The sequence below is a fragment of the Nuphar pumila genome, chromosome 5, assembly GCF_984573655.1.
Source record: "Nuphar pumila chromosome 5, dmNupPumi1.hap1.1, whole genome shotgun sequence".
NCBI lineage: Eukaryota > Viridiplantae > Streptophyta > Magnoliopsida > Nymphaeales > Nymphaeaceae > Nuphar > Nuphar pumila.
The window spans coordinates 44,399,479-44,471,567 of NC_143253.1; the positions used below are offsets into that span (position 1 = coordinate 44,399,479).

Below are 72,089 nucleotides of genomic sequence, written 5' to 3' on the forward strand. Positions count from 1 at the left end.
TGTCTTTTAGTTGTCCAGCCAATATTTCCGGACAGCCACGAGCCAGAAATTGGCCGAGCTGGGGTCACTAGGGAAAGGCAGCACCAACCTGACCATTCTTTGGCTGGTGACTGGCCAGAAAAATGGGCCTCTTATTTTTCTTTTGTTTTTTGTTTTTTTAAGTTTTCCCAAAACTTAGTTTTTCAGGTTTTAGGTCATTCAATTTACAAACATCAACAAAACCTGGTTTTTGGCAAACCAAGTTTGTCAAAGCAAACCGGATTTTACCTCGCGTCATCCAAAACAGAACCTAAATTTGCTCTATCAGAATAAAGATCTGACAGTTTTTATTCAATTTTATCATCCTGATAGTGTGGCTGGTAGGAACAACCTGTGAATGACACCAAGCTGAAGGAATGTCAAATTCTCCAGTGGGCAAAAGACACCTCAAGGGTCTTACCAACCGCAAGCATGCCAATATGCAGATGAAAATGGAGGGTTTCCCTTGTACACAGGTGAAAGCATCAACCGGCCAAGCGTTAGGAAACCAAGTTCGTATAAAGCCCATGGCAGAAAAGCAGTGCTGTCGCCACTCTTTCGAACACCATAACTCCCTATCTGGTTTTACATGTCCAAGGTTTCAAATGGAATAATTTATTTTCAGGGTTTGAATGGAATCCTGTTTCCTTTGAAAATAACCAGTCTGGGTACGCCAACGGCCTGTTTGGCATGAAACATTGTAGGCCCCATGCCTCGATTATCTGTTTCACCATCCATGGGAAAAAAAGGGCCTCAACCCCACCTTTCAGGGGAAACAAACGCCCACGTAAAATCAAATAGAACTTGCTACCAAGGCCCACACATTAAATCCGTAAACATACCTAAGCAAGAGCATAAATAGGCAGGAAAGGGACAAGTTGTTTGATAGGATAGTGAGCAGGTGAAGCCAGAAACTGTCTCGATGTAGAGAAGATAGATACCCGTGCATTCTCAGAATTGGGCCACATGACATGTTTTTCAAGATTTTAATTTATCCTTTTCATAACCAAATAATTGGAAAATCCCATTCTTCCTAAGCAGGCAACCTGGCCAATGTAACAGTATAGGCTGACAATAGTACCCCAAAATCAGAGATGCAGGGAACTGGCTGACTACGGCTATTGCCAGCCCTATCAGAATGCAAATAGCCTGCTTCCGGGCATTGGCAATACCGATGAACCATGGGGTTGATGCAATGCAGCCCTTCTAAACATTCAAATGGGATATGAATCGATTTCTTATAAACCCTAGTTTACAACAACTATGATATATATCTGTGCTACTATCTACCCTTGTGAGAAGGGGGTCATATGATTGCTGGGTGCAGTCTTGCACATGAATGTCCCCATGTTAAATGCCTGCCTTCGATCTCTTGCACAAACAATATAATAATGAATCATAGACAGGTAAGTAAGAGTGGTCTGGATCTATTTACATGTCTATGTATTACAATTGATAGCAAGGCAGATCTACAGATTGAGACTGCTTTGCTAGATATTAACGTAAATAAAATGAGAGAACACCACACCACGTGAAGGAATGATATGGCCATGCTTCGGATTCAACAACTTACAGGTCTCTTGTAGGTTGGTGGCAAGGAAGGGCAGTTCTCGTTCATGCGCGCATATGGCTCAATGGTGTTATACCCAGGAAACTCCATGTGGTACTCTCCCAAGATCTGGCAGAAAGGTTCCCCATCTTTGGCATTACACCAGCTTGGCAAGCGGCTGCTGTTATTCTCAAATATTTTCAGCATGTATGCATCGCGGATCTACAAAACCAGAAACAGGTTCAAGCCATGATATCCGTTTTGAATGTTACATGAAAAGTAATCTACTAATCAAAGAGGGCATGTACGCTTACGGTGAATTCTGTAACCTGAACGGAGCTGGAAATGGGTTCAAATAGGCCTGCTTCTTTGTACATTTCAAGAATGAATGCAACACAAGTTGTCGACTTGCCATCACTATATACCCACTCATCTTGTTCAGGAACGGTAAGCAATTCATCAAAGGTTATGCCTCTCTGTTCACACTCAGTAAGTATTCCACGTAAATCTAAATCCTGAGGCAAGAACAGTAGAATTATTCAAGTCACTGTGAATATAGCGGCCAGATAATTTTACAGGGCTGTATGGACAAATGCCGTGAAATTCCTAAAACAGATTTTAAAAGCTAATTACTTCTTTTTTTATGCCGTCCACCTGCATGATGCATCATGTAACCATTGAATCAAATATTTCCATCTTTTGCTACGTGCCATATTTCAAGTCTTCAAAGTTTGTCTTGCAATCTTATAATAGAAAGACAGTTCCCAAATATTTTCTTTTCCCTTTTTTCTAATGCTTACATTTCAATAGTGGTAAAGAGCAGGTGCTAGTCAAGATTAATGTAATCCTCAGCAAGGAACTTGTCTGGCATTATGCACCAGAGCTGCTGGTTCCCCATGCATCGAACTAATGTCATATGCAACAGGTTTGGGGGCAATATTCTTTAGCAAAATATTGGGTGAATATGGTTCAGCTTTTAACTTGAGTTTTGCAACTAGATTGGCTCAGATTGCCGAAATCTCAAGTTATCAGGGTATAATCGTGATTGAAAAAATGTAGGCATAAAGGTTCTCTCTGAGCATACCTAGCACACCTCTCTTTCCAAGATTAACCACCAAGCCAAACAGTAAAGAATCACCTGCAAACCCTTACGAGAAGAAATTGAAGCCACCCTACTCATGCATAATGTCAATACTTTTACAGAAATCAACATTATCATCAATACTTTTACAGAAATCAACATTATCATCTTTTTTGCCTGCAGGAGAGCCCTCAGAGATGCACAAAATAAGGCAAATGATGAACGTTTAAGCTTATGTTTCAAAACTGACTGATTCTGTTTTCAACCAGAGGGACTACCTAATGTACCAATCAGTGTTTTAAAACTCGCCGAGTCAACTCGTTGACTCGGCTGACTCGGCTCGGCCCTCCAGCGAGTCAACCCGGCAAGGCAAACTCGGTTTGCCAAAACTCGGGCTTGACTCGGCCTGACTCGGGCGAGTTCTGGGATGTTTGAAATTTGTTTTTTGAGTTTCAAATGGTAATGATATATATACATATATGCAGTCTACTGTTTACTGTCTGTACAATCTAGTTGAAAAATCATAGGTGCAAGTTGTATCTAAGCAATCTGACCTCATATATGTGTTCAACATGGTTCATTTGCTAGGAATCACACCTTTATCATATTTTTTTATGTAAAAATATGTTTTTTTGAGTCATGAAATTTTGGCATATTGTAGGCCATTGATTTGTGAAGCCCTTGAGAAACTTGCTTACATGTTGACAAACTATTTGAAAAAAAAATTTGTGTTCTAATAGATTGTATGTACAATTGACTGTGTAAAAACATACATTGAAAAACTTACTCTATTGGCAAAACCAGGAGATTTTTGTATGTATTTGCTTTTGTCAAATAAAAAATGGTCTATTTTGCAGTTTCAGACCTTGTTTACCTCAAAATTGGGATTGATATGAAAAATCAGATAAACTGTTGAAATGGAGAACCAGGTCTTGAGTAAGGCTAAAATAGTCTAGTACTTTCTGCAAACTGATGAAATGGTTTGGGAGTCGGGACTTAAACTAGCAAAATTAATGAATTTTTGCTTGTCGTGACCAACTGTTCTACATCTAATAAACTTTTAATCTTTAAACTCCCAGATTTCTGTGGCACATGACAAATTGACTGTCAAAGTGCTTGTATAGATATCAAATTCAATTATTCAAGCAAACCTCTATAGCTCTTTGCAGTTGTTTTTATATTCTTACATACATTTGGAGACTATGTTTACTCAAAAACATGGTTTCAGACAAATTATATATTGTTTTTCTTTTAAAATCAAAAGTTAACAAAACCCGGTCCGAGTCACCGAGTTGACCCGCCGAGTCACGAGTCAATAAAGAACGAGTTGAGTTCCGAGTCACGGGTTTTAAAACCTTGGTACCAATAACCAACAGGCTAATATAGGAGTTGCGATATCATAATCAAGCGTGTTATATTGTTAATTCAAGAATAACATTGATTGTGGTCACTATGTTCTCAACCAATCCTAGATTCTGTTTGCCAACTATGGTACCCGAACACTCCCAGACATGCCATTTTATCCTCCAACATACAAGTTTGTACTCAATTTATAATTTATAATTATATTTTCAGTTTATAACTTCATATTTTCAGTATATAATATATATTTTAGATATAGCACATATATTTAGATTATATTCAGTTTATTTTGAGTTTATTTTGCATTTATGCGATATATATATATATATAGCCGTGTTCCTGTACCCACAATTTTTGGAATTGCCGTGTTGTAACCTGATACCCGCACCCAGGTGACATAATTTGCCAAGAACTTCTCATCAGAAACATAATTGATTTACATATGACAGCTAAAGGTATGTTGGTTATTGCACCTGATGTTTATATGAGGGATAATCAGTTCACTTATTCCTATCATGTATGGCATAGGAATCATGTTAAGCAAAACGTTTGGTAAAATAAGTATCCCTTGAGGATACATCCCTGAAAACTAATTTATTCAGTATCCATATTAATATGGTCTTTTTTTTAATACCATTTTTCTCAACCTTGCAAAAGCATCCCAGGAGGAACGGCTGTGGTAGCACATTTGTCACAGTTCAGTAACCTAGGATTGTCATACCCCCATGTCCTCTGGGGTAGATTCTTCACTACACCCCAACCTCAACCCTCCCCACAAAAATTGAAAAAATGGGTTTTAATGAGCCCAATTCTATCTTGGCTGCTACAAGGTTGTTCTTTTCTTCTTCTTTTTACAGTTTGCAAACAACATAACTCATTCCTTATTCAACTGTGTCTCTTCATTCTTACTCGTAACGGATGCAGAAACTAACACCTCTAGAGAGAAGATGATTTTCCCTAATATTTACCTCAGTGCCCAGACGCTTGTTTAGTGCTTCGTTCCACATGTTTGCAGCATAAGCTGGTTGCAACCTAGTCCACATGGACATGAAAGAAATGACCTGAAAGGAAATATAATACCATAGTTATCAGCAAAAGAGGCCCTCACATTGCAGAAGTGGTAAATTTATGAGTGACTAACCACCTGATTTAGATACCTATTAAGAATGTACTAAGATGTTAAAAATTAGTACCCAAAAAATATAGAATTAACTCCATCCTGGATAAGTTTCTACGATGAGGGATAAAACATGTAAAAACAGATACAACTTAACTATGAGAAACCAAAATCTAGAAGAACAAACTACAACAAATTGAAGTAATGAAATGACCAGCATGTCATAGATATACAAACCAAGTGAGAATCTAGAGGGGGAGGGTAGTTGTTGGCTATGGTATCGATCCAGCTGAATATCATGTTATGATACCCATATGGCTTTCCAGACATGCTTCGTGCATATTCCCATGCTGCAGTGGAATTAAATTTTGCCTGCAAGTCAGGATGCAGAGGAAGCAGAGCAATCTGAGGATTTGAACTATCTTTAAGAGCCAACTCCCACCATTCATCCCATGGGATTACTACAATAATTTCTTCCCCCTGTATGCAGAAAAGATCAAATTAACACAGCAGTTACCAGATTTTGTTTAAACAATAAATGTTTCATACAGCACATCTAACAGACTTTGTTTAAACAAGAAATATTTCAAAGCTACTGATTAAAAAGGAAAGATCCATAAGAAACTCTGGTGTTAAGAATGGTTAAATGGAGAACCGTAGGTTGCAATCCAAGCACCAGTATAAAGGAACAATTTTTTATAGTGGAGAACCTTGTCAGCAAAAGATAATATCACAGACAAACAACCAGATTCTCTCTAGGCTGTTAAAGCTCACAAGTCAAAAGAAAACAAATTACAGAAGTAGCACACATTAAGCGGACAGTACATACCTTTTCATTTTCATGCCCAGATTCACCCACCCAAAGATTTCCCTTTTCATCCTTCAAGCAAACAGCTGTATGTCCAGCAAATGCCCCGGTCACCCATTTTTCTAGAGTCTCAAACCCACCCCAACGACCACGAATCTTCGACACTGCTAAAAAGTCTCCAGAATGAACATCCTCAGCACGAATGTTTGTGATCCAAGGCTGAGGTCGCTTCTCAAATGTTGCCCCCATGTGCTTTTTTAGGAACTCTAAGTTTGCATTCTGGCCCCAGCCAGAGTTTGAAAATAAGGGCACCACGTCTAAGAGGGATAGCAAAGTTCCAAGCATCCCTGATGGCATAAGAAATACTGATATACCATTCTTCTTTACCTGTAAAGACAAAGATCAACATGAAATCATATTGGGAGAATAAAAAAATAAAGTTAAAAAAAAACATGGGATCAGGAACAAACATATTCTAGTTCTGCAGGTTCTTCCCATGATTTGATATCCAACTTATGCTCTCTGGAGGTAAAATAATAGTCCCATGTCACCCTGTACGGTGTTGCAAATACATAAAGATCCATGCATGTCCAGCTGTGGGCAGCATCAGTCTACAAAAAGAAAAAAGGGGATCAAAAGTCACATTATATCAAGAGGTACAAAAAGGATTAAGGCTCTGCTTTAGAGCCTTGAGTCGGAGGTGTGTTGTGGTTTCCCCATACTGCTCACAAGCTCTCTGACTGTCATTTATGGACCTGCCACCCATTTCTTCATCCTTTATTTGAATGTCACCAAAAACTTTCAACCTAATATGGCATCATATAATTCCACTCTTTGCAAAAACGTCTATAGCCTCAAGAAGAAATTGCTATGCAACATTCCAGGATAGACAACAAATCATTAAATAGGAAATAAAAGGTTAACTTTCCACAATAAGAACTCACACAATGCCGGGTTTGAGTATGCCTTCTCCGTGACACTATCCTCATTTCAGTTACTTCCATCTTTTGAATTAGAAGTAGAAGCAAGTTCACATAACCACACTAAACTGAAATTCAACATCTCCCAGGTAATAACCTAGCTCTAGCATGTCGCTGATTGATATCAACAGCACATTAGAACCTACAAAAGAGAGCGCTACAAACAACCAACAACAGCCATCTCTGCATGTTGTATACTCGGAGAGCCTATTATCGAGAGCAGAACAATGCGAGACAATAAAAAGAACCTAAAAATTTGGATTCGTATGAAGAGAACGACCAATTAAATCGTTCTGGAGCAAAGGATTACGATAACTTGAGCTTATTAAAGAGTTCGAATCATTCAAAAACACAAAATAACATTACGGATATGATCTTTATCGTGTAAACATATTAAATCATCAACTTGTGAATGGATCTTCTCTAATGCCAAACCAAACTTCTACAGCAACACAAGCCAATACCAAACACAATTCATTCAACAAACAAATTCACAGAGTGGTCACCTTCAAAGAAACTCCCTTAATCGAATTCGAAGAATCACCGAAACTACCAATTATACCAAAAAAAGAAAGAAGGAAAAATTTAGAGCACAAATACCAACCCCAATTAAAGGAAAATCAAACACTAAAACATCAAAACAACAACATCAAACGGATCCGAAACCGAGGAACCCTCACCTTAATATAAACAACGCCACCGCCCAATTCGTCGTCACCAGTGAGCTCAAACCGAGCCCTGTTGCCGTAAAAGCACGCACCCTTCCATTCAAGGGCATCATCCTGGCGGATCGCCCCGACGAAGAAGGGCAAGAGGTCGACAGCGCTGTGGAGATTGTTGAGGACCGGCCAGGAAACCTGCCGCGGCAGGACGGGCAGCACGTCCTTCACCCTAAACGGCACCTTTAGGGCATCGCCCATCCCAAACCCCAAGACCAAACAGAACAAGAACCAGGAAGAGAACCAATTCCTAACAGAGGACGCCATGGGGAAAACTCTAACCCTAATAATTTCTTCGTCGTCGCCTTCTAAGGAAGAAGGGAAGGGCGATTCTTCCCCTCTCTGGGGTGGTGTAAACGGCGGGGCAACTTTTATATTTCCGAGCACATGCACTTTGTTCCAGGTCGTCGTTGATGAAGATCATGCCACGTGGTCCTCCAATGAAGATCTACGGCGAAACGTGGCAGAAATGAGTAGTTCCCCGTCGTTATATGCCAGGTGTTTCTCCTTGATTTGGGCTAAGCGTCAAAACGGGTCCGATGAGATACGGATCTGAATTATGATCCATAGATTCGAATCCGGGTCTGAATCAGAATGAGATTCGATCGACTTGGATTGAATTTTGATCCTAACTATGTATCATAATTTTGGATCTGGTGAAAAAAGAATGAAGGCAACTCCTTTTTTTTACATGTAAAATGTACAACTGCAATGGTTTCAGACGTCTAACCAAATCCGATCCAATTGCAAAGGGTACTCGGGGTACTACTGCCATGGTTTCAGGTACGGATCTGTTTGTAATAAGCCAAACCAGGTCCGAAACCAGTTGCTGTTCTGATCTTATAGACCCAACCCATAAGCGTATTTTTAGTCGGATTATTACGAAGTCAAGTATCGGGTCAGTTCCGGTGAAACCCGACTCATTGACCTGGATCGTATGTCAGAGAGCAGCTTCCTGGTCACTGCCCTTGGTTGGACCAAAGAACAATTCAAATGCATTTCCAAATCTTATAACGAGGATCTATATCTGGAAATAATGTGTGCAGCAAAATTCAAATATGAAATCGGATCACAATGATATCAGATGAGGTAAGGTTGATTTCGCATCTGAAATATATGATAATATTGGATCTAATAAAAGAACGTAGAGAGTTTTTTTCACGTAAAGTACAAACATATCTGATTCCATCCAAGTTGGACATAAAAGACTGATCTAAATATGAAAAGCAATTGAATCCAGCAAACCAAACGGAATCCATATACACTTTCGAATCTTATTTTAAGGATCCGTATCTGGAAACAAAGTGTTGAATCCAGATTGAAGGTCCAGCCAAACTCAATTTATTTGCAATTCTACCATCATAAATAAGGCTGATAAACGAGCCCAACAAACCGAACGTAGGCTGTTTAGACTCGGCTCATTTGTAGCCAAGCTTTCTTCAGGCCATAAAAAAAAGGAATTCATTGACCTCATATTTATGTGCATATATCCATCCAATCAATTGAGCGAGCTTAATTTTTTTGACATGTAAGATACATAAACTTTATATAAACTCATCTGGATGAGCTTAGACGAGCTGAGCCAAGATGAACATCCATTCTTCATGCTCGGCTGGCTTACACTATATGAGCTGCTTCTAGCTTGGCTGGCCGAGTTTATTTGATGAGTTCAAATGAGCTTTAGGCGAGCCGACCTGAGCCGAGCTATGCATAGCTCGATTCATTTACAAGCGCTAAATTGGTAATGATCTATTAATCATAGTGCCACCCAACACTGTTATTGTATTTTTTTTTTTTTTGAAAGACAAGCTGAGGTTAGGCGGACCCCTACCAGAACAAGAGCCGCCCCATATGGCAAGAGGGATTCGATCCTGGGCCTTCAGCTTGACACAGGACCCCGCTTACCACATGGGATACAACCTCGGTGGTAACTCTGTTATGTTACTCTAAAGTTCTTAGCTCCACAGAGCATGTAAAAAGATATGATATTATAATCTGAGTGCCCTCCACATTAGAACGGATAATTAAAGCAAGACCTGCTTTGGCAATTGACATTAGGAAGCCATTATGTCTTAAATCCACTAGTAGAACAACCAATGAAACTACAGTCCTATTGCTATCTATGGTGATTAGGGAAAAAAAACAAAAGAAAAGATGCATCTTTTGATCATATCACATCCAAAGTGTGGGTTGGCTACTTGCAGCTGTTTTTTCTTTGGAGGGGGTTGTCACTTGTTAGAAGCCATTATGCTACTCTGTTAGCAATATTGAAATCCACTAAGAGAAGAACCAACCAACCAATTCTCTTTTTCCTTAGAACAAGAAAGTTCAAGTTTCTGTTAACAAATAGAGCTGCTGAGATTTTGGATATGAAGGAACCTAGTTATGTACCCAGGCTTGGGATCCAGCCTTTAAGGCTGGTCATGCACTCAGTTATCTAGAAATAGTAAGAGAATCTAGTAACTTGCACCCAAGTTTTCATTACAATCTCTGTATTATCCTGTTTTTCTAGATAAACAGTGTATGTAAATGCCCCTAAGCAAGCTTGCCATGACCAGGTCCCAGTGGATTTGAGCATGCGAACGTCAAGGACTGTCCTTACAAGAACCGCTCCAGGTCCATCACTAGCATACACGGAGGCAGGGTTTGAAGCAAGTCGGACTAGGCAAGAATCAAACTGCACTGTATCAAAGGGCTGTCAACTCGGATATCTGAGCCATTAGGGTGCACCTGTATCTGCACAGACAACATTTAGTTGGTTTTTGGTTAATGTTAGGTTAAGAAAACGGGAGCAAAAATCCCAACCCAAACAATTTACAGTGTTTAGAATATGTAGTTTTAATAAAATGCTCTTTAAATGTTAATGATCGGGAAGGAAGAATTATGCCACAAAATTGCTCAACGGATTATCATAAACACAAACATACACAGACCAAATAACAGAATATGTGAAGTATGCTTTGGTTAGGCCAAGGAAAAACCCCATCACTGACCGCCCATTAACAGGCCCCTAGTTGGTAACACCTTTGAAGTCCCCCCGCCCACCAGAGTATCGCCTGCTTCAACCTTGCTGGAAGGGACACTCGCTCTAGGTTTTGAACCATGGTTATCCTATGCCAAGTAACAAACAATGGTCACCCTTAGACAGGAAGGCAGAGCCACTGTGAGCAAAAATATGAAATGATGTTGCAAACCCATAAAAACTCCAATGCATAAGATTTGAATCTTGAAATGCATACCAATTATCTAACATCAAAGAAAAATGGTATGGAGAATATCAATCAAGTTTTCTGGCACTGTTTGGGAGTTTTGCATTTCAGAGGGGAAATACTGCTTCAATGTGTTGCCAAGTTATAGTTTGGCTAAAATGTGGCGCTAGAGATGGAGCTGCCAAAAACATCCTACTGTGAATTGCATTCAGATATGGTGTTGAGTTGCAAACACCTACACTGTTTTGGCAACACTACTACTTCCAAGGAAAAAAAACATAGTGGAAACGCAACACACTGCTCCCAAACAGCAGTGTGTTAGGGAAAATGCAATGAACCTCCCATTTCAAGGCTCCCAAACAGAAATCTTCTTTGTGATGCAGGAGGAACCCACTGAATTTATTCCTACAACAGTAAAAAATGTCTATGAATAAAGTAATCTCATGATGCCATGACTTGTATGCCAGCACTTTATCATCATATTGTTGAATCTGAATGATGGATGATGAGATTAGCTCCATGAAGAATGCTGAACGGGAAATGTTCAGTATATATATATATATATATATAGAGAGAGAGAGAGAGAGAGAGAGAGAGAGAGAGAGATTTGACTGACTTGTTGCCTCGCGCTTGGGTCTCGAAAAAGAAAAAAGGAGATTTAACCAGTATTCAATTATTACAACTCAGGTTTAAAGGTCCATCTCTTAATGATTGTAGAGACAAACAATTTGTATAGAACCATCATAAACTTGTTTCTAAAGCAAATCTTTAAGGGGTCAAATCTAGAGGTCCTTTGCTCCTTGGAAATTTTCCATTATAAATTTTGAGTTCATCTGGCAAGCAGCTTTTATTATTTTTCTTGTAGCAGTAGCCGCTATCGCAGCAGCAACAGAAACTGCAATAATAATAGTTGTTATTTTCCTTTGTAAAACCATCATAAACTTGTATGTAAAGTAAATCGTTATGGGATCGAATCAAGAGGACCTTCCCTTAAAAATCTCCATACTAATCTTGAGTTCATCTGGCAAGCGTCTATTATGATCGTTCTCGTAGCAGCAGCAGCAGCAGCAGCAGTGCTATAAGCAGCAGCGTCAGCAATAGCAACTGCAATTATAGTTATTATCTTTCTTGCATTGTCTTGTTTTGATTCACACATAAAAGAGGGGAAATGATTCTTTATCTTCCTTTCTTGCATTGCTTGTTTTGAATCACACATAAAGAGGGGAAATGATTCTTGGTGATCAGGTAAAGTAGGAAGAAATAGTATTCCCACTGCTTTATTTAATTCACCTATAAACAGAACAATTGGTGAAGTTCGATCAAGCTGCCTGCAAGAGAAACAACATGGGCATACGGCATACCCATTGTAAGTAAAAGGCTTGCAGGTTTGCCTATAGAGTATAAGGTTCTTAACAAGTGCCCATAACATTCAAAGCCAAACAAAATGTGGATTAAGGTCATTGACTTCTGTTTACATGTGTTACATGTAATTGATCGAAATCAAATTCTAGTGTCATTCACAGCCCAATTATCGCAAGATCCATGTTGAATTCTATCCATTCCCCATTATGGAGCTCAGATTACCACAGTATCAGAACATCTCAGCAAAAAATATCTTCAAAGTACTCCAGTGCTTCTTTCTTTGCCTCATTAACTTCTTCGTATTCATTGCACCTAGATTCACCAAACGCTTAAACATCAAAGATGTCATACTCATACACTACACTCAGACATTCATTCTGTTAACTAGCATTTCTGCAAAAAATAATTCAGTTTCCATAATCATGATACTATATGGAGGCTAAAACATCAGTTTTCTGTTGGAAAACCTGTCCCATAGGATCAAACATGGCAACTTGAAGAAAGAAAAGGCACTCAGAGCCACACATTAGATGTGTTGTCTTTAAAATTAGTTGCCCAACTACGAATGATTTTCATTGGTGCAAGTGGGTTCAACGCAACTTTGTTTGTACCATGAACCTATCGCACCCAAATCACATAATTTAGCTTGAGCATTTCACTACTAAATACCATAGATCATGACAAAATCACCTTGAATAGCCAGAGTAAAAATGCACGAATGAGGAAGAAAAATCAGAAAAAAAAGCTTATTGTTAAAATCTATTATCGGTGAGCTTCCTTCCCATCAGTGGTGTCACTTCCAAAGATTGAGTGGAGCTCTGGATGAAGTTCCATGATATACATTGAACTTGACCCTGAAGAACCATCACTTAATATGCCTGTACATGAAAGCAGACTAACCCCTCTTTACTTGTCTCTCATTTTCTAATGGGCTTTCCCTTTTTTTCATGTTTGATAAATGATCCTGGATTTGGGGAGGATGTTGTCATATTACAGTTTGTAAAAAAGGAGTTAAACTAGAGCTTTCTTGGATTGAAGCATATGTAGACATTAGATATTACATCATTTCCCATTTTATTGCTGGGTTTTTCATATTAGCATTGAGATAAACAATGAGTAGTTCCAAAACTTTGGAGAGGCATTAGAAGAGATGAATTTTCGAGTGGTTTGGGCATTGGGGGTTTACCCAAAAAGGGCTATCTCATACATATGATTCGATCTGTATGCAACTTTTCAAGAAAAGACCACATATTAGAAACGTGTTTTAGCTCACATGAAATAGTGGACTCGTCATAAACAACAAATAAGATGGGTAGGATGAATAGTATAGAAACCCCACCATAAGAATGAGAGAAGAAAAGTTAACCATGATGGATGTGACAAAAAAAAAGACCATTTGCCCTAATAGCATAAATGTCAAGTGGGTTTCCAAATATTTAAGGAGATGGTTTTTTGTCTTTGGCAGGCAAGGAACAGAAGTCATTTACCCGTTGCACACACACACACTCTTCCACACTTTGTGATGAATATAGTATTTGTCACCGTTGAAATATTTAAATATTTTCAGTATTCTCAAAATAACTAAAACAAGTTTCAACACAGTTAAGTGTAAAGTTAGATATATCTAAACATTACAGGGATGCTGCCTTAAACTTTTCAGGAAGAACTTCATTCAATCATAACTCCGTTCCCACTACATTCAAACCAACCAAGAATTGGATATATCGACAGCAGAACATGCAGCAGTTTGAAGCAGTAGTTAGTTGGTTCCAGGGACAACAAAATCAAATGTTGTGGCTATGATTCTCAGGTTGGACAATGTAAGAAAATAGGCGAAAATACAAATAACAAGTGAAAACACCAAGTGCAAATACATAAACCCACAAAGGGGTAATGTCATAAGGCAAAAAGGAATAATTTTATTAAGAGAGTGTAAGAACACCTACAAGAATGAGGGGTAACACCCCTTTATATACAAGATGAAAGAGAGAGAGAGGGAGCCATTAGGGCTCCCACTAGATAGACGTTGGGGACCCCAATGGTTCCAAACAAGGGAAAAAAAAAGGAAGAAAAATCCTAAATAAGTTGTACACAACTTATATTATGTTGTGAAAAGACCAAAATACCTTTATCAAGTATTTTGGATAAAACAAATACACACACACAGATATATATATATATATATATATATATATATATATATATATATATATATATATATATATATAACACGCCCCCTCAAACTTTATGGGTGGAGGACAGAAAGTTTAGAAATTCGAAAGGATTCCAAGTTTTCAGGAGTCTTCAATGAAAAATCGCCATCTTTATAGCATATCAGAGAATTTTGCAATTGTCAGCCTTCAGCTGTCTTTAATGGTGATCATCCCCAAGCACCTTCATTGACTATCTCCATGATGTATCAAAAGTACTCTTATATATCATCTTTAATAACCTCTGAAACAAACCAGAGAGCTTCAAGTATACAAGAAAAATATCTTAAAAACAAGAATAAAAGTTTTCAAATAAGATATATTGAATCAACAAATTTTTCACGAAACCATAATATTGATCATGAGAAATGGTGGTCTTCCACAAAAGCACTTGAATCTCTCAACAGAGTGTCTATTAAAGACACTTCAAACAAAACTCATAAAAGGGTATAAATGAAAAAACACCAAATGAAATAATAAATCTTTATTTATAACCAAAATGCTTACGAAGCATTGATCATGAAAAAATTTGATTATTTAAAGAGCATATGATTCATCAAAAAGAGATAAAGCAATGACACATAAAAAATATTCTACGCATTTAAATCAAGCATCATGTGAAAATGTCGTCAAAAGGATCAAGCTCAAAGACGACTTAATAAACCTACTATATTCTTTAAAGAAAGATATGTGAACAAAGGTACAAGAGATTGCTCACAAAGGAGCGAACATGCACAAAGGCATAAAAAGAAGATCTTTATTAAAAGAGTAAGCATCACAAAAGATTTAGAAAGAGCTAATTAACTTTATGCATACAATTATGTGAAACTATATATGCATCATGCAATTAAAGCATTCTTAATGCACATAAAAGGATAACTATTTGTATCAATAAAAATGCATATAACAAGCATGAATTTAATATAATGCATCAAGTTCCTTTAATTATGAACCAATCATCTCTATCATAACAATACACAAGTGTTTATGTAAGGGACATACTTACAAAACCCTCAAGGGGATACACAAAGACCCATAATATAAAGAATAATATTATCATGAGTATGCGAAAGAGCTTTATCTATAAACATCTTTCATAGAAACAAGTAGTAAAAGTTTAGAAATTTCAAAGAGAGATTTTAAAAATCTTATATAATAAAGAAAATTTGATATTTGCAAATCAATACCAATTTTGCGAAAAATTACATTCTCATAAATATCAAGAGCAACTTCAATAATACAATGCAAGATGTATGAAATTATTTTAACAATCATTTCCCATAAAAGAGAAGATGGGTTTAGACATTTTTTCAAATTAGAACATCGGTTTAACCATCACAAGCAATCACCTCATAGTCCTCCAAACGTTAAATATTAAGTGTATCAATGACTAAACCAAAAGCATAAACAACATGCCACTAAAGGGCCAAAGACACACACGAAGATGTGTAAAAACACCTCTTGTCTACATATAATGACACTTGAAATGAGTGTATCAGCGATTAGAACAATATCATAATGCCAACGAAGGGCAAAAAATCACACACGAAGGTGTAATTAAACAAATCTGTGAAAGTATCATCAACGAGATACTATGATCAAAACCTTAATATTCTTGATATAAAAAACATGCACAATAAGAACACTTAGAACACTTGTGCACAAAAGCACAAATCAATCTCACAAATGCACTAAAAGAATAAATAGCTTTATTGAATGCTTGAGCTTTGACCCAAAGCCATAAAAAAATACAAGGAGAGGGGCCCTTATTTATAGGGCAAGAGAGAGCCTTGGGAGGGGCTCCACACATAGTCGTTGGAGCCCCTCCAACGGTCACAAGGGGGTCCAACGACTAGTGTGTTGGCCCCCCCAAGGTAAGGTACATTGTACAAATTAATAATAAAAAAAAGATTTAAGAAAAAAAGAAATTGCAAAAATAAATTACAATCATATTCAAGAAATTGAATATGCGTAAAAAGACTAAGCTACCCCTACGACTACTATTAAAAAGTATGTATATTATATATATAATAAGTAGATACATATACATATATTATAATATAAGTATATGTATTACCTTATATATATAAAATATATATATATATATTGGTTTACATGATTGATTACATAATTTAACACCCCCCTCAAACTTAGGGCAAGATGATCGATGGTTTGCCAAAGAGGAAGTTGAATCGCAGAGCGCATAATGCTTTAGTGAAAAAGTCTACCAACTGATATTCTGACGTTACATATAGAAGATCTATTACTCCTTTTAGATACGCCTCACGAACATAGTGACAGTCCATCTCGATGTGTTTAGTCCACTCATGAAAAGTGTGATTTTTAGCAATATAGATTGCGCTCTTGTTGTCACAACACAGCTTGGTGGGCCCTTCTACTGTGATCCCCATGTCTTCTAACAACTGATGGATCCATACAATTTTCATGGTAGTAGTTTGTTAAATTATGTATATATAAATATATATATATACATATACTTATATATATATATAAGTATATATATACATATATGTATATATATACATATTTCCTTTTTTTTGTTTTCTTATTCTCCAGATATCCGATAGGGGTATTTTGGTAAATCCCCATGTAATCCTTCCCCTTTTTCTTTTCTCTCTTTTTTTACTTTTTCTTTTTCTTTTTTTCTTTTTTGTTTTGCATATTGTAAGACTACAAGGGGGCCCACTCATCTTGTCGTTGGGGCCCCAACGGTCATATTTATGACCGTTGGGGCTCCCAACGACTAGATGGGAGCCCCCTTTTGGTCCCTCCTCTTTGGTTTCCTCCTCTATAAATAGAGGAGACTTTCTCTTGTATTAGTAAGGGTTTTTTACCCTCTTCTTTCTTTCTTCAATAATATCCAACTTATGACTTTTAGTCATTTTTCCCTTTAGTGGGTTTTTGTATACACTTTTAGTGTTTGTGTTCTTGGCTCTTGAGATCACTCTTCAAGAGTGGTTTGTTTTATTGGTGCTTCCGCCTTTTTTTATTACATGGTATCAGAGAAAGGTTGGTGATCGGGCTTCTCTTCTTTTTGGTGTCTATTCGGTACCTATGGAGCGCGAATCTAAAGTAGAGCTCTCTTTTAAGCTCAATGGATCCAATTACCTTATGTGGGCCTCCGCTATGAAAAATCATCTAAGAGGTAAGAAACTTTGGGGTTTTGTTATGGGAACTACTCTCGAATCCTCTCTTGTTCTCACTAAAATTGAAAGTGGGATTGAAAAAGCTTTAGATGACGATGAGCGCATCAAAGCTATCAATGATCATCAATCCAAAGTTGAGGATTGGGAAAATAATCATGCCAAAACTTTGGCATGGTTTATGAACAATGTAGACCTCAAAAATTGTGCCAACATTGCTAAATTTAGAAGAGCCAATGAGGCATGGTTCTTTCTTAAGGGTATGTATACCCAAAAAGATCTAGCTAGACAATTTTTTTGTCAAGAAGAAATTTGTTCTACTAGACAAGCGGATATGAGTGTCCGTGATTACTTTAGTTCTTTAACCCCTCTTTGGGATGAACTTGTTCTTCTTGAGCCCAAATGGGTGGCTCTGAAAGATATTGAGTTGAGAAGAGAATAAATTAAAAATGAGCATTTTTTTCAATTCCTCCATGGTCTTCGACCGAAATTTGAACAAGTTAGGGCATCCCTTCTCTATAGAAGTAAAGCCTTACCCATTGAAGACGCTCTTGCCGAAGTATGCCAAGAAGAAACTCGTCTTGACATAAGTATTAAGAGTGATGAAGTTTTGGCCGTTACTAGGCCCGGATCAAATGTAAAAGCATATAGACCTCCCCACTTTAACAAAAATAATGGATATAGAAATGGAGTGATTTGTCACTATTGTAATGAACCGGGACATATCAAGCCGGTTTGCCCAAAGCTTAAAGAAAATGTGGCCGTGGTTGGAGAAAATTCTCCAAAGAAGGAAAAAGAAAGTGTCAAAGAAGGAGATATCAAAGAAACTCTTAATCATATCTCTGAAGTTCTCCAACATCTTCTCAAGACTTCTTCATCTTCAACATCAGGAGCCACCATCGCCTATTCTTCATCACCTCCAAGTATGTGGATACTAGACTCCGGTGCTTCTTTTCATATGACATCTCATAAAAACTCTCTTTCTAATGTTTCTTCCGAACCCATATCTTCTTATGTTTCAACGGTCGATGGGACAACTTTAAAAATTGAAAGTATTGAAACACTTGATTTCAAATCTTCTCAAAACTTTTTTATTCCTAAAGTAAGAGTCATTCCAGAAATTAATCTAAATCTTTTTTCCGTTTCCCAAACCACCGATCATGGATGCCAAGTCTCTTTCTCACCTAAAGATTGTACCGTGCAGGATCTCCAGTCAAGAAAGCTGATTGGGCAAGGCCATAGAAGGGGTGATCTTTATTTTATGGACTTTTTGACTCTTCCATCGAAGTCATTTTGTAATCTTATAAAGGACAAAAGTATTGGAATTTGGCATGAGAGACTTGGTCATCCAAATTTTGTAAAGATGTCTTTTTTTCCTTTTTTAAACAATACTTGTAAAGACAAACACATGACTCGTAAAGATTGCATTTTTGGGAAATCTAAAGCTATTTCATTTCTTCAAAGAAATTATGTCACCACTCGGCCTTTTGAACTTGTTCATTCCGATGTATGGGACCTTCCCCTATTTTATCCAAAGGATGATTTTCGTACTATGTGGTCTTTATTGATGACTTCACTCAATTTACATGGATTTACTTCTTAAGTCGCAAATCCGAAGTTTTCTCCTTCTTTAAAGAATTTCATGCAATGGTTAAAAATCAATTTTTAGGAAATCTATCCATTCTTATATCCAATTCAGGAGGCGAATATATGTCCAATGAATTTCAAATCTATTTAAAAGAAAATGGTATTTGCTATCAACGTTCTTATCCAAACTCTCCGCAACAAAATGGTCTTGCGGAAAGAAAGCATAGACACATAATAGAAACCACAAGAACTTTATTAATTTCAAAAAACATTCCAAAATCCTTTTGGGCCGAAAAGGTTCTAACCTCAACATATCTTATCAATAGAACCCCTTCATCTTCTTTGAAAAATCTTTCTCCATTTGAAAAACTTTACAATATGTCTTCCGATTATAAAAGACTAAGAATTTTCGGATGTAAATGCTTTGTTCTAACTCACAAAAATTATAAACTTTCTTCAAGTGCAATTGAATGTATTTTCTTAGAATATGGCAAAAAACAAAAAGGCTATTGATGTTTTGACATATTAAAAAACAAACTTTATATCTCAAAAGATGTCACATTTTTAGAAGAAAATGGTTTTTCACATAAACCAAATGAAAATATTGATTACTCCTTTTTATTTGACTTGTTACCTCAAGAAAAGGTCATAGATGATCATGTTGAATCTAGTGAAACTCTCGTAGAGGATCATTTTGAACCTCCAAATGATGACCAAAATTTAGAAGAAAATATACCAAGGCAAACACAAGTCTACTATAGAAGGAATGAAAGTAATCCTCCTTGTGCCCTTGAAAAGTTCTCTCAAAATGAGTCGATTAAAGAATCCTCTCAAAGAAGATCAAATCGTATTTCTAAAATACCAAATAGATTTGTATCTTATGATTCTTTTTCTCCAAATTTTCGAGCATGTCTGCTAGCCCTTCACTTATTTCATGAACTGTCTTATTATAATGATGTTAAACAATATGCTCATTGGAATGAAGCAATGAAACTGAAACTTAATGCACTTAAAAGGGCACAAACTTGGAAAATCATTGATCCACCCAATGGCAAGAAACCCATTGAACGTAGATGAATTTTTAAAGTAAAAACTAAGAGTGATGGCTCTTTAGAAAGATATAAGGCTAGGTTAGTAGCCAAAGGGTATGCTCAAGAATATGGGGTGGATTATGATGAAACTTTTGCCCCAGTTGCTCGAATGACTAATGTTCGAGCTCTTATTGCAATAGCCTCTATTAAAAAATAGCCAATTTTTCAACTTGATGTTAAAAATGCCTTTTTAAATGGAAGCTTGAGTGAAGAAGTTTATATGGAACCACCTCCGGGTATAAATTTAAATGGTAAAATTTTAAAATTAAAAAAAGCCTTATATGGACTTAAGCAAGCTCCTAAAGCTTGGTATGATAAGTTTAGTAATGTATTAATCAATTTGGGATTTACTTCTTGTTATACTGACACTGCTCTTTTTGTTAAGAAAACAGGTGATTTCATTGTTATTCTACTGTTGTATATTGATGATATGATCATCACTGAAAGTGACAAAAAGGGGGTAAATGATGTGAAGTCTATGTTAAAGGAAGCTTTTGATATGTCTGACCTTGGATTCTTGAGATATTTTTTAGGAATTGAAGTGGCTTACTCCTCCCGAGGATACATTCTATCTCAAATGAAATTAGCAACAGACATTTGTACCAAGTCAGGAGTATCTGATGAAAAGAAAGTTGAGACTCCTGAAGTTATCAATGCAAAACTGAGACTTGAGGATGGTGTTCTACTTGAGGATCCAACCCCCTATCGTCAATTAATTGGATCCCTTACCTATTTATCCATCACCCGTCCAGATATAGCTCATGTGGTTCATGCTGCAAGCCAGTTTCAGCATGCACCTACTTCAGTTCATATGGCGGTCATGATGCGAATTGTGCGATACATCAAAAATACCATCTCCAAAGGGCTTTTCTTATCATCTTCCTCGTCTCTTGAATTAACTGTTTTTACTGATGCTGACTGGGGAGGAAATCCCAATGATCGTATCTCAACTACTGGTCTTTGCATTTTTTAGGTGAATCTCTCATTTCGTGGAAATGCAAGAAGCAGCAAAATGTCTCACTATCATCCACTGAAGCTGAATATCGGGCCATGGCAATGACAACTATGAAAATCGTATGGCTTAGAAGTCTCTTTGGTGACATGGGCGTCCTCATTTCCTCTCCCACCAAGCTCTGCTGTGATAACAAAAGTGCGACCTACATTGCAAGCAATCATACTTTTCACGATCGGACAAAGCATATCGAAATGGATTGTCATTATGTTCAAGACAAATATCTCAGAAGAACTATCACATTACCATACGTTACTTCAGAATATCAACTGACTGGCTTCTTCACCAAAGCGCTCCCAACTCTACAATTTATGTTTCTTCTTAGCAAACTTTCGGCCTTCTCCCCGTAAAGTTTGAGGGGGTGTGTTAAATTATGTATATATAAATATATATATACACATATATGTATGTATATACATATTTTTTTTTTCTTATTCGCCCAGATGGTATACCTATCGAGGCTTGGAAATGCTTGGGAGAGAAAGGTTTAGAATGGTTGACAAATCTTTTTAACAAAATTTGGCGGACAAAAAAGATGCCTAATGAGTAGAGGAAGAGTACTTTGGTGCCTTTAATATAAGAATAAGGGTGATATACAAGATTGCACAAACTATCGTGGTATAAAACTCATGAGTCATACTATGAAACTTTGGGAGAGGGTGATTGAGTCTAGGTTGAGAAAGGTTGTCATGATATCAGAGAATCAATTTGGTTTTATGCCTGGAAGATCAACTATGGAAGCTATACATCTTCTTAGACAACTTATTGAGAGAAATATAGAGAGGAACAAAGATTTGCATATGGTTTTTATTGATTTGGAGAAGGCATACGATAGAGTACCTAGGGACGTTCTCTGGTGGACAATGATGAAGAAAGGTGTTTCTCTCAAGTACATTAGTATAATTAAGGATATGTATGAAGGAGTAGTAACCAATGTCCGCACTTGTGGAGGGGTGACAACCAATTTTCCTACAATGGTTGGGTTACATCAAGGATCTGCTTTAAGCCCTTTCCTATTTGCTATAGTGATGGATGAGCTTACAAGATCAATTCAAGAAAATGTGCCGTGGTGTAAGTTGTTTGCTGATGATATTGTTTTGATTGATGAGTCTAGAGTTGGGGTTAATGCTAAGTTAGAATTATGGAGACAGACATTGGAAGCAAGAGGTTTTAAGTTAAGAGTAAGACAAAATATATGGAATGCTGGTTTAGTAAGCAACGAAGTAGTGATGGGAGTGTAGTGAAGCTTGGTGAGAAAGAAATACCGGTGGATGACCGTTTCAAATATTTGGGATCTATCATTCAAAAGTATGGAGAAATTGATGGAGATGTAAATCATAAGATAAAGGTTGGGTGAATGAAATGGAAAAGTGCAACTGGAGTGTTGTGCGATCGTAGAATGCCATTGCGGTTGAAAGGAAAGTTTTATAGGACGACTATTAGGCCCGCTTTACTATATGGTACGAAATGTTGGGCTGCCAAGAGACATCATATTCAAAAAATGAGTATAGCTGAGATGCGTATGCTTAGATGGATGTGTGGAAATACAATAAAAGATAAGATTCAGAACGAGGAGATACGTAAGAAGGTAGGCGTTGCACCCATTGTAAATAAGATGAGAGAGAATCGTTTACGGTCGTTTGAACATATTCGGCGAAGGCCTAATGATGCTCCAGTTAGAAGGATGGAGAAATGGGAAAATACATTAGTTAAAAGAGGTCGGGGTAGGCCTAGGAAGACTTGGATGAAGATGATAGGAAAGGATATGAAGGCTTTGAACCTCACCGAGGACATGGCATTGGATAGAAATGATTGGAGGAGAAGGATTCATATGGAAGACCCAAAATGATTTTCTTTGTTGGTTCATATCGCTGACTCCAATTGTTTTGGGATGAAGGCGTAGTTATTGTTGTTGTACTCTCTAAATACCCAATAGGGGTATTTTGGTAAATCCCCATGTAATCCTTCCCCTTTTTCTTTTCTCTCCTTTTTTATTTTTCTTTTTCTTTTTTTCTTTTTTGTTTTGCATATTGTAAGACTACAAGGGGACCCACTCATCTTGTCATTGGGGCCCCAACGATCATATTTATGACCGTTGGGGCTCCCAACGACTAGATGGGAGCCCCCTTGTGGTCCCTCCTCTTTGGTTTCCTCCTCTATAAATAGAGGAGACTTTCTCTTGTATTAGTAAGGGTTTTTTACCCACTTCTTTCTTTCTTCAATAATATCCAACTTATGACTTTTAGTCATTTTTCCCTTTAGTGGGTTTTTGTATACACTTTTAGTATTTGTGTTCTTGGCTCTTGAGATCACTCTTCAAGAGTGGTTTGCTTTATTGGTAATTCAGTCCTTTTTCATTACAGTAGTTGTCATGGCACGATATTCGACTTCAGTCGATGATAGAAACACTTTTTGTTGCTTCTTACATCTCCATGAGATCAGCGAATCTCCTAAAAGCACACAAAAGCCAGTGGTGGAGTGACGGTTATTTAGGTCACCTCCTCAGTCAGAGTCAGTATAAGCAATTAATTTTAAATCAGAAAAAAAGGACAAAAAAACTCTCTTATTTAGAGTACCCTTTATGTATCTTACGACTCGCAAGATGGCACTCATGTGGACTGATGTTGGTGCATGCTGAAACTGACTTGCAATATGCACTGCATGCGAGATATCTGGTCTGGTAATACTCAGATACATCAATGATCTTACAAGTTATCTGTAGGGAGTAGGATCTGAAAGAAGAACACCATCATCAATCTTCATTTTAGCACCTACTATAGCAGGAGTTTCACAAACCTTTTCATCTGTGATACCTGACATGTCAATGATCTCAGAAGCAAGCTTAGTTTGCGATAAGAAATACCCTCTATGAGAGTATGCTACTTCAATGCCCAAAAAATAAGACATTTCAAACTTATCTTTCAAAATTGTTTTTATGCTCTTAACCCCGTTAGAATCACTACTCGTTATGAGCATATCATCCACATATAACAGCAAGATCACAATTCCTGCATTGGATTTTCTAACAAACAAAGCAGTGTCAGTAAAACAGAAAGAAAAGCCATTTTCTAACATTACAGAATTAAACTTATTATACCAAGCCTTGGGGGCTTGTTTTAAACCATAAAGTGTTTTTCAAAGGTGAAACACTTTTCCTTTGGGAGTCTCTATTCCTGTTGGATCATCCATATAGACTTCTTCATTTAGATCATTATTTAGAAAGGCATTTTTAACATCCATTTGATAAATGTTTCACTTGTTGATTGAGGCAACAATTATCAGACATCTGACAGTGACCATTCGAGGTACATGAGCAAAGGTTTCCTCATAGTCAATCTCATATTCCTGACTATACCCCTTTGCAAGCAACCGATCCTTATATCTCTCAAGAGATCCATCACTCTTAGTTTTAACTTTAAAGACCCATCTAGACCCTATTGTTTTCTTACCCTTAGGAATGTCTTGAAATTCCCACGTCTTGACTCTTTTCAGAACTCCGAGTTCATTTTCCATTGCTACTATCCATTCAGGACACTTTCGTGCTTCCTCAAAATTTCTCGATTTTATGTATGAATGAATGACACTAAGACATGCTCTATATTTAGGTGAAAAAGAATCATATGAGATAAACCTAGAGGGAGCTTTTCTATGTCTTTTGGTTCTACGAAGGTTCTCCTCACTTTGAGGAACAGTCCTACTAGCATCATCATATCTTTCAAGAGCACTTCTAAAGGTGTTTCTATCTCTATGAGTATAGGTGATGGGATCTCTAGGTGGTACTACATCAATATGTTGATGAGATGGGAAGAGCTGAGGAGTGATTTCCTCGGTTTCAATATCACTTGAGTCATTCTGATTTGACTCATAATCACTAGAATCATCGTCTTCAGCCAGAAGATCAAATAGAAAGGAATAATATATATTCTCATCATGAGATTCAAGACTTTCGAAACCACTAAGATTTTCCAAAAAACTCACATTTCTGGAAACATACAATTTGTCATTTTTAACATCATAACATCGAAAACCCTTTCGGGTTTCAGAATCAAGAAAGACACAAGGAATGACGTTTGGAGAAAGTTTGTCATTCTTATCAGTAAGGACAAAACACTTACATCCAAAAACCCTTAACCTGTTATAATCAGGTTCTTTCTCGTATAATTTTTCAAATGAGAAAATCTTGTTTAAATTTTTTGATGGAAGTCTATTTATGAGATAGACTAAAGTAAGAGTTGTCTCAGCCCAGAGTTTCTTTGGAATATTTTGTGAAATAAGCAAAGTTCTAGTCATTTTAATGATATGCCTATGCTTTCGTTCAGCTAACCCATTTTGTTGAGAGGTTTTTGGACAAGACTTTCAAGATAACTCTTGAATTCGTTTGAAAGGGAATACCAAAACTTTCAAGATAACTCTTGAATTCGTTTGAAAGGTATTCACATCCAGAGTCGAACCTAAGAATTTTTAAATTTCCATTGAATTGATTTAAAACTATCATATGAAAGGTTTTAAATGTTGAAAAAACTTCATGTTTATGTTTAAGAAAGTATATCCAACAAAACCTAGTGTAATCATCCACAAAAATCACATAATATGAGAATCCTTCTTTAGATATCACAGGAGCCGGACCCCATACATCGGAATGAACAATTTCATGCCCCATTCTTATTTTCTGGTAGCCCCCCCCCCTCCCTGTATCCTCTGCTCGCAGAAGAGGGGCTCGGCCCCTCCCTGTGCCTCCGATTCACAGAGAAAGGGCTCGGCCCCTCCTCGTTTCCCTTCTGTCCGGCGACCAAGTCTAGGCTCGGCCTGTCAGCCGAGCCCCCTCCTTCCCCCACTCCTCCCCTCTTCGTCCACTGCCGACAAGCAGGGCCTGCCGACCCTCCTTTTTGCAGGACAGGCAGGGGCGAAGCCCTTGCCGCCTCTGCTTTTCCAGCAAGGGCCTTCGCCCCTTGCCTTCCCGTCTTCTTCGCCAGGCAGGGGCATTTCCCCTCCTGCCTTTGGCTTTTTGGCAAGGGCGAAGCCCCTGCCACTGATAAGGTTCGACAGGAGATTGCCCTGCCCCTCCTTTTTGCGTCAGTGAACAAACCCTCTCTCTGCATCATCCCCTCGCAGAGAAGGGCCTGGTTTGCATAGAGGGAACGAACATGGAGCTCTTATAACTATTATTTTGAAGTGTTTATTAACTTTATTTTATTTACTTATTTTCTTTTCAGTTTTCAGATATAATGGCGAGTTCTAGCGGTAGTGTCAATACATTTGGTTCAAGTTCTAACCCTGAATTAGAAGTTTCTCAATCACTTTGAAGTCTTGTGACAAAAGGGATAAAAGATAGTGGTGGTGGTGGTGGGAATATGCAGTTTCATTGTAATTTATGTAAGACTGTTTTCACGGGTTCATATACGCGTGTGAAAGCACATCTTTTGCATATTCGTGGTCAAGGAATTAAGGCATCTTCTGGGGTTAACAAAGACTTGTTAAAGCAATTAAAGAAAGAACAAGAGGAAGCTAAAAAGAAGAAAATTGCAGAGATGAAAAGCGATTCGATTAATTTGTGTTTTCCTATTGCTAGTGATGTACAAGAAGAGCTTTTGAAGAAAAGAAATATGGAAAGCAATAAAACAATACAAGCGTCATTCAAAAACATGACAAGAGCAGAAATTGATAAAAAGATTGGTCGATTCTTTTACTCAAGCTCAATTCCTTTTAATGTAACTAGAAGTCCATGCTGAAAAGATATGATTACACCTTTGGCTAATTATAATTTGAGTAGTTATGTGCCTCCTAGTTTAGAAAAACTAGGAACAATATTCTTGCAGAGGAAAAAAATAGAATTGAAGACTTGTTAGAGACCCAAAAATTTGCATGGAAACGACATGGAGTGTCTATTGTTTCTGATGGGTGGACTGAAATACAAACGCGACCACTGATAAACTTCATTGCTTACTCACTTAATGGGCCAATCTTTTTTAAGACCGTTGACGCATCTGAAGAGTATAAATATGTTGAATATTTAAAGAGATTATTTGTCGAAGTGATAAAAGAAGTGGGTGAAGAAAGTGTGGTGCAAATCATTACTGACAATGCTCTAGTTTGCAGTCGTGCAGGAATGAATTTGGAAAGTGAAGATACATATTCACATATTTTTTAGACTCCTTGTGCAGCACACAGTTTAAATTTCGCACTTAAAAGTATATATAATCCATCAAAAGATGATGCACATGCACGTGAAATGTGTTTATGAACTGAGAAAATAGAGCATGATGTTCGAAATATTAGAAATTTAGTTGTAAACCATCATCATGCCCTTTCCATATTTAATAGGCATTCTGATCTCAACTGACTGAAAGTTGTTGAAACTCATTTTGCTTCTCTAATTGTTATGATGAAAAGAATTAAACAACTCAAGAATGCATTGATGATGATGGTGACCGATCAAGATTGGAATTTTTATCGTACTGAAGATGATGTCAAGGCTCAAGCTATCATGATGATTTTTGGTGGAATAAAATTACATATTTTATTGAATTTACATAGCCTATTTGGAAAATGTTGAGAGAAGTTGACAGATGTACCCATGTTTCATAGAATTTATGAAATGTGGGACAATATAATAGAAAAAGTTCAAAGTATCATTTTTAAACATGAAAAGAAAGATATTGCACTTGATGATTCAGAATTTTACAATCATGTACATTCAGTTTTAGTGAGAAGATGGGATAAAAGCAATACACCTTTGCATTGCATGACACACTCTATCAATCCAAAATACTATGCAAAAAAATGGTTGATAGCAGGTGTTGGTCGTGTTTCTCCAAATGAAGATCCTAAGATATCAAGAAATAGAATGATATGTTTGGGAAGACTTTTTAATGATCCTCACATGTTTAAGGTTGTAAATAGTGAGTTTCACAAGTTTTCTACTGGGAGATTTTATTCTTTAGTAGAACTCGTGGCAAGGGACGAGGAAGATCCCCTTAATTGGTGGACAACATATGGATCAGAGACACCAAATCTGCAATGTCTTGCAAAGAAGTTGTTATCCTAACCTGCTAGATCATCTTGTTGTGAAAGAAATTGAAATATATATGCTCAAATTTACAACATTAAAAGAAACAAACTCACTAGTAAAAGAGCAGAGGATTTGGTTTATGCTAATTCTAATCTACGATTAATTTTTCGCCGCACCAAAGAAGAGTATAGGTACTTTTTTTTCTTTGTATTCAAAGTTCCTATTTAAATATTTGTATTCAAAGTTTAAAGTTAGATACTAATATAGTCATTTTTTTATGCAGTTCTGGACCATCCAAGAATTGGGATGTAAATCCAAAAGATTTTGACTTGGAGGGAGAACATAATTTGCATACTCTCAACATGGACTATCTCGATCATGTTCTTCCCTCTAATTCAGACGATGAGGCAGATTTATGATAAGTTTTGTTGTTTATCACACTCACAAGCTTCCTTATTATGTGTTATATTTTGGTAAGTTTGTGTTGTTAAGAATTACTTCTTTTTTTTTGCTTTAAAATTTACAATCTTTATGTGTTAATTTATTGTTATATATATAATTATATATATATTTAATATATATATATATATATATATATATTTTTTAATATATATATAGCAGAGTCCCCGTGTCCCAATTTTTTGAAATTGCGCCGCACCCATGTCGCAGCCGCACCCGCACCCATGTGACATAGCCCACGTCAAATAGTTGCTTTCGTTGAGCTTGTAGGAGATGACGGAGGCGGATTTTTTTTCTTCCATAATGGAAAAGGCTTGCGTTTAAAGACTAAAGATTGAAGAGCACCACCACAAAGAGAGCAATCCCAATATAACTTTCGACACTTCAAGAACCCTAAGCTCAGATACCATGTAATAAAACAAGATGTGCATAATCACAATGCCAACAAAGGGCTACACAAGTGTACAAATGCAATATGGTCTCTAATGGACCGATAACAATCTCATAAAAGAGATATACAAAAACACAAATTCCACAAGAGCACAATGGCACAAATTTCACACAAGCACAATGTAAAAACTGAATTTTATATAATAGCCAATAAGTTTAGAAAAGCTTGTATTACATAGTGTAGTGAGGCTCTATTTATAGAGCCTCACATATAGTGAGAGGGAGGCAGTCCAACGACTGTTGGACTGTCCTCCAACAGTCATATTTGACTGAGTACAAAAAAACAGAAAAACAAAAAACAAAAAAGTCTCAACAGTCCCTATTTGACTGTACTATATTACATGCCATTAAATGACGGAAATACCTATATCAGTTAGGTATACAAATATATACACTGTATTTTAAGTGTTCACTTGAATAGATGGTGAAAATTTTCATCTTTGATCTTACTAGCCATAGATCAAATCAATGGTTTTCATCAGTAATTTGTATATCAGCATACAAACCTTCCAGAAATATTACAACCAAACCCACCAACGGTATATTCCAAGATAATGAAAACATCTAGATACGAGGGATGAGGATAAAATGCTTATATGTTTTACGATAAACCAGGACCAGCTACTGCTTCCACTACCTTGATGATGCAGAGGATATGCAATGCTTAGCAACATCATGCTGCATTTTCTGTATACACTTGTTTCCATACATGTAAACAGTAGATTTCGCTTCTCCAATATAAAGCCTCAATAAACTGCTTAGGGTTCCAATACCATGATGTTATTCGTCCACATTATCAGATGTTTACTATTTGAGCCATGCTCAGCATCAGCAAATTTATGTTTATTTTCAATCAAACTCAGGATCAATTCTCTGATTCAGAACAAACTCAAAACCAGCAAATGATCAGAACCCAACTAAAAGCTAAGGTACAAAAAAGGTCCTGCTTATACCATTAAATGGGTATAGTCGCTACCACGAGGACTAAAGTTTGCCAAGAAATACCACAAACTCTCCAAAATTCTAGCACATTGGCAGAAGGAGGCTGTCATGGAGTCTACTCTAAAGCCATATCAGCACATGCTTATCATTAAGAGCTAAGCTACAGCATAGATGTGACAGTTTTCATCCTTGCACAAACAAACTTCACTCACTTATACGAAGAATACATAATCTTAACAAACAAAAATTCAAATATAGTTTTGTTTTTTCGCATTAAGAACATCACCGCAATAAATTTCATCGATCCATCACTGCCCAAAAAACAAGCTCTAACCTCATTTCATTCATCTTCCTCAGAACTAGCCTCGTCGCTACTGTACTCGCTGCTATACTCGTCCTGATCGGGATTTATATCAAGCTGCACGAACCTCACTTGTATAGGCTCTTGGGCAGCCGCTGCCCCAACTGCAGCCATTGGCCTTTGTGGCATCTGGGCAACTTCCTCTGGCTTTGGAAGCACAACCGCATCGCCTGGCTTCCATCCAGGAGGAACCTCCACCACTGGTGGCAGAGGAACAGGATCCCCGGGCTTCCATCCTGGGGGTACGATCGGGATGTCGTTCGGCAAATCGATGGGCATTCCCGGACGCCATCCGGAAGGAATTGGCGGGATCAACATATTGGGCAATGCAGACAATGAAGGAGGTGGGGGCGGTGGCGCCTCAATGAGAGCTTCAACCTTCTTCTCTGCCGCCTCAGACTCTGGTGGAAGGCCAACATCAAGATTGGCGAAATGGTAGAGCTGTGAAGCCCGCATCTGCTCCTCCTGGGGTGCTGGAGGGAGCGCCCCACGGAGAGGCGCCTGCCCGGCGCCGAACTCCGGCGGGGCGAACGTGGTGTAGCTGATCCGATGAGCATAAGAAAGTATGCCCGACAGTTTCACGGAAGGAAACACCAATTCGCCGTCTTCCGAGCCCGACCTGAACCTCTTCGCAGGCTTGCGGAGGTCTTCATAATCCTCGGCGATGAGCTCCAGAACCTGTTCGGCCGATTTCACCTTCTTGGTGAAAGCGAGGATCGCCGAGTCGGCGAGTTGGGATTCTTGGGCGATCCGGCGCTTCGATTCCCCGAGGCCGAGGATCTCCTGCAGCTCGGAGATCGCCTCGAAGAGCTGGGTCTGAAGGGAGGTGAGGAGGGTGAGGACCTGCTTGGTGGTGGAAGCAGAGGAGGCCTCCTGGGAGAGGAATTGAGACGCAAGGAACGTGGGCAGGGTCCCTCTGTACGACGATAGCCAAGTCGACTTGTGACCTGCAACACCACAAAGAACGAATTTGGGGTCAGGCAAAAGGGGAAGAAGAGAGGACAAGGATTGGGGGCAGAAACCTGAGACTTGGAAGAGCTTGGTGGTGAGGGCGGCCATCTGGTTGAGGAGGGTGAGAGCCCTCGTGTGAGGGGGCAAGAGGGAGAGGAGGGTGGTCGTCTGCTTCTGTTGGGAGGTGGAGGTGAGGGCCCTTGTTGTTGCTGTTGTTGATGATGTTGATGTTGTTGGTGGTGGTGATGGGTTGGTGGTGGTGGTTGGAGGAGAGAGGATTGATGGGGAGTGGGGGTTGGAGAGGCCGAGCCTCGCCGGAGACGGTGCCACCACCTGAGTGGGGTTCTGCATCATCATCTTCCTCCTTCCTACCGCCCGAAAGAGGTTCGGTTTTCAGGCGAGATTGAGAGCTGCAGATGCTTTTGAGAACCAAGGCGATGGAGAGTAGGCTCGGGTATTCGGGTACCCGGCCCGATAAATTATCGGGTCATACTAATATATTTTTATTAAAAATATGTTTTATTCTTATTATATATGTATTATGGGTCATATGACGAGTCAGCAAAATCAACCTCAAAACCCGACCCATTGTTGTATGTCGTTGGGAGGGAGAGGTTCGTGCTTTTATAACCGATAGAGGGCGCTCCGCCCTTTCTTCTTGATGATACGGGACTAGTCTTCCTATCATCATCAAGAAGTTTATTACAAAAGTGCATGATAAAATATGCTGTGAGGATATGTCCATTATTTTTTCTCTTGACTCATATTCAGATTCCGGTCATCCTCCTTTTCACCCCCTGATGCCCCAGATGTTGCTCTATGAAATGGTAGATGATGCCGATCTTTCATATTTTTTTAAAAATGCATGCTGACCTTTTGGCTCTCTTGAATCAAGATAGATTTACTTAGTGCAGGACTGCAGTAGGTGACTCCTCCATTTTCAACATTAGAAGCAGAGGTTCAAGTTGAATATATGAGGATCTTGGTTACTCCATGGACATTGCTTAAGGTCCAGGTCATAAGATTGATGACTAACATGAGCATGGGTACGACAATGTTGCATATTTTTTTAGCAAATTTTGAGTTGTCTTGAAGAATCTCATTATCAGAACTTTATTTTTCTTCAAAAGAAACATGAAGAATTCAGATTTTGAAGAAATATCCATGACATGATCTAGACATTTCATCTGAGCACGATTATTTGAGTCTATCGATTTGGATGAATCAAAATCTTCTCTCGCATCAGCATATTTAGGATCTTACTCTTCAATAGGATTCTCAAATACCTTTTCTTCCTCCATAATGAAAGAGCTAGTGGTCGATTCAAGCATAGTATGAGCTTTTTTTATATAATCATGGGAGAACTTTCATTTGTTGAAGCCATGACAAAGCCTTTATCTTCCTCTTTTATAATGATAGTCTTAGTGGATGACTATGACATAATTGTTTGTTTTAGGACTTGGTCAAAATCATTTTCTTCATTCTCCTCGACTTGAGTCTCCCAACAATGGATCAAAGGATAGGCAGACTCTGGTGATTCTGATAGTTGTGAGGCTCCATTCTAATAAACTAAGTCAATGTAAACACTGAGAATTATGACAAAAAAATTCAATATTGGTTCAACTTTGCTAATCATATGTAGTTTCTCATTCTCAACACAACTTGGATCCTCTTAAGCTTCTTCATTTTCCAAGATCAGTTCAGCTTTATCGACGTGGTCTTGGATTATATGCTTAAGAGAAATACATTCTTTGATGTCATAACCCAGGGCTTGATGATATTTATAGAATTTTGTGTGGTCCCTTCTTTTTTTTTTTAAGAAAATTTGACACTTTAGGCAATTTAAATTCTTCATTTTATAGCAAAATGTCTATTACTCGAGATTGAGTCTGCTAGATCTTGGTGAACTCTCTATCGCTGAGTCATCTTGGATTTTGGGCTTGCCTTTGGTTTTGCTTAGAATACTTTGACTTTTTCCTTTTTTTTCGAGGAGTGGTCGCACTAACTTGGATCTTAGGTGGCTCTTCTCTTTTAGATCTATCATTTTCAGACCTAGTATTTACCAGAATCTCATCGTACATGCCTCTTTTAAGGTTAGACTCTATCCAACTGGTTGCATCCATAAACTCCACGAAGGTGTCATACTTTTGAGTATCAAAGAGTCCCTTCAATGATTTGTTGAAGTTATTCATGATTAGAGTGATAGCATGCATCTCAGTAATCAAATCTTTCATATGATGGTATATGAATCTCTATCGGTTTATGAAGTCTTGTGCATCATCGTTTTTCTTTTGTCTAAGATCATATAGTTGGTTGATTGTTGGCAGAGCATCCACTTTGAATCTGAATATCTCGATAAACATATTCATTAGAGTCTGGAATTATCAGATATGATGTACATTCAGGGTGGAGAACTAAGACAAAGCCTCTCCTTCCAAGCTTCTCAAAACCCATCTTATCAATGCTCAATTATTGTGCAGACAATTAGAATAGGCATCCAGGAACAATGTGATGTGGGTCTGGGGGTTTTCAGTTTCGATGAACTTCACAAACTTTCTAGAGATGAGATCCAAAGGTTCAGTATCATGACCCAATATGAAGTCTTGGATCTCATATGGTCTTCTTTCACCTTTGGTTCTTTTCATCAATTGGCATGACTAGATTAGGGATCTGAACTGACCGGACCTTTCGAATCGGCACCTGTTGTGCCTTACGCTTCTGCCTTTGTTTGAAGCTTTTCAATTTAGCTTCATTTCTAGAATTGTTATTATAGACCTTGTATTATAATTCTCAAATCCTCATAGGAAATTTTGACTTCTTCCAAGATGGATTGTTCCAAGAACTCATCTGCTACACCCTTACCCTTATTTGGTTCCTTATACTACACTTCTTGTTTGTCCTCTTCTTCTGCTTCTAGTTCTTATTTTGATTGATTCAGGTCTTCCCTGACGATTTCATTGATGGATATCCCACCAGACAGAAGTCCCCCTAGATCTTGGAGTGAAATCCTAGCTAACAAAGCTCTTAACCCTTGGGTGCCTTTGGGTAGTTTCCCTGGATTCTTAGTTGAATTTCAGGTCAAATACTCAAGTTGGTTAGGCTTCTGGGAACTCTGACTCAAATCCAAAATCAAGTTTCTTGGAGGATCGGTGGGATCCTTTTATAGAACCATGATTTAGGATCTAGTACAAACAATAGTCCAGATAAGTCAAACGACATGCATATCAAGATTTCAAAAACAAGATTCATAGTTCTCCTTTAATGCTTCACGGATCCATGAGGTCTGCTCCAAATAAGTTCTATTAGGATAGACTTTTTTCGTACTGGACCTTTTGCGATATACCAAAACTAAGGTTTTTAGTACTATGAGCAGGTTACCGAACTCCTTGGTTCACCATTGATATACCCAAGTTAAAGGCTTATGGTACTAGTGGAGGGATCTGAAGATCCAAAATATAGGACAGGTTGAGGGTTTTTTGAAAATCCAAGCAGAAAGTAGAGTCTTTACAATTAAAGTCCTAAGAAAAAGGATAAAACATTACGAACACACGTAAATCAAGCAATCTTCAAACAAAGTGATTTTTATTCTAGTTGGAGGTTCAAAATTTTTCTAAGAATTTTAAAATGTCATGCAAGTCTTCAACAAGTTTTTCTAAGTTATTTTCCTAAATCTAAAACAGTAAAGCAAACACACAATCTACCTATTGTTTTTACTTAGAAAAAATAGAAAATGCACACAAGAAAATGAAAAATGAAATGGACTAAATCATTGGATCCAGATATGGACCTTATCCAAAAGGAATATTTGGGTCCAAATGCTACACACAACACAAAAGACAAGATGCAGATATGGGTCAGAGGATCTGAGGGCTCTAAAACCCCAAAAAATGCTATCCAATCCAAAAATGGGGTATTTTACCAAAAAAAATTAGTCAAAAAATAATAGCAGATGTTGCTATTGATTTTTAACTTTGAAAATGACAAAATTTGAAAAAACTCTAAACAAAAACAAGAAAGCAAATAAAAATACCTTTCCAACTGTGTATGGCACGCTGGAAACCGACATACTGGTACCGAGATATAGCTCTAGAAGTTTTCTTAAAAATATATTATTTTGACTATTCCAACCTAATTTTCGGCCACCTATGCCAGAAATCTAGAAAAATATAAGAAAGAATAAATAAAGAGAAGAGTTTGTTATCTTTCTAATGACACCAAAATCATAGTGATCTGATAGGTGATTAGGGAGATAAGCCTTTAGGAATGCTATACTAGTACTAGATTTTAAATTTAAAAAATAAGTACTCTAGAGGAGTTTTCGACTTTGGCTCAAAACTAGACAAGTTTATATTTGAGTCTCAGCTTTCCAACAAGTTTAAAAATGCAAGATTTTGTCAGCAGAATGTTGAAATATAGATAAAAGAACAAGTATTTCTAGCAAAAATAGTCACCAAAATGTCCATTTCTTACTGTTCGTGCTGATTTTCAGAGACTATAGATACAAAATCTGAAAATGAGCCAAACATGTGAAACATAGCCATGTTTGTCATCTTTCCGTCGAGCTTAAGAACTTAAAAATGTAAGCTATGAGCATAGAGATATGCCTCTGTCACTCTGATGGTACGAGAAACAAAAAAAAATATATGGTGGATCAAAGGTGAATTCATATCCAAAAAACATTAAAATGGGTACCAACCTTGCAACGCTACCCAAAAAACTTTGATTCTCAGATAAGGTGAATGGTCTCATTGTGATCGCCATTATGTGGATCCTGAATTTTCAAAAAAACTAAAAGCACAAGTTTTCCATAAAGAATTATTTAGAAAATGGATCTAAGATCTGAATCTGAGTATTATAATAAAATGATAACCGTTCTTCAAGATCTCGCACTTTTCCTCCTCCGTTGAGCATAGATCAGTCATATCAAAAATGTTGAATTGTTATTGTTGGAGCCTTGTTGCATAGAGGAAGCATACCCTCAATACAGAAACCGAGAAGAAGCAAGTTCAGTGATGAAAACCACCAAAACTTGAGAAAAACAAGAAAATGATAAATATACAAACATTTGACAAATCTAAGCTTATAAAAATACATAAAATAATTGAAATAACTGTAAAATTATAACTAAACTTACCACGGGCTTAGGTATCCCTATCTACGATTGTCGAGCACGGAAGAGCACAAATGACACTTCGCCTTGGTTCGAACTCCAAACATGGGTAAGTTGGGTGATTTGTACCCTGTGCTAGGCTAGATAAGCTAGGTATGCTAGACTAAGCTAGACTTGACCGTACAAGAATTTATGTAGAGTAAGGTTGCTCGGGCTTTTGCTTCCAGATACTCTTGAAATAAGGAGAAGGCCCCATATTTATAGGATTTGAGTGAATTTGGATATATTTCCTACATATCTGAGATCCAAAGGAAGATATAGGGTTGTGGTTAAAGGATTTAAATAAAAGGTTGAGATTTGATCTTGGAGAGGAGATTTGGTGATAGAATATTGGTTTTAGGATGTAAAAAATGAACAAGGGTAGGATATGACACACATTTTTTATGCTACCAACATCCAAAATGTGGGACATTTCAAAAAGGCTTTAATGACAATTGAGTGAGTTATAATGATAAATGATTTGTTGTTATAACTCTACTAATGATAAATAATTTATTGTTATATCTAGATATAACGACAGATGTTAAAAAGAAAATTATAACGATGGATGTTGGAAAAAAAGTTCTAACGACACATTCAATTATCGTTATAAGAGAATAACGATAATTCAAAAGGTAATAATGACAAATGATTTGTTCTTAGAAAATTGGACAAAATAGGCCTGACAGGTTAACTCATTTCGACCATACTTCCTATTTAGATGTTAGTTTGAGGTGATTTTTGATGAGTTGAAAAGCTTATATTTTGAGTGTGAAACCAAATTCGATTATTTTGATGGTTAAAAATTCACTCAAAATGAGCCCTACCTGGAAATAGGGTTTTTACTAAACAAGTCACCTTATTTGGTCATAACTTTCTACTTTGGTGTTCACTAACCTAATTTTTGGCTTGCTAAAAAGTTAAAAACCTCTAGTGCAATTGATCTTTTGGAAAAAAACCTTGAGGATATTGTTTTGGAGGCCAAAAACATAGTTGAAGTTAACAGAACTTTGAAATGTGTTGAAAACATTGAATTTTTGGTATGAAAAATATCTTAGTCCAAAAGTAAGTGTTTACACATGCAAACCCCCTTTAACTAAAAACTTGCATAAAGTCTATGCCTGCATCTGCAAATGTGTGTTCTGACTTTCTCAAACATGTGTTATGAACCTCCTTACCTTTTCATATTTTTTATTGTAGGTTCACGTCACACATTTGCGGATGTTCAGACCTTCGCACATATAATGTGTGAACCTTTTTTTACTAAAATTGCATAATGCAATGAATGTCACAAATATTGTATGTGAATCTCCTATTAATGCAATGTCATTTTGCAAATGTTCTTACCTTCGCATGCTTTCTGATTCATACATAAATTCATTGGTTGATCATGGTTTTATTTTTTTTTCTTATTAGAACCCTAACCCTTTTTCCTTTATAACCCTGATCATTTTCCCTCTATCCTTGCGATGATTCTTGTATAATTCTTCTTGCTATATTTTGGTGAGGTTTGGTAAAATTTTAGTCAACTTCCCCATCTTTCGGTCCCCAAAAACTTAGGACAAAAAGTGAGTTATATATGTTTTCTTGCATTCATAAGTTTTTTTAGATATATATAAATTTGTTGGCCTTGTAGTATTTGTGTTTGGTTTTTGTCATTGATGATTAGTGTTTGTTTGCTTGTGTTTTATTTAATATTTGACATTGGATTATACATTTAGGGTTGACTATTTTTAAGTCATCTTTATATATATATATATATATATATATATATATATATATATATATATATATATATATATTGGCCTTGTATTATTTATGTTTAGTTGTTGTCGTGGATGATTTATGTTTATTTGTTTTTTTTTCATTTAATATTTGGTTATTTTATTTTTGTTAGAAACTCGCCCATAGGGAGGGATGGTTTCTATAAATTCGGCTTCAACAACGTTCTAGCATAGGTAAAAGCTAGGAAAGGCTTTGCATCAAATAAGTTTAGCAACAGAGCAGAGGGAGAATATTGATTCCTCTGGGTGGGCTGCTGCTAAGGGAAAATATGAAAGAGTAGAGTGAGAAAGGACTTTCATTATGAGGAACATGAATTCTAAAATAGGGTGAATTAAGAATACCTCATGGGCCAAAATACTTCATTAAAAAAATAGCTAGGCTAGTATATCTATATATAAACTTTACAAGGGACAAGAAAATAAATATACAAACACAATCACACCTTAGATAGGAGTCTAGGAGGGATGTCCCACTTGAGTCTCAGCCTGGGTAGGATTGTAGGCTGGGCGGGTTTCCCTAGATTGGATCTTAGGGCTGGGTGGCTCCTTCAGATTGGATCTGAGCTAGGGTGGATCCAGTGCTGGCGAAAATTCTCTGGGTCAGACTTGGAGCATAAAAGGGTATGTAACAATTCACCCCTCTAAAAGATGCCTTGTGTTCAAGGCTGGAATTTTGAACACTGCGCAACTATCTGGTCTTCCTCTTTTTAAGTCACTTCGTCAACTCCACTTTAGGTCCATTAAACTAATACCTCTGTGATTAGGCAACCATCATTTCTTCACATTCTCTTTCAAAGGACCCTGATTGGCTGGGGTGAGGTATCGCCAAAGTTAGGTAGGGTCAGACACCTATCGTGCGGTTCACCTTTATGAACTGCAGCATGACCTAAATTCATGCCACTCGAATAAAAAATGGTTTGCTCTTTTGTTGATGGAGGCCACACCTTCCCTCCATTCTAGTGTCTAGTAGCTTCCTGCTACTTCGAGATGTCAAATGCAGTCATGCAACACATAGCATTCCCATAGCCAAGGGTTGCATGAATTTGAGTTTCCACCACCTTCCTTATGCCCTTTGAACAGGGCAAGGGCATTTGGTGGTATGAAACACTTGCAACGAAAATTCAGATTCACTATGGGCTTGTGCATGTCTTTGTTGATTATAATTTCTTCTGAACGAGATACAGTTAATGACCACACCAAACAATATTCTCTCGAGCATTTGGCATAATTTTAAATCTGCAGAGTTCTCTTGTTACAAAGACATCCTCAATCAATTGGGTTGCCTGCATGGTTATGCATGCTTCTTCGAACAATGATGCAAGATTCACATCATGGAGAACTATATTTATTTTATGATAATCTTCACATGGTTCCACAAAGAATGACAGAAGATCTGCAAAATAAATGATCCAGTCTATATCCATTTTTTTCCTTCCCTCAACATATTCACATAGTCATTTTGCCAAATCTTGCAAGGCATTGTCTATCTTGCACTACGATGAATCCATCTTGACTGCACCCTCCAAGTCAAGTGTTGCCTGCCTACACGACATAATGTTGTTGGTTCAAAGTTCTAGTAGTGCAAAGGGGTATGCTAGGGTTTAAGGGAATCTGGGTTTGGTTAACTGGTCTGAGGTATCAGGTATATAAAAATACATTTTTTGAGATTTCTTAGGGTTTTTAAGGTTGAGATTAATTTATTTCTAGGTTAGGTCAAGACGTTACAAGTTTAGTCCATTTTCTGGGTTCTAACAAGTTTCAAAGATCAGACCAAATCTCAACGATCTGGATAATTTTTTGAGATTTGTAAATTAGGTTTGAAAGCTAACAAATGTGTTATCAGGGCAAAAATTTCAAGATTTATGAATCTAGGATCAAGCCTATGTAGGTTTTTAAACTTTAATATGTTAGGTTATCAAGATCCAAACACTAGATCTAACATGCTTCAATAAAACAATGATATCTACAGATCGAGATGTGTTTTTTTTATTTGTAAATTTGGTTAGGTTTAGGACAGATAAGGATAACTAAGGTGATTTTTTGGATATTTTTAGGACTGTCAAAGCACTAAAATGAATTTTTAAAACACGAACTTAGATATAGACCTATATTGATCCTTCCTAAGAATATACAAAAGTTTGGCTAGACTTTTGGAAGTTGGATCAGGGTTGATGATGCATGAAATACATATCATTTTTATACTATATTCATGCGTTTAAATGTAATTTAATGAATAAGAACTCATGTATTGATGTATTTATATGCAAATGAGCTACAGTTTGAATTTCACTCGAATCAGAGTTAACATGAAGAAAATAGAGCACTTTTAAGGTTTTAGAGTGGTTTTTGAGGCCATTTGGATCCAGATCTGACCCAAAAGCTTAAGTTTGGATCATGGACTAGATTTAAATCTAAAAGATCCATAAACCATGTGATTTAATGATTAATGCTTGAATGTTTTCCAAAAACTCCCTTGTTATCAAACATTTAGGCACTTAGTTGCAAATAATAAAGAATCTAGCTTGTAATTAGAATTACTTTTGCATTTAGGTAGCTTTTAGAATTAGGACATAGTTTAGAGGTTTAAACAGTTCAGAAAAAACCTAGCTACACATTTCTGCTGTTTTGGAAAAATTGCCCAACCCCCTCTCTTTCTCTCTCTCTCTCTCACACACACGCCCTCCCTTGCGTGTTCTTCTTCTTCCTCTTTTCTTTTCCTCCTTTTTCTATTTCTTGTTTTTGTCTTTCTTTGGTGTGTTGTGTTTTCTTTATAGGTGTTGCAGATCGTGTGGGAGTCTTCCTCGGTTCAATATGTCGTCTGCATCAATGAGGATCGACCGTGCTTCTTTCCAGATCAGCTCTCTTCCTTCTCTTTACCAACGTCTTCCTCTTCGCAACTCGGCTCTTAAATGAGTGCATCAACTTGAAGGACATTGCAGACCATCAAAGAATGTGCTGGGCATGCTTTCCGAACAACATTAACCACTCTTTCTCCCTCCAAATTGTCAGACAGCCCTAGAGGTTGACAAGCATACTGCAAGTCGAAAGACATATATATGTTGAGAGTGTGAATGATATAGTTTGTGAAAGAATGAGAATACCCTTTCAGACTTAAAGGAGTGTTTGAGCAGCGTAGTTAGATTTTCATAGTTCGTAATTAATTATATTCATAGTTAGTGTCTGAATTAACTTGTAATTTTAGTATAGTTGTTTTATTTATTAATAAATTGAAATATTTAGATTTAATCTTGAATATTGTCTCATTCCCTGTGGATTCGACCCATACTCGCCACGATTGTGGAAAGTCGATTTTTATATATTTGGTTGTTGATTTTCTAGATTTTCATTGAAAACATATTTTAAAAAATATCATTGCAAAAAGTACAACCAAATTTTTGGTGCAATTGTCGGGAACGACGATTTATTATTCATTATTTTTAATATTTTATTTTATTAATATTTATTTATTGTTCTTTTCTCTTTTTAGTTAGTAGGATTAGTAAGTAAATATAGGATTTAACTTAGTTAGTATATATAGAATTCACTTACTATTTTTCTAGGATTCGCTGAATTGCATGAACAAAGGAGCAAATAGACAAGTGAGTTTTAGAGAACATAGTTTGTGATTTCCTGTATTTGCTAATTGTGTGAATTAGATTAGATTTTTACTTACGAAAGTGAGTTAGAAAGTGTATATTACTTGTTTCATTACATGTATTATTTTTTTATAGTTTTTAGCATGTTAGTTTTTCGTTATTAGTTTGTTAAGGGACTAACAAACATTCAAGCATGGGGGTATTTAATGATGCATAAAATACACATAATTTTTATACTATATTCATGTATTTTATGTACTTTAAAGGATAAAAACTCATGTATTGGTGTATTTAGGCGCAAAAGAGCTACAATTCAAATTTCACTCGAATCAGAGTTAAATTGAGAAAAATAGAGCACTTTTAAGGTTTTGGAGCGGTTTTTGAGGCCATTTAGATCCAGATCTGACCCAAAATCTTAAGTTTGAATCATGGACTAGATCCAAATCTAAAAGATTCATAACCCACGTGATCCGGTGTTTAATCCTTGAATGTTTTCCAAAAACTCCCTTGTTATCAAGCATTTAGGCACTTAGTTGCAAATAATAAAGAATCTAGCTTGTAATTAGATTTAATTTTGCATTTAGGTAGATTTTAGAATTAGGACATAGTTTAGAGGTTTAAATAGTTCATAAAAAACCTAGCTACATGTTTATGTTGTTTTAGAAAAATTGCCCAACCCCCCTCTCTCTCTCTCACATGCCCTCCCTTGCGTGTTCTTCTTTTTCCTCTTTTCTTTTCCGCCTTTTTCTATTTCTTGTTTTTGTCTTTCTTTGGTGTGCTGTTGTGTTTTCTTTATAGGTACTGCAAATCGTGTGGGAGTCTTCCTTGATTCAATGTGTTGTCTACATCAATGAGGATCGACCGTGCTTCTTCCTCGATCGACTCTCTTCCTTCTCTTTACCAACATCTTCCTCTTCGCAACCCGACTCCTAGATGAGTGCAACAACTTGAAGGACATTGCAGACCATCAAAGAATGTGCTGGGCGTGCTTTCCGAACAACATTAACTACTCTTTCGCCCTCAGAATTGTCGGACAGCCCTAGAGGTTGACAAGCATACTACAGGTCGAAAGGCGTATTTATGCTGAGAGTGTGAATGCTATAGTTTGTGAAAGGATGAGAATACCCTTTCAGACTTGAAGGAATGTTTGAGCAGCGTAGTTAGATTTTCATAGTTCGTAGTTAATTATATTCATAGTTAGTGTCTGAATTAACTTGTAATTTTTAGCGTAATGTTTTAAAATATTAATAAATTGAAATATTTAGATTTAATCTTGAATAGTGTCCTGTTCCTTGTGGATTCGACCCGTACTTGCCATGATTGTGGAAAGTCGGTTTTTATATATTTGGTTGTCGATTTTCCATATTTTCATTGAAAATATCTTTTTAAAAATATCATTGCAAAAAGTATAACTAGGGGTCACCAGAGGTCAGATTCTAACATTTCAAAAATAATTTGGAAGTACGATAATTGAAGAACCCGATGTCGATGTGAACTCCTTGAAACAATCAGAGGAGAGATCTTGGGGTGCAAATCATCATTGGTTGTGGTTGGATTTGTCGTGCAAAGTCGTGAAGGGCTTGAGCCCTTATTGCATCATCCCAAAACAATGACTGGGGGCATAACTCTTGGGAATGATGCTCTGATATCACTCTTAGAAACCTTACCCTAAGGAAGGGATGATTTCTAGAAATTCAGCCTTGAGAAGGCTCTAGTGGAGGAAATAGTTGAGAAAGAGAGAAATGTATTTTCGATTTGGCTAGGCTTTGTATTAGATAAGGTCAATAGCATAGCATAGGGAGAATAATGTTCCCTTTGGGTGGGCTGTTGCTAAAAAAAATATAGAAGAGTAGAGGGAGAAAGGGCTTTCCCTCTAAGGAACAGAAATTCTGAAATAGGGTGAATAAAGAAAACCTCATGGGCCAAAATACTTTATTAAGAAAATAGCTAGGCTAGTATATTTATATATATATATATATATATATATATATATTTGCAAGGGGCAATAAAGTAAATATATAAACACAATCCCACCCTAGATGAGAGTATATGGGGGATGTCCCACCAGAGTCCTAGCCTGGGTAGTATCCCAAGCTAGGCGGGTTTTCTTAGATTGGATCCCGGAGCTAGGTGACTCCTCCAAACCAGATCCTGGTTGGGGAGAATATTTGGGTTGGGGCTGATCTGGGTCAGACTTGGAGCAAAAAATGATCTGCAATAATTTTGGGATAATGGGGTTAGGGTTGACTATGTACAAGCATTCAATTGGGGTAATGGGGTTAAGGCTTAAGTGATTGGTTTTTAGTGTGAGACAACAATCGTGGTTGATATAGAAGTTGTGTTAATTAAATATATGAACACTATATGGATGGTATTTTCTTACATGTTATTTTCATTTGATGCATGATATATTGTGTTGTTGGTATAGGCAGTTAATGATCTCAGAAAAAGTTAAAGTTTATTACCATCTCAGTAATTATTTTCATTGAAGATCTATAATGGTGTAAAAAAACAGTAGCTTTAAGGAATTTATGTCTCATAAGACTGGATATGCCAAAGAATATCCAAACTTTTTAGTATGGATATTCTTCAGACATAGAAAGCCAAGAAAGATTGATACTCATTTTGGATGATGATGATGTAGATTGTATGTTATGTAGTAGTGATGTTTACTTAATTATTTTCATTATACAACATGATACAGTTATACAAGAAGTAGTTGGAAGTGATATTAAAAAAGTAGTGGATTTATTATCTCAGGCAATATCTATTGAGAGAAATCATGAGGCAAACATTCAACTCTCCCAAGCAATTGGCAATATTAATGTTCGTAACATGCACATGGAGGACATGCAGTTGCCCCAACCAATTAAGGATATAGATGGTGTACGTGCATAAAATGAACAACTTGCACCAACAAATAATTTTGTACATGATCAGATGATGTTTGCAGAGAATGTGATGTTATGTCAGCAAACCAATGTTATTGATGTTCATTGCAATAATGTGAATATCCAACCTTTTAGGGCATATGACATAACTAGCTACAAGTTATTGGGCAGTGTAATTTATGCTTGAGATACATGTGTTATGATGAAGGTGTTATTTATATGGTTAATCATGAAATTTGGAAATGTAGAATGATGCCTACATTCAAGCAAATGAAGAGATAAATATGCCTTATGATTTAGTTTACGCATTTGAACAACCAATTAGTGGTAATGATGATCATGTAGACAACGAAAAATTGGATGATGATAATGGCTATATCATGTCGAATGAAGGTGACTCTGAAATGATAGGAGAGGACATGGGATAATTAATGGCAGATGCAAACGATGCATAAATGGCAATTAAAAAGTTGAACTCTTAGTATGTTGTATAAGTTATATGAGTATTTATTGGTAATAGAATTTTTTATACTAATAAGACATGGTTGAATAGGTTACTGTTAAGCAGATTCTTATACAATAAAGAGCAATTAAAAATTATTGAAGTTGAGACATCTAAAATAATTGATGTGACGCCCCAAACCCCGACCTTGTAAAAATCTTTGGTTTTTGAGCAAATTTTTTTTTTTTGATATAAGATTTTAAAACAAATAATGGAAGTGCAAAGGGGTAAGCAAAGGCCGCAAGTCTGAGCGGGCCACAGTAAAAGATACAAACCACATGTCTATTTCAATTACATATAATATCAGAGTTTTACAGAATGAGACTGAAAACACCCATACAATGAGTCTCTCCCAAAACGAGAGGAAAACTCCCCTCAAACCCCCAAAACAAGACAAGGACCAAGATCTGCAGCTAAGTGTGGGTCTCAAGTCTCCAACCGTACGCCGTTGCACCGCCACTGCGCCTACTCATTACCTGTATCCCCATAAAATGGGGTCAGAACTCTTGCGAGTTGGTGAAGAACAACAATATTGTATATCTATTTTATAAAGGAAAAGGCACATATCATGAAACAGGTAAAGTGACAAATATATATGCAAGTGTCAGGTAAGTGTTTGTGCTAAAAGACTGTAAAACTACAAGTAACAGTGCAACAACTGAAACAGAGCAGGAACTAACCAACCAAGTACAACTGTTAAATAGAAGTACAAGCAGTGCTAAAGTAAGTAAGTAACCCACTACTGTACGTCAGTCTGTTGGGTTAGTCTTTATGTTCTTCTTTTTAACCTCATTTGGGTATGCGAAGGAAAGACCCTCGAGTTCTGTGAGACATGCACCCGACGTCTGTTATTCAATTTCTAGTGTGGTAACCGGGAATGCTACAGAACGAGAAAACCACCTGCGGGCGACACGCAACCAGGAGAAACCTTTCACAGGGGCAAAGGATTGCAATCCGTACTACTGCAGTAGCAAAGGTCCCTATAGAGGGCAACCTTGACCTCCCTAACTCCGAGTGACTGGAGGTCAGATGATACATCGGCTCCTCAAAAGAACAGGTCGTAGTAACGACACGTCACTCGGGGCTGTACCATTCACCCTCTCTCTGGGTGACTAAATTTGTGAATGGGGCGTGACAGGTTTATCTTATTTAGGCACATTCTTCAAGTCATACCTACCCTCGAGGTAGTTGTGCCTCGTGGTCCCCGCGGGGTACGCAAACGAGGACTTGGCCTGCTCATCCACGTTCTCAACCTCTCACGACCACCACGAGCACATCGCCTGTGAAGACGATAATATAACATTTTCATTTTATGCCTACGGTGACACAATGTGTGAGCTCACTCTCACGAACCCGGGCCACTGCCCGAAGACTCCAACCGAGTCCCAAACCTCAATAGGTCGAAAGTGTCATACCCTACAGTGCTTTCAGTTCTTTCCAGGTGTATGTCACATCGAGTGCAAAGCACGCCTCTGGTGCGTCATATATTCATTGATATACGAAAGTGAGCCAAACAAAGAAGTACTCGACAAATCCAAACGAGTGACGTATGTGTCATGATGTGCCACGTGCGTAAACCGCCCATTATCAAGATTTATAAGGCACAATTCTGAGCGATACCAGGCTCAATATATATATATCATGATTGTACGACAACAAGTGTCCAAAGCTTTAAGCACGAATTTCCCAAATATACATATTTCCGCCGCCCTACGTCTGCTCCAACGCTTAGCGAAGCCATTCGCTTAGGGAAAATCGTAGCGTCGACACTTATGAGTGTAGAGAATGATTCTTAAAGTAACCCCATGCGTACAGGGATTACGCCAACACATCCAAGTGTGTCATCGTATTAGCGGAACTCAAAAAGGCCAAATTGCTGAAAATGTAAAAAAACCCAATACTTAGGAATCACAATAAGGTACGTGGGCAGCGTACTGCTCGCCTCACTATACCCCCTTCAATACTCACCACGATGTGGCAACGAAGGCTATGGTGGTCATTCTGGACCACTGACGTAACGTGCAAGGGTAAACGGCACAACATGTGCCAAAATGCCAAAAAGGCTAACTGTAGCCCACCAGGCTCTATAGGCAGTTCCGAACCATGCACCGTTGGTGCCAAGTGTACTAAACGGGCTGTTTGGACATCATACACATGCCGCAAGGATTCCATTAGTAACTTTCCATCGGTTTGTTTTCATACGTGCATTTTCGTGCCTTTTGAATTGGCGGCGAGGTGGAGATCGTATAAGTAGGTGGTATAGGCATTTCGTACCAGACTCATCGGGCTGCGACAACCACCAAAATGAGCTTCTCTAAGCTCTACAACGAGGCTACCGGGTGGGTGCAACAGGACGCGTAACCACCTAGTGGTTGGCCAAGTCTTGCGGGCGTGCTTAGCACCCACCGCCACCGTAGGGATCCAACCAGGGTCTTTTGGGCAGCCTAGTCTGCTGGACCAGACCTGGCCCCACCTTGGTCTGACCCATGTGTCAGACCCCAGGCTGCTAAGGCAGCAGCCCGCAATGGGCCACATGCAGCCTGCACCATGGGGTGCAGCTAAGGTGCCGTTGGAAGGCAAACTTGCCAGCGACTAGCTGGTCTGGTCCACGTTGGACCAGACCCTGTCGGGTCTAGGAGGAAACCTCCTTGGCCTTGGGACTGCCAGCAGCAAGGCTGCAGCCTGCTGACTGCTGGGGCGTGTCCCAACAAGAGGGTGCTCTGGGTGCAATGCGCACCCGGTTACCCAAAACCGTGGGGCATCCCATGTGGCACCCCTTCCCCACGTGATTAGGGGAATACCCTATGGGTGGGTCCAAACCCCGAGGTGGGTCAGACCACTCTGTCATGCACGACGCTGCAGAGGTTGCAGCGGGATACGGCGAGTCTCAACCATCTTTTTTTTATATACATATATATAGTTATATACATAGCCCAGAAATGGCCTGAAAAATGACCCGATTCGGGGTCCGTCCGCACCGAATCAGCTAAGATTTTCAACACAAAACTTGTAGATCCATGTCTCAGCTTCGCACAGATACCAAGATCACTCGGATCCGATCAGTGGTCTGGGAAGTGGCGCTGGGTTACCAGACAGTGTCTGGAACTTCTGGGACCATTGTCGGAGACCCATCAGTCCGCTAAAAAGGAACTGTTTGAGGGGTTTACAAAATGAATCAGACAAAATAGTCAACACCGAAGTCGTAGCTAATGGTCTTACCTTTCCAAAAAGTCATAGAGTAAAAAATTCCAGCTATCGGTCTGAGAGATACCATTGGATTACCAGACATTGTCCAGGACTTCCTGGACACTGACAGAAATACCTGGACGTCAGCTAAAACGGGGATTTTTAGAGAGGTTTGCAGACCTAACCAGAAAAAACTGTAAACATAGCTGTAAGGAGTGAGTGTGGGGTGTAAGAGGCTGGTAAGGGTGGTGCGTACGTGGTAAAAGCCGGAACCTCAACTCCTTCCTCTTTCCAGAACCTCAAGATGAAGGATTTCAACCTTTTCGTCCGTTTTATTTTAAAAAATACATGTTGTATGATATGCATGATGCCAAATGGTTTGTTTTTATGGGTTATTCTGTCCCATGACGAAATGTGTATCACCTAAGCATGAACACACACACACCGGACGTTCTACACAAGGGAGTTGTCCTTAGGCATTTTTGGAGTTCTGGAGCTTCGGAGTACGCTCTGCTAAAAGACCGTATCTCACTGGGTACTGGTCCAAATGAGACAATCTTGGACTTTTCTGAAAGGGGAGACAATTCTCTCCAACATCTATGTTTACTGATTTTGCTGGTTAGGTATAAAAACCTCTCTAAAAATCCCCGTTTTAGCAGACGTCCAGGGATTTCTGTCAATGTCCAGGAAGTCCCAAACACTGTCTGGTAATCTGGTAGTATCTCTCAGACCGATCGCCGGAATTTTTTACTCTATGACTTTTTGCAAAGGTAAGACCATTAGCTACGACTTCGATGTTGATTATTTTGTCTGATTCGTTTTGTAAACCCCTCAAAAAGTTCCTTTTTAGCAGACTGACGGGTCTCCGACAGTGGTCCCAGAAGTTCCAGACATTGTCTGGTAACCTGGCTCCACTTCCCAGACCGCTGACCGGATCTAAGTGATCTTGGTCTCTTTGCGAAGCTGAGAGATGGATCTACGAGTTTTGTGTTGAAAATCTTAGCTGATTCGGTGCGGACGGACCCCAAATCGGGTAATCTTTCAGGCCATTTGTAGGCTATGTATATAACTATATAACTATATATATATGTATATAAAAAAAAAGATGGTTGGGACTCGCCGTGTCCCGCTGCAACCTCTGCAGCGTCGTGCATGGCAGGGTGGTCTGACCCACCTCGGGGTTCGGACCCACCCGTAGAGTCTTCCCCTAATCACGTGGGGAAGGGGCGCCACATGGGATGCCCCACGGTTTTGGGTAACCGGGTGCGCATTGCACCCAGAGCACCCTCTTGTTGGGACACACCCCAGCAGTCAGCAGGCTGCAGCCTTGCTGCTGGCAGTCCCTAGGCCAAGGATGTTTCCTCCTAGACCCAGCAGGGTCTGGTCCAACGTGGACCAGACCAGCTGGTCGCTGACAAGTTTGCCTTCCAACGGCACCTTAGCCGCACCCCATGGTGCAGGCTGCATGTGGCCCATTGCGGGCTGCTGCCTTAGCAGCCTGGGGTCTGACACATGGGTCAGACCAAGGTGGGGCCAGGTCTGGTCCAGCAGACTAGGCTGCCCAAAAGACCCCGGTTGGAGCCCTACGGTGGCGGCGGGTGCTAAGCACGCCTGCAAGACTTGGCCAACCACTAGGTGGTTACGCGTCCTGCTGCACCCACCCGGTAGCCTCATTGTAGAGCTTAGAGAAGATCATTTTGGTGGTTGTCGCAGCCCAATGAGTCTGGTACGAAATGCCCATACCACCTACTTATACGATCTCCACCTCGCCGCCAATTCAAAAGGCACGAAAATGCACGTATGTAGGCAAACCGATGGAAAGTCAATAATGGAATCCTTGCGGCATGTGTATGATGTCCAAACAGCCCGTTTAGTACACTTGGCACCAACGGTGCATGGTTCAGAATTGATTATAGGGCCTAGTGGGCTACAATTAACCTTTTTGGCATTTTGGCACATGCTGTGCCGTTTTACCCTTGCACGTTACGTCAGTGGTCCATAATGACCACCATAGCCTTCGTTGCCACATCATGGTGAGTATTGAAGGGGGTATAGTGAGGCAAGCAGTATGCTGCCCACGTACCTTATTGTGATTCCTAAGTATTGGGTTTTTCGACGTTTTCAGCATAAAACCATCATTTTGGCTTTTTTGAGTTCCGCTAGTACGATGACACACTTGAATGTGTTGGCGTAATCCCCGTATGCATGGGCTTACTTTAAGAATCATTCTCGACACTTATAAGTGTCAACGCTACGATTTTCCCTAAGCGAATGGCTTTGCTAAGCATTGGAGCCGACGTAGGGCAGCAAAAATATGTATATTTGGGAAATTCGTGCTTAAAGCTTTGAACACTTGTTGTCGTACAATCATGATGATATATATATATTTTGAGCCTGGTATCACTGAGAATTGTGCCTTATAAATCTTGATAATGGGCGATTTACGCATGTGGCACATCATGACACGTACGTCACTCGTTTGGATTTGTTGAGTACTTCTTTATTTGGCTCACTTTCGTATATCAATGGATATACGACGCACCAGAGGCGTGCTTTGCACTCGATGTGACATACACCTGGAAAGAACTGAAAGCACTATAGGGTATGACACTTTCGACCTGTTGAGGTTTGGGACTCGGTTGGAGTCTTCGGACAGTGGCCCAGGTTCGTGAGAGTGTGCTCACACATTGTGTCACCCTAGGCATAAAATGAAAATGTTATATTATCATCTTCACAGGCGATGTGCTCGTGGTGGTCGTGAGAGGCTAAGCACGTGGATGGGCAGGCCAAGTCCTCGTTTGCGTACCCCGCGGGGACCACGAGGCACAACTACCTCGAGGGTAGGTATGATTTGAAGAATGTGCCTAAATAAGATAAACCTGTCGCGCCCCATTCACAAATTTAGTCACCCAGAGAGAGGGTGAATGGTACAGCCCCGAGTGACGTGTTGTTACTACGACCTGTTCTTTTGAGGAGCCGATGTATCATCTGACCTCCAGTCACTCAGAGTTAGGGAGGTCAAGGTTGCCCTCTATAGGGACCTTTGCTACTGCAGTAGTACGGATTGCAATCCTTTGCCCCTGCGAAAGGTTTCTCCTGGCTGCGTGTCGCCCGCAGGTGGTTTTCTCGTTCTGTAGCATCCCCGGTTACCACACTAGAAATTGAATAACAGACGTCAGGTGCATGTCTCACAAAACTCGAGGGTCTTTCCTTCGCGTACCCGAAGGAGGTTAAAAAGAAGAACATAAAGACTAACCCAACAGACTGACGTACAGTAGTTGGTTACTTGCTTACTTTAGCACTGCTTGTACTTTTATTTAACGGTTGTACTTGGTTGGTTAGTTTCTGCTCTGTTTCAGTTGTTGCACTGTTACTTACTTGTAGTTTTACAGTCTTTTAGAACAAGCACTTACATGACACTTGCACATATATCTGTCACTTTACCAGTTTCATGATATGTGCCTTTTCCTTGATAAAACGGATATACAATGTTGTTGTTCTTCACCAACTCGCAAGAGTTCTGACCCCATTTTATGGGGATACAGGTAATGAGTAGGCGCAGTGGCGGTGCAACGACGTACGGTTGGAGACTTGAGACCCACACTTAGCTGCAGATCTTGGTCCTTGTCTTGTTTTGGGGGTTTAAGGGGAGTTTTCCTCTCGTTTTGGGAGAGACTCGTTGTGTGGGTGTTTTCAGTCTCATTTTGTAAAACTCTGATATTATATGTAATTGAAATGGACATGTGGTTTATATCTTTTACTGTGGCCCGCTCAGGCTTGCGGCCTTTGCTTACCCCTTTGCACTTCCGCTATTTGTTTTAAACTCTTACATAAAAAAAAAATTGCTCAAAAACCAAAGGTTTTTACAAGGTCGGGGTTTGGGGCGTCACAGAGATTGGCATCAGAGCAACTTTAAGTGTGGTCCAAGACTTCGGCGTGCATCGTCCATCGCACTGTAAGTATGTTTGGTTCAGTTAATTCAGTTGATTATTGTTGTGCTACTTAGTTTATATATATGCATGTTTCAAAATGTGGTTTGATAGATGTCGTCGGACACGAGGTATGAAATGATCCTAGAAGCACTACGTGACCTAGGTCAAGGCGTAAGATCCTTAGATCATGCTGTGAAGCATTTGGCGCGCGGTGTTCAAATGATGGCACCTCCGGCACCTCCGTGTGCGAGATGTAAAGTCTGTCATGAGGGACAAATTTGTCCATGTGAATGGTGTCATTGCTGTTGCTGTGGCCTTAAAGGGCATATTAAGGCTGAGTGTCAGCGTAGGCTACATGACCTAGCAGCTGACCCAGTGGGAGATTCACATACTCCGTCAGATTTACCAAAGTACACACCTTCTTCTCCTCCTCGTCCAAAGCGAAGATGGTGCGGGAACCGGAACAGCTACCGCAACCTCTACACTAGTAGAAAGTGAGAGCGGTCGCACTGATATAAATGTTTTGTTAGGACACTAAGTCAGTGCCTGCGATTGTTACGGAGGAGTGTATCTTGTAACCCTGTTATAGAGGGTAATTTTGGCTTGTACTAAATATATGTATGCATCTTTAATCGTATAATGAAATCTTGTTTTGGTATCTACTCTTTGCTTATACGAGTCTCCTTGTTGTTAAGATGGCTTGGCGTGAACGCTGCAACAACATCATGGACACCTTGAACAACCTGATTGAGGTTGTAGGCAGGCAGGCCGAGGCCATGCGTGCCATGGAGGAGAATATGCAAGCCTCTCAGGGATGAGAGACTCCTGTTCCTACTCCTTCACCTGTGTTAGTAGCGACAGCCGTGCCCTACAAGCAGTTCATGGCTATGAACCCTCCGTCGTTCGATGAGAAGTCTTCTTCTGAGGCAGTCGAGGACTGGATACGAGAGATTGAGCGGATCTTTCGTGTGCTGCAGGTCAGTGATGACTGGAAGGTGGACTTTGGCTCATATTGGCTCCGGAAGGATGTCGAAAGGTGGTGGGCGACCACCTTGGATGTCAGGTTTGCAGGCGGAGCCGTTGCGTGGGAGCAGTTCGTAGATGTTTTCTACGCGACTTACTTCCTGACCCATGAGCGCAGTCGGAAGATGCAGGAGTTCCTCGACCTTCAGCAGGGGAACTCTACTTTGGCGGACTACATCACGAAGTTTAGAAGCCTGAAGCGCTTCTGTTCGCATGTATACGTGACTGAAAAGGAACGAGCGATGAAGTTCGCTCGTGGTTTGAAGTTAGCACTGCATTTGAGAGTGATCACGCGTGCTCCCTCGACTCTTGAGGAAGCCCTGAAGACGGCTACACTCATGGAGCAGGAATGGATAGAATCTCAGAAGACTCCACAGTCTAGAGGGAAACAACAGCAGATAGGCCAAAAGAGTTGGCCTAAGAAGAGATCCTATCAGCAGAACTCGGGTGGAAAGAAGTTTGCCCCGCCAGCGAAGAGGAACAATCAAAACAACAACCGTCAGCGACAGAATCGTCAGCCCCAGCAGCAGCAGAATCATGTAGTGGCAACATCGGGATGCTCGAAGTGTCGTATGGATCATCCGGGCCGACCTTGTCCTCGTGACGTCGAAGGATGTATCTATTGTGGCAAGATGAGCCACTATATCAGGGATTGTCAGAAGAAGCAGTCCAATGATCTAAGGAGGAACACACCAGGAACGTCACAACCAGCACCTCAGCGACCTCCTCAACAGCAGCATCAACAATCTTACCCGCCACAACAATCTTCCCAGCAGAAGACGGTTAACCAGAAGACAGTGGCAGGGCGTGCCTACGCAACCACTATCGAGCAAGTGACCAAAGAAAAGTTGGTCCAATGTACTATTCCAGTCGCTGGTCATGCAACTTTTACTCTATTCGACTGTGGTGCTTCACATTGATTTATAGCTTCTAGATTTGTTAGTTCTTTGCCTATGACTGCTATGTTGTTGAATTGTCCATTGGAAGTTCGTACATCGATTGGTGATCAGTTCTTGTGTACTTTGTACATTCCGAGCGTAGAGGTGTCAGTGGCAAGTCAGAGCTTGCTAGCTAACTTAATCCTGCTAGACATGACAGAGTTTGATGTCATTCTAGGCATGGATTGGTTATTTGAGTATCATGCTCAAGTTTTATGCAGAGAGATCAAGGTGGTTTTGTACCCTCCTGATCGTCCAGTTTTGAAGATCAGCCTTGCTCGACCTATTCGAGACAGTCGTATGATTTCGTCATTTAAAGTTCAGAAGTATTTGCGAAATGGGGGTACTGCTTTCTTGGTCAGTATCGCCCCAGTTGACTCGGTGTTGACCCCTATCGAGGATCTTGACGTAGTTCGGGAGTTCCCCGATGTGTTTTATGAGGAACTGCCTGGATTACCTCCGAAGCGTGAGATCGAGTTTTGTATTGAGTTGTTACCTGGAACAACTCTGATCTCAAAGGCACCGTAATGTAGGGCTCCAGCAGAACTCGAAGAACTGAAGTGTCAGTTGGGAGAGTTGATGGAGCAATGGTTTATAAGAAATAGTGTATCGCCGTGGGGTGCACCTGTTTTGTTCGTAAAGAAGAAAGACGGATCCCTGAGGTTGTGCATTGACTACAGAATGCTCAACCAAGCGACAATTAAGAACAAGTATCCATTGCCGAGAATAGAAGATCTCTTTGATTAATTGCAAAGAGCGAAGATATTCTCGAAGATGGACCTCAGATCGGGTTATCATCAACTCCGGATCAGAGAAGAAGATGTCTCGAAGATAGCTTTTTGAACTAGGTACGGGTTATACGAGTTCGTTGTGATGCCTTTTGGGCTCACGAATGCACGAGTAACATTCATGGATCTGATGAATCATATTTTCCGTCCGTTTGTGGATACGTTCGTGATTGTGTTCATCGATGACATCTTGATCTACTCAAAGACCCCTGAGCAGCACCAAGAGCATCTGCGTATCGTGTTGGGAGTACTTCGGGAGCACAGATTGTTCGCCAAGTTCTCCAAGTGCGAGTTTTGGCTTCGACGAGTTATGTTTTTGGGTCATGTGATATCTAGTGAGGGTGTGTCAGTAGATCCAGCGAAGATCGAAGCAGTGTTGGACTGGAAGCAACCCCAGTCTGTTACAAATATCTGCAGTTTTCTCGGGTTAGCTGGTTACTACTGGCGTTTCATTCAGGACTTCTCCAGGATTGCGCTTCCATTGACGAAGCTTTTGCATAAGGGAGTCAAGTTTGAGTGGACTGACTCTTGTGAAGAGAGTTTCTAGATCCTGAAGACGAAGCTGACTACCTCTTCGGTGTTAGCTTTACCTTCTGGTAGAGGCGGTTTTGTGGTGTACACGGACACCTCAGGTACATGATTGGGATGCGTGCTTATGCAGCACGATCGTGTTATTGCGTATGCTTTGCGACAACTGAAGATTCACGAAAAGAATTATCCGACTCATGACTTGGAGTTAGCAGCTGTGGTGTTCGCCTTGAAGTCATGGCAACATTATCTGTACGAAGATACATTCGAGGTCTTTTCTGACCATAAGAGTCTCAAGTATTTATTTTCCCAAAAGGAATTGAATATGAGACAACATCGTTGGCTCGAGTTTATCAAAGATTATGAGTTTACGTTGTCTTACCACCATGGTAAGGCGAACGTCGTGGCAGATGCGCTTAGTCGCAAATCGAGTAGTGTTCTGGCTAGTCTTGTGTGGAGCTAGAAGTTGATCGAAGATTTCGTGGCTTGAAAGCCATTTGCGATCTTAGGCAGAATGATCAGATTGTCTGGGTTGGCCATTCGATCAGAGTTCTTGCCTAAGGTTATTGAGGCGCAGAAGCGAAACACTCAGTATAAGAAGTTTGTTGACCGAGCTCGTGAGGAGGGCTCAGTCTTTCGCATTAATGACTGTGGTTGTATCCGCATGAAGGATCGACTTTGGGTGCCAAATGACCCTGAGTTGAGGAAGGAGATTCTTGATAAGGCACATCTGTCGAAGTACACCGTCCATCCTGGTGGTACTAAGATGTTTAAGGATCTTCAATGAAGGTATTGGTGGAACGGGATGAAGCGTGAAGTCGCAGCATATGTTTCGAGGTGTTTGACTTGTCAGCAAATCAAGATCGAGCACCAACGTCCCAGTGGTTTCATGCAGAGGATTGAGATTCCTCAATGGAAATGGGAGGATATCACGATGGATTTTGTGGTAGGTTTACCGCGAACCAGGCGAAAGCATGATGCGATATGGGTGATTGTGGACAGACTCACCAAGTCTGCTCACTTCTTACCTATCCGGGTCAGTGAGCCGCTTGAGAGCTTAGCAGACTTGTATATCCGAGAGATTGTACGGTTACATGGTGTACCTACGTCTATCATTTCGGATCATGATCCCAGATTCACGTCGCGACTGTGGGGACAGTTGCAGTCAGCTTTGGGAACAAAGTTAAAGTTCAGTACTGCCTTTCACCCTCAGACTGATGGCCAATCAGAGAGACGATTCAGACGTTAGAAGATATGTTGCGAGCTTGTATGCTCGACTGAAAGTGTGATTGGGATTCACACTTGTGCTTGGTCGAGTTTGCCTATAACAATAGTTATCACGCTAGTATCGGTATGGCTCCGTACGAGGCTTTGTATGGGAGACATTGTCGATCACTGTCATATTGGGACGATATCAGCAATCGATCCAGTGAATCACCGATTGTTCTTCAGCGCTACACTCAGCAAGTGCAAAAGATCCGAGAGCGTCTGAAGGCAGCCCAGGACAGACAAAAGAGTTACGCCGATAAGAGGCGGTGAGAGCTTCAGTTTGATGTGGATGACATGGTTTTCATGAAAGTATCACCAACGAAGAGCGTCTTTCATTTCAGAAAGAAAGGAAAGTTGAGTTCTAGATATGTTGGGCCGTTCAGGATCCTTGAGAGGATCGGTGGAGCAGCCTGTCGGATTAAGCTACCGCAACAATTTGCTTAAATTCATAACGTTTTTCACGTGTCGATGCTGAGGAAGTACATTCCGGACCCATCACACGTCATCCGATACGAAGATGTCGAGGTACAAGAGGACTTAACTGTGGCCAAGAGACCCGTTGAGATCGTCGATCGTTGTAATCAAGTTCTGCGTACCAAAACCATTCCGTTGGTTAAGGTACGGTGGCAACACCATGGCATTGAAGAATGCACATGGGAGTCTGAGGCCAGCATGAGGAAGAAATACCCTGATCTTTTTGTGGCCTAGCGTTCGTGATTTCGCGGACGAAATCCCTTTTTAGGAGGGAAGGATGTAAGATCCACTACATTTCTAAAGAAAATTTATATGAAGTATGCTTTAGTTTTGAAAAATTCGTGTTCTAAGCGAGAATTGCTCATAAATTTGGCGTATATTATTTTCTGAGGTCCTGAATCGCGTAAATTCGCTTTACGAGGTGATTCAAGGCTAATCACGATGAATTTAGCCTTGATATTTCTAGAGTATATTTATATTATACTAAATTAGTTTAACCCCAAATTCAGGATCTAAGCGAGAAAGATACCTCGTTATTTCATCGAATTGGCGAAAAACGGGTATATCGGTAAATACGAGTCACAACGAGAGCAAATTTTTGTCAGAATAGAAAACCTAAATGATTAAACTTAAAACTTAGGTTTTAATTTACCAAGGATAAGGTTTGAAATGAAATTGTTTAAATGATTAAAACCTAGCTTTTAAATGAAAAATTTACTAAGGTTTTATGAGATATTAAAATTGGATTTTTGTAAAGTTAAAAGAGACTTTTTCAAAAATCTCCAAGACTTGATTTGGAATTTGGAAAAAGTAGTTAGAATGGGGCCCACGTGAGCATGAGCTCAGCCCATGCTACTTTTCAAAAAAATAAAACAATAATAAAAAAAATGGTATTTAATAGGCATTTTTGAAAAGGTTGAAAATTTTCAAAAAAGGTGGTTGGTTTTTGGAAATTATAGAAGTGGGTGGCTAAGCCCCCATAGGCTGGACGCCCCTTAGGGGGTAGCTCCAGCCCATCAAGTCAAAAAAAAAAATATTTGAATTTAAAAAGGGTTTGACCTTTGGGTCAAAAGGTGGTCTATGGAGAGACCTACTCTCCCTAATTTAGGGAGAGTGGTTGGGAGCTAGGCTCAAGGGTTGTACACCCTTGAGCTAGACCCATCAATAGGGGGTCAAACCCTTGGACCTAGCCCCTATAGCACCATAGAGGGAGGGGGGGGGGGTGTGGGAGGAGAGCCCTCCATCTCCTCCCCTCTCATCCCAGCCCTCCATCATGGAGGGGGGTTATTTAAGGGAGTGAGGAGAGAGAAATTCATTTCTCTCTTCCTCCTCCTCCACCGTCTCCCTCCATTCTTCTTTTTCTCAAGTGTGAGAGTGAAGAGGGTGAGAGAGAGAGGCCTTGTCCAGGGCTTGTGTGATGTCAAATTCTGATTTTACAGCCCTAAGGTGTTTAACAACATGTCATTATGCCTCATACTGCATTTCATCATCATTTGGTTCAATTCGAATTTCAAAATCTCAATTTTACCAAAATTTCCTTAAAAAAACCCTGATTTTAAAGGTGTAACTTCAATATCAGGGGTATTTTGGTCATTTTGACCACAATTTTGAATTTCAAACTATTTCTTACTGAATTTCTTGCATTTACATCATTTCAAATATCAAGAAAGCATGATAATAGGGTTTATATCCAATTAAGTCCAATAATTTCAGAATATTATTGGAAATCTTGGGAAAACCCACATATTTGAGCTAACCCCATTTCAAGTTTGGCAGGGACATTCAAAGGAAGGAGTTGAAGTCTGCAATTTCCTTTTATTTCATTTAATTAGTGATGTAATAATGTAAATTTTGGAGTAAGAAATTTTATTTTCTGCTTAGATTAGGATGCATATCATATAGTTTGAATTTCTGCAATATCCTGTTTATGTGATTCATGCATTTTATTTCAAAAGCACTATGGATGTACACGAATGACACGTGCACCAACTCTTAGGGAGTTGATGAACTCGGTGGAGTCCATATTTACGGCCCTAGTCGGAATATGGACGAGACCCAGATCCATCATCTTTCTACCAGTCACACTGAGCCTACACTCTTAGGCTATCTTCCAAAATTCCATTGCATATTTCTAATTCTACAAAATATTTTAGAATGGACTAAGTAAATTATAAACATATTAACGGCCATAGTCGGAATATGCGACAATTCTACTTAGTTTAATCCTAAGATAGCATATTTTCTGAAAAAAGATTTTTACAAAATGACATTCATTCATATCACTTGCATCATGAAATCACTAGTCTCTTCCAAGATTTTCTCAAGAAAATTTCATTCTCCAGAAAATCGATTTATCAAGAAACTCTGAAAACTTTCAAAGTTGGATTTTCCAAATCAAGTTTCCCATGATTTTCCCTGAAAAATATTCCTTGCTTAAAATTCATTTCCAAAAGGAATTTCTCATCTTTCTCAAAATCGATTTCAAGGATAAGATTCTCAGGATTTCAGTTTCTCGAGTTTTGATTTTCCATCTCCAAAGAATTTTCCAATGAATCTCAACCATTTTTCAAAGAAAGCTTTCGAAACTTGAAGTTTTCTGACAGATATTTTTCCTTCAAAGGTTCACCCTTTTCTCAAGAATTCTTTCCATTTTCTCAAAATTTTCTCACATCTTCATAAACTTTCTGGTGATTTCCAAATACTTTTATCTAAGTTTCCTGTGAGATTGATTTCCCTCTTTTTTCTGAGAAATGATTACTTCATTTTTGTCACTTTTTTTTGAAAGGAAAATCCACTGGATTGGCTACCCTCTTCAAGTGATATTTTTTAATTGACATATTATTTCTTTAATAGATTTTGGGGGTTACCCCAACATTTTTTCTTTAAAAAAAGTATATTTTTATCCTTTCGTATATGCATCGATGGCTTTTTAAAAAGGTGTCTTCTAGTTCTTATTATAGATGACATATTCCTAAAAGAAAAATACATGTGTATATTATCGTCAGTGCATAGTATTAATCATTCTGGTGTGATGTTTCTTATAGCATTTACAATTGTATATAACTATGATGAGTTTAGAGAAAAATAATTGACAGTTATATCATATAGCCTCTTAAGGTTCTTGTATGTTGTCTCTCACACATGGCTTAATTGTCATGTTAAATATTGCATAAAAACCAATGTTTTGGGCTATATCTCACTTTTCAAGAAAAGATATGAGTGTTTAACATCTAATGTAGTAAAAAACTTCAATTCATGGATTATTCTCATATGTGTTGATCTCCTAGTGCCTCTGCTTGAGATGCTTCATGTAATATTGATGATACTATTCAAGAAAAGAAAGAATATCTGACAAAACATGTCAGGCGTTGTTGTACTTGAGGTAAAAGAAAAGGCAAAGATACTAAAAAAAGACAAAACAACTACATTTGTTGTCATACATTGCCATCAACGTCAGTATGAGGCTCACAACCAATCTCGCGATTGTATCATTGATATGGATAAGGAAGAATAATCTTGTAACCTTTGGCAAGTGAGTGAGATTTCATGCAAATATGCAATTACATGTATTCTATATGAGGGCAAGCTACAAAAGATTTGGTTCACATATAGTTGCATATCATATTTTTTTTTTTGCAATTGGTGGATAATGTTCCATACAACCCTCCAATCACTCTTATTCCCTTATATTCAACAAAGGTGACATGTAAACCAGGGCAACCTAAGGTGAAGAGACGGATAACAATACCAAAGGATGTGAGATTGTAAGTGTAGTATATGTGGTGAAATTGTTCACAATAGGCAGAAGCACACATAACAATATATTTAAGTACTTATTGCTAAATATGTGTGTGTTTGTAATACCAACAATTTTTGGCAATTATTAAATCAATAAAATAAAATTTTTATGTCTAAATTATGGATTTGAGTTGATTTAAATTTGAATTTAGTATGCATGTCGAGCATGAGTAAAATTGGTTTTCAATTAAAATTTAAAATAATTTAGATTGAATTTAACATGAATTTAAAATTGAATTTAATTAGAATATGAATTTGAATTTGGATCTAATTAAGTGTCAATTAGGATCCAACATGTGAATTTGGATCAGGAATTGATTTAGAAGAAAGGTGGATTTGGATTTAGAAATGTGGATTTAATCCAAATTGAATTTGAGTTAATTAATTAGAAAGGATATCCCAAGATGGTGGGATGCCCCGCCTTGTGGTCCCATCCTACTTGGATAAAATTTTTCACTTTTTAAGGTTTCTAAAACACCTAGAAAATTACCTTGAGAAAAGTCAAGGATAGTTACAGAGTTACCTAATTCAAAATGGTAGTTTAATTAATTAAGGAGTTAGTATTAGTTGATTTCTTTTAGAAACTTGGACTGTTGGGTAGGACGCCCCAAGTGGGAGGGAGTCCATATAGAATGGACTCCCCCCATATATAAAGGAGTTTCATAGAAGGTGGGATGTTCCCACCTATTTATTTAACTAAAAATTAAATTAAAAAAATTAGGTAATTATCTATATGTGTATCATCAGGGGGTTGAAAGTTTCAAATGGATGAGATTTCCCAATCCAACTAAAATTTTCAGCAAAGAGAGTTGAGTTACTTAATGGGTTTGTAAAACCCAAGAGGAACTTATAAAAGGGAGGCGTTTGCGCCCCCCATTATTCCCTTTTTCGTATATTTTTCTCCCTATCTTTCTCTCCCTTATTTTTTCTTCTTCTCCAAAACTCATTCCCCCTTGAAGGAGCTTTGTAGGTGTGGTGTGACTTTCATTAGAGATTCACATATAGAAAGAGGGTCTACAATGAAGAGAAGAGACTCTTCACGATTGCGGAATCTCATTTTGGAGTTCAGTTTTGTATTTTTTAGCTTTTTGAGGTAGGTACATGTATTTGAGCTTGTGTACATTATATTAGGTTGCATGTACATGTTGTGCATGGTCCACATTTGCTCATCAACATATGTATATCAGCAAATCGCATTGATGGGGCTGGTATCATAGGTTTCTTGGTAGAACGATTTTCCTAGAAACGATTTTGAAAAAAAAAACTGATTATGGAGAAAATTAGGTCTCTTTCTTGGTTTCAAACTTGAGTGGAATGGTTAACATGCATGAATATATGATAAATTTGTGTTTGACCCATGCTTAGATTAAAATGTAGATTTGATTCAACCTCTAACCCACAATTTTTATAAAAGAAAAACTGATTCTTGAATTTTTAATAATTTATTTTTAGTAAATAGATTTTTGGGAGATTCTTGATTTTTTATTATGAATTATTTATTGATCTATGTTATGTTATGATTGTATGTAGTTTCAACATGCTTAAGGGATTCGTTTATGTATGCAATGATGATAAGATGGATCAAACTCTATTAAGTGTATGAATTCAAGATTTTTATTAAAATATGCCTATGTATGGTGTATCTTTTATGTTATTTTCATGCATGTGTATTATGGGTAAAACTCCAATGGGGTATTGGTATGTTATCAACCATTGTTTAATGCCTGGACTGATATTATGTCATGATTCAAGGTTTAATGAGTTCTTATCAATTTTTTTACTGAAAAGGCTTTTAGAAAAACCCCTATTTCGTGATTATTGATTGTGAAAATCATGTTGATGCATTAAATGATTGTTGACTGTTATATTAGAATGTGATTAGCATATATGATGTTAGAACTATGTTTAGTTCGATAATGATGGTATGCTCTTGATCAATATGAAAAAAATACAAACCCTAAACTTGGAATACAATTTTTGGGTTTCAGGTCTCTTTTTAGAATTTACAAATTTATGGGTTTTTATGTTATTGTGTAATATGTTATTGTTCATGTACAATTTTATTAGAATCATATTCATGTGTATTCTAAATGAAGTATGCATGACTAAATGACATGTGCATAAATAAATTTGTGTATGCTAGTACCGATTAGGGTTTATTGAAGCCTTTTTCAGAAAATTTGTTTATATGAATTTATTTATGTTTTTGCCCAAATTAATTAGTGATCAACTAGTGTTAATTCAAGTTTACATATGTCTGATAATATATGTGCATGACTGATATAACATTCAAACTTAAATTTCAATCAACAAAATATAGATTTGTTGTTCAGAAGCCTTGTTTTAAAAATATGATAATTATGTGATTAAAAAACTCTTTTATGAATTTAATTGAGTATGAACAACATGAATTGAGTTTGTTTTCATTGTTGAACTCGTGTTTAATGTGTATCATTGAACATTTGAAATTAATTATGAGGAATGGTTTTTGGCTTAAAGAAGTACTCTTTTGGAAAATCAGATGTTATTTGGTAAATATGAATAAATTCCGGTATTGCTTTGATAACCTGGTATGAAACTCTTTTTGAACATGTTAGATATCTTGGATTAATGTATTTTGAGATGGTTATGAATCTGAAATTCAATGGGCGAATTCCTAAGCTTGCTCGGTAAACTCTTGCGAAGCTACGTGCATTCTTGAGGAATTTTATCCTGAAAGACTGAAAGAATTTATTGTTTCTCCCAAATGTCAAACCCTAAAAATATGAGATTTTGGAGAGTGATTCCAGACCTCTAGAAGGGTTGACAAAATTATTTTTGGGTCTGAAATCGACTGCCAAAAGGCTTGGATGCTTGGCCAATTATATGTGAAATTCGAGAAAATTTTGGTTTTTGGGAAAAAACAAATTTGGTGAATGTACTTATTATTAAGAAAATATGGTTATATATGCATGCTCATGATGATTTAATATTCATCATATGATTATATTATAGTGCATGCATATATAACCCAGATGTACTTGATATAATGGGCTATTCATGTGAGATAGCTGCATTGACTTATGGCCTAATGAAAATAACCCTATTTCAGAATTCTGGGTATGCCTCAAAAGGGTACGTTGAACCGAAAGACCCAAGTCTATCTTGGAAAGGGTAAGTGGTATAAACTTTCTAAATCCATGAATTGTTAAAAATGCTTTGAGTGACGATGACTTGGTTGGTCCTCAGGTCTAGGAGAGTTAGGGGGGGTGAACTACCCATATTAGTCCTAGGTGATATGTTCATGTCTTCTACAGAAGTTAGAATTGATCATGTTTGGTCGTAGCCACTAAGGAAGCTTCCCTCGGTATGTGACAACCCCATGTATTCGACTCAGTCAGTCAATTGAGAAAAAAAGTAAAACATAGTATAATAAACACCCGAGTGGTTTTGTATGTTTTGTGTGACACCCTTCATATATACCTGATAGGGTTGGTAATTAAGAAAAACAATGCATTAGTTGAATATGAACACTTTTAATTATGCAATTGTAATACTATCATATCTGTTATTGAAATCATGCATAGGATGTGGTTGATGTTCAATTGATGACATGCCCTGATAAACTGTTGTAAATATCATGATCTTGTTTTGAATTAATTTTGTTTACATGCATACTTAATATTATGTATATATGATTAGATAATGTGTAACCTACTGAGAATGGTTGAAGTTTGACCCCTATTTTTAAATAATTATAGGTAATGAGTGATCAAGCAAGAGCGAGTGCAAGATGTTGCAAGAGTGCCATGTGAATCAATAATTTGGATCTCGGGAACATTCTTTGATTATTTGAATTATTAAATTTTAAGACTAGATGTATGAATGGTCTATATTTATGTTGAACCATTTAACTTTAATTTAATTTAATTTATGGTTGAATGTGATGTATTTAAATATTTGTAACCCGTCTAAAATGTTTAACTGATTTTAAATTTGTAATTTATGTTGTGTTTTCTAAATTATTTAAAAGAGGTTTTGTTAATATAAGGCAATGCTATAGATAAGACTCGTTTAAAAAAATCATACTTTTTGGGTTAAAATTTTGGGGTGTTACAGTGCTTATGTGTGTATTTATAAAAAAATATTAAATGAATTGCTTCTATGTCTTTATCAAGAGTTTTTAATGAATTTTTTCATTAAGAGATGATGATTTTACTGCTTTTATGTCTTTTATGTATATCTTAGGTCTTTGACGATATGAATATATCACATAAAAGGATACGTGACAGCAAAAGAAAGGCTACAATCAAGTCACCACATATAAAAACACAAGCAATGTAAGATGTATAAGGAAACAAATGTGTTTATACATTTATTTGTAGTACATATACTTGTTTATATTCAATTGTAATTGATCATGAAAACATGTGAATGACAACCAGCCAGAATAACAAGAGCACAAATATGATTTTGGCATGGACACATTATTGACTAGATGTAAGTATTAGCATGTTTGTTAGGTCTGTATGGAGATTGATTTAAATCCAACATGAATATATAACAAATGTTGATTATGTAGCATCTAAAAACATTCATTACCAAAATTGAACGCATCCATATATGGGATGAGATAACAAGAACACGTAGTTCTCGGTGAGTTCTGATAGCAATATTCTTGTTTTTTTCTCTCTAACTCACATAAATGAACTGCTTAACGTTATTGTTTACAATAAATGATTGCCAATCCTGAAGAGCGATTTAAAGCTCATTCTTTTTTGGATAACCATAACTTGTGATATATTTTTACATGATGTGATAAGGTATCTATCATAGTATATTGGTTCTATGTTATATTGCATAATTATATTTACATTTACACTACATATGATGTGTTCTTATATATTCAACCCAATTTATGTTGCAGATCTTAATTCCTTTCAACTGGGGCAATCAATACTAGGTTCTTTGAGAGATGGATATGAAAGCAAGAGAGCTCAAGTTGTATAATTTCATGAGGACCACAATGCATGCAGACAAGGATGCCTTGGATCTAAACTGTTAACTTATTCAATAATATATTTAGTTTGCTCTCATTAAATAAGATTAATATTGGGTTTTAGGTTTATTATTTTACATAGTAGTTTGGCTATGAGGTTTACCTAATTGGGAAGTATGTCTCATGCAAGAGATTTCTCAACAAAATAAAGAGTAATTACTTTCGTATATAATTTTTAACCAATGAATATTGTTTCTAAAAAAAATAATATTGAAGAGAGGATAACTTTAGTATATTATACAAGGTTTATGGTATAGAGACCAAATTCAAATGGCCTTTTTGTACTCAATTTTTCTTTGATCCTAAAGTAGGTGTTGGTGCCTCCATGATAGATAGTTTCTGCCTCCATGACATTTTTTCACTCATCTTTATAATAAAGGATGAACAATCTCCTACACAACCAAATTCGAGGATACATGTAAATAAGTGGGCAAAAGAGACTCACATGAAATCAAATTAAAAAAAGAGGTTTGCATGGTATCTATGCGAAGGTCACGACATTCACAAATATGTGATGTGAACCTGTAATCAGTCAGTAAACATGCAAAATTTAAAGACATTCACAATAAATATTTGTTAATGTCATGCGTCCATTTGCCGAGATACATCTTGACTTTAAGCGAGTGTTTAGTTAAAGGAGGTTCGCATGGCGTCTGAACGAATGTCAACACTATAAAAAATGTATGGAACAAACCTACTGAGGTAAAACTTTTAAATTCTAGAAGGTTCACATAAGGCTTATGAACCTCAAAAGATACACACATTTGATATGCAAATTTCCTTTTGTTAGGATTCAACTTAGCCAAGTTCACATATCCTTTTATGCGGATTTCATCAAGCCTGCAAAATGTTCATATGAATCTTCTTGTTATTGAGATGTTGCGAGCTTCATATGACACACGTATCTATTGCACGAACACCAGTAGGTTCGCTTGTGCGGAGTGTAAAATGTCTTAAAAAAAGTCTAAGAATCAAAATTTTGGAAAATTGTGAGGCATTTTGGATATCGTGCCATTTTATAAGGACAATACGGTCATTTTTTATACATTTAATGTTGTAAATACTTGTCATTTATGTTTTTTCGTACTTTTCAAAGAAAAAGTAATCTAAGTTGTTTATTACTTAAAGTTGGAAGAAAAAGTAACATAACTTATTATTTGAAGGGGGGTTAGTCCCACATCATTGGGGAGAGAATAGAGAGCACCACCCACAAACTACAAATAGGGCTCATCCGTCATATGTTGCACGGTTCACGGTTTGGCTTCCTTAAGTTTGACCCGATCCAATATATATTTTGTCCGTTCTCGGTTCTTGGGTATGTCTTTTAAACCCGAGCTAAAAAAATGTCGGTCCCAACCTGACCCGATTGGGTCAGGCTTTCAGCGGGCATGATCTCTTGTCAGGTCGGTCGGGCCCTAACAGGCAGTGAATCGAGCCGGCCCTGCCCGATGGCCACCCCTATGAGTAGCCAAGCATTAAGAAATGAAGAAGCTAAATGGTATGAGAGAGAGATTGCCAGCTTCCCCCCTTCAGTTTACCTCCACCTTTTTTTTTAAAGGCAAGCTCGGTTTAGGCTGATCCCCACCTGTTATTATTCAACGTACCACTGGGTTTTGAACATGCAACGTCCCACCACAAGGAGACGTGCACTGACAGCTCCTACTAACCACGCGGAGCCTCCATTGGTCACATCCACCTTCTTTCGTTTCCCCTTTTCTACACCACAATATTTTCTTTCGGTAATGGACCAATTAAGCCAAAAGTTAGTCATGTTTTTGTAATTTGTTAAATTATAATCTAGCTTCTAAACATGAACAGATGAAAGGAAAAAATACCCACTAACTTTTGGTTTATTTACAACACGAGTATAACTTTTGAGATTTTACAAAGATTTGTGCGTGTTAGAAAATAATTCAGAAACAACCGCCTTTTATAACTCAGCTGGGTTTAGATTGGTTAGGGATTTCAATGAATTGGATTTTATCCCATAGCTGACGGAATTCGAATCCATTTAGTTGCATTTGGTAAGACAAAACGATATAAGGTTATAATCAGATGAGGGTATGGTTTTGTTTTTTTTTGCTACAGAATCCGACAGATATTCGAATTTGATGGATATCCGAATTTGATGGATATCCGAATTTGTTTACATGTAAAATAGCAGATCTTGTATAAGCTATTCACAGCCTGAATTAGAATCCGTTTAGCCAACATCCGATTAGTTGAATATGGTATTGGCCATCTGAATCATTTATATCCCTAAGATTGGTGGATATGAACCATTGGTGGCAGTCTTTCTATGGATTTGGTGAATCAAGGTTTTGTGCTAATGATTGCTTTTGAATTCTTTACATGGAGTCATTTGCTGCTTCTTTTAATTATTTAACTTGTTTGATTAGTATCGGTGCTGTTGGTGAAGATTTCAATGATAGGTTGCTTTGGTTTTTAGTCTCTTCATAAGGTGCCAAAATTTCACTGAAAATTTCATTTTTGTTATGTAACCTTTTAGGTAGATTTTCTGGCAAAACTTTCAACAAAACATATGGAAAAAATTTGAGAATCCCTTTAAATGATCTCTGCATTGTTGGGGAAGAAGGAAAAGTAATTCCTTTAATGGATAGTAAAAGAATTTGTTGATTTTGCTTTCTGTTCCTTCAGATGTGAATAGATGCTTATCTTTTTGCATTTTCTATTTAATAAGCTTGTGTTAAACCTTCATCGAGAAAAAAGAAGAAGAAAAATATGTGCTAAACCCTGCTCTATGTATTTACGATAGGTAGCACTAGTAAGATCTCTTACTGCTCCATGTTGATCGATCTTTTGTTGCTTACCTAGTGTGTGTAGTAATTTCTTGTGGACTTGTTGCGTTGCCTTGAAATTCCAGGTCATATATTTATCAAACTAATTTTAAGTGCTAAATTTTAGAGCCTAAATAAGTTCATTTGAACTTGTTGCAGCCCTGAAATGTAAAGTCATCATCTTTATTAAGAGTTGTGCTAGATTCTGTAGCTTAAAATTCAGTCTCAACTGATATGGTGCCTGCTCTCTGTGCTCTGTGGCTACTTTGCATATCCTCACTGATCTGTCAAAGTGTAATCAACTTTAGTAAATTCAGGTAATGGTTAGTATTCCCAACATCATCTTTAAATGGAAATTGTGGAACCAGTTCCCACATCATGTCTTTATGCAAATTGAAATTGAGCCCAAACATTCCAATATCAAAAGCAATTACAACACTCCCGCCAAAAGGGGGGTTGGCGTAGTCCTATAACGCTCACCAAAGAATTGTAGATGTGAAAGTCCATAAGCAAATGATTTTATAAAAGATTTTTCTTTAGAAAACTTGCCTTCGATTTTTGAAAAATATGAGAACCCTGCTGGTACGAGATCCGGCCATTCCTCTTCAAGTGGCGATGGATAACTCTATCAAGATTGAGTTTTTTCCTGGGATTAACTTATTTTGGTTTTTCGACAAAGTTTCACCAGCACATGTGAAAAAGATGGGCATCGCCCCTCTGCGAAAGCCAACACATAGCATAGGCCCTGGGGGCAGGGGTCCTAGCCTCAGAGTTTTATGCTGCTGGCATGACGACCTTAGGTATGGCAGGCTGAACCAGCGCGACCAGGTCCTCGTCCCGGGTGCAGTTTCTTCTATTATAAATCCAAAAAATTACAACACTTCTGCCATGTATTTTGCTTAAAGAAAGACAGTCCACTAAAAAAAAGTATAACAATGATTTAACATATATGGTTTGTTGAGAAATAAGATGCAAACAACCAAAGAGCACACACGCTATATCCAAAATTTTATCAGAGAGAGAGAGAGAGAGAGAGGTAATCCAGCAATTTTTTTATGACTAACCATGTTTTGGCTATGGCAAACCTAGCTAAATTAAGGGAGGTGGGTGTTTGTGAATTATTTTCTTATGGCAAACCTAGCTAAGTTAAGGGAGGTGGGTGTTTGTGAATTATTTTCTTAACCCAGGCAGGCATTCCTAAAATACCTAACGTTAGCTGCAGTTTTGTAGATAGGTCCAAAGTTAAGTGGGTTTTTGTGAATTTTTCTAAATGAAACAGTGGAAGATAATTATTTGGAACCAGTGAGCAGCTGCCAAACCAAACTTCAATTCTTAGTTTGCATTTGAAAATGTTAGAATACCGTTAAGTTGGAGTTGGTTATAAGCAATATCCAATCCCCTTTTCAGTTCTATAATCAAAGGTAGTAGCACTAGAGTCTGCTGTAGATTGACTTGAATTGAATTGCAGTGACATGAATGGTTTTCACAAGACTTTGGTTTTTGGGATCAAGTCAGATATCCAAGTAGCTTGAAAATAGCTGGGCTTAGTTTCACTAGAGTATAAAATAGTAAGTTAGATCTGATTTAAATTGTCCTAATTCATGTCCATGTCCTGACTACAAGTCAAGTTCCTTTGGCTCTCTCCTTAAACCTAGATTTGGGCTTGTTTGGCCCTTCTACACCCTTAATGGAAGCTTAGTTGGGTTCTTTAGATTCAAAATCCAAATTGGTGAATTAATGGTGATCAAATCCGGGGCTATTCCCCAACTTGCCTATACAAACAAAACAAAAAGAAAAAAGAATAGTGTCTATGCAAATGGTGTAGCACAAGTCATCCAAGCATGGCTGCACAGGTAAACTTTGCAGGTTTCAAGCCATCTGCAACTTGCTAAGGTCTGTTCTCCTCATAATGGGAAGCATTCTCCACAGTGTGCCTTGTGCCTGAAGTAGAATAGATGCTGTGACACATTTGAAAGTGGGAAAATGATAGAAAAAATATGAGTGGAAAAGAAAAAGGTACAGTTCTCTCAAATGTTCCAAATAAGAGAATTTTTCGATGATTTTTTTTCTAAAAAACATCCTTTCATATGAAAATTTTCTCCATATCTGGTGATAGAGAATTCTTTCGTATGTCAAGCTTCTCTCGCTCAATTTAATTTTTACATATCAGACAAACAAAAGAATATTGTTCGTATGTAAAAAATTTCACTTGAGAACTTTTCATATCAAATTTCCTTTTCACAAGAATTTAATCCCACTTCCAAACGTGAAGAGGGACACTTAAATATCATACATCGGATGGGATTCATGAGCATTTGCCACCAGGGCGTCAGAATATACAGGCAACAACAGCCAGTTTTTGCACAAACTGGCCTACTAGAGGTCCTAATGAACCAACCATCAAACCACAAATAAAACTCAGTAATAGAAGCCATTACTAGGTATCGTTGTCAACATCTGGCTCGGTATTTTACATCTTGCTTTCAAGTTTTTAATTTCCACGAAGAAATATTTTCCTTAACCAATTGGTATCGCAACATTCATTCACGCAAAGCCAGAAGAAATCTCAGGAGACAATCTACAAAGCAACGTCGTTTGTAAAAGCTGTGAACTCGGAAGCAGCAGCGTAGGTTTTACTAAATTCATTCATAATATGCATGCGTGAAGGCATAAGTGCATACACATGAACAAAGCCAATATGTGGCAGTCAAATCAGCTAAGCTCAAACAGTTTGACACTTTTCTAAAGAGCTTAACCAAATATTACAGAACTTTGTTGAAGAAACCTTTATCTGATCAACCCCAGTTTCGATTGGTGTTGTTTAAATATCAAAGAAGCTGGTCTAGCACTCTTACAACTTGCCTTTCAATACCGATAAGCAACACAATTTACCACCACATTAGGCAATGATCCGAATATCATTCTGAAAACCCAAAAAAAAGAAAAAGAAAAAG

At 38.1% G+C, this 72,089-nt stretch overlaps 2 protein-coding genes across 5 annotated transcripts; both read right to left on the minus strand.

Annotated features, from left to right (window-relative positions):
• Positions 1 to 1,390: 1,390 nt before the first annotated feature.
• Positions 1,391 to 8,096, minus strand: LOC149837477 (uncharacterized). Of its 2 annotated transcripts, XM_090006066.1 has the most exons (7): positions 7,596 to 8,096; positions 6,406 to 6,546; positions 5,957 to 6,322; positions 5,365 to 5,607; positions 4,979 to 5,071; positions 1,882 to 2,082; positions 1,391 to 1,789 (listed from the first exon to the last, which is right to left on the minus strand). In XM_090006066.1, the coding sequence occupies exons 1-7, from the start codon at positions 7,899 to 7,901 to the stop codon at positions 1,580 to 1,582; spliced, it is 1,560 nt and encodes a 519-aa protein (XP_089862192.1). In that variant the 5' UTR covers positions 7,902 to 8,096; the 3' UTR covers positions 1,391 to 1,579. The 2 variants fall into 2 exon arrangements, with proteins under 2 accessions (XP_089862192.1, XP_089862193.1); XM_090006067.1 differs by lacking the exon at positions 5,365 to 5,607.
• Positions 8,097 to 9,980: 1,884 nt separating this feature from the next.
• LOC149837478 (hydroxyproline-rich glycoprotein family protein) lies at positions 9,981 to 31,820 on the minus strand. Of its 3 annotated transcripts, none has more exons than XM_090007394.1 (3): positions 31,513 to 31,820; positions 30,464 to 31,437; positions 9,981 to 10,370 (listed from the first exon to the last, which is right to left on the minus strand). In XM_090007394.1, the coding sequence occupies exons 1-2, from the start codon at positions 31,796 to 31,798 to the stop codon at positions 30,470 to 30,472; spliced, it is 1,254 nt and encodes a 417-aa protein (XP_089863520.1). In that variant the 5' UTR covers positions 31,799 to 31,820; the 3' UTR covers positions 9,981 to 10,370; positions 30,464 to 30,469. The 3 variants fall into 3 exon arrangements, with proteins under 3 accessions (XP_089863520.1, XP_089863519.1, XP_089863518.1); XM_090007393.1 differs by lacking the exon at positions 9,981 to 10,370 and adding an exon at positions 12,110 to 12,517; XM_090007392.1 differs by lacking the exon at positions 9,981 to 10,370 and having other exon boundaries at positions 30,219 to 31,437.
• Positions 31,821 to 72,089: the final 40,269 nt, after the last annotated feature.

Bases quoted from the DNA above. Each gene is read 5' to 3' on its own strand.
- LOC149837477 (XM_090006066.1), bottom strand. From the start codon at position 7,901: ATGGCGTCCTCTGTTAGGAATTGGTTCTCTTCCTGGTTCTTGTTCTGT. The intron at 6,323-6,405 runs GTTTGTTCCTGA...TTGTCTTTACAG, and splicing joins AACCTGCAGAACTAGAATAT to GTAAAGAAGAATGGTATATC. The intron at 2,083-4,978 runs GTAAATATTAGG...TTCTTGCCTCAG, and splicing joins ACAAGCGTCTGGGCACTGAG to GATTTAGATTTACGTGGAAT.
- LOC149837478 (XM_090007394.1), bottom strand. From the start codon at position 31,798: ATGATGATGCAGAACCCCACTCAGGTGGTGGCACCGTCTCCGGCGAGG. The intron at 31,438-31,512 runs GTTTCTGCCCCC...GTGGTGTTGCAG, and splicing joins CAAGCTCTTCCAAGTCTCAG to GTCACAAGTCGACTTGGCTA.